This window comes from Panthera tigris, chromosome X, assembly GCF_018350195.1.
Source record: "Panthera tigris isolate Pti1 chromosome X, P.tigris_Pti1_mat1.1, whole genome shotgun sequence".
NCBI classification, from domain to species: Eukaryota; Metazoa; Chordata; class Mammalia; order Carnivora; family Felidae; genus Panthera; species Panthera tigris.
Genome location: NC_056677.1, coordinates 81,812,161 through 81,884,249, shown reverse-complemented (window position 1 = coordinate 81,884,249; position 72,089 = coordinate 81,812,161). Strand labels below are relative to the sequence as shown.

The following is a 72,089-nucleotide window of genomic DNA, read 5'->3' as shown; positions in this document are numbered from 1 at the left end:
CCCCATACCCGGCTCCAGCTGAGCTCACACAGGTGACAAAGTTTCAACCAGCATCCAATGGGCCCCCAGCCCAACACCTGCCTATTTTATATTCCTGCTTCAACTGCCAGCGTCAGCCAGGGCAGATGAAGGAAAGGGCTGCATCTACGGGGCCACTTCCTGCTTCTTCTCACTTCCTCCCTGGCCCCACCACCATGGTAAAACTTGTTTATTTTCCCTTTGCTTTGTTTTCTCTTCCTCCTTTGTCTCTACTCCCCTATGTCTCTCTCACCTCTCCCCTTTTACCTTCACTCTCTCTTCTGTCTTCATCCCCCTCCCTCTCTCTCCTTGCCTCCTGGGTCTTGCCTCACTCACCCCCCTGTCCCAGCATTCTGGGCCATCCCTGGGGGTGTTGTGGTCCTGCAGAATGTTGGGCCCCTCATGAGGTAGTAGGGCCCTAGGCTCCCACCCCACTCGCTCTTCTATCTGGAGTCTTCAGTGGGGATCTGGAGGAAGAAAGGGAGGCAGGGAGGAGAAGGCAGCCCTAGATATGGGACCCAAATGTTTCTTCTGGTGACACTGGAGATGGAAGTGAGGATGGTCTAGGTGGAAGGTACCCACAGGGGAAGAGAGAGAGAAGGGGTATGGGACAGAGGAATGGAATGAGAGAAGCAGGGAGAGAGTATGTGCTTTTCCTCTAGGTCAGTCTACAAAGGAGGTGCCAAAGGTTTTGCAATCTGGGACACTGCAGTGTAGGTGGGACATGTGTCAGGTGTAAGTTTCCTTGCTCCCATGATGAAGGACACCAGCAAAGTTTCACTGACTATTTCTGTTTTATCCGGATTTCTGCAGCTCCATCCTGGAATTGTTTCCCAAGTTATTATGCCTAGTAAGTGTATTCCTTGATCATTGACTCCTTTACTGGCACTGATGCCACCCTAAATCTGCCCTGAGGCTATTTAGGTCTTGCAGAAGTTGCAATTTTCATTACCCTCCTCATGGAGGTTCAGATCCATGTGGAAACCCAGCAAGGACTCCAGATGTCCTTCAACCACGTTCTCCACAGGCATCAGGGACCCCAAGACAGTGATCCCAAATTTAGTCTTGCCCAAGTAATTTCCAGGTCCGTTTCACATCTGACCTCTGACCCTCACCCTCTCCTGGGCCCATTCTTTCCCTGATTGTCCAGCATCAGCTCCTGGTCTGCACCACTCACTTCCTCTTCCTTTCCACAAGTTGGCCAGGAGTCACCTTAATCAACCAGCATTGGTATTGCAGACCACAAGAGGTTACCAACCTGCAAGATGAGGAGGGCAGATCAAGCAAGGTTTGGGGTGGAGTGTGAGGAAGGGGTATCAGCTGTGGTCATGAGGGCTGTTGTGATTTCAGGGAAGCTTCTTTAGATCCAATGCACTGAAGAGTCTGGTCCTGCAATTCCTGCAGCACTAAGTACTCCTGGGAGCCTGAGAAGGGGGAGGACTAGGATGGTTGAGGCCACCCAAGCTCAGAACTGCTGACTGGGTCCTGAAATCTAATTTGAGGTCCAGACCCCAAAGATACACTGTCCTCATTGCTTCCCCACAGGTACTATTTGATCTATGACTCTGAAGACCGCCAAGGTCTCCTCTGTGCTTACCACTGCAAGGCCTGCTTCTCCCTGACCATTCCCTTCAACCCTGAAGACCCAGCCCCATGAGTAGAAAAGCTCAGACTCTGATCCTGGGTTGTGTGACTCCCCAGTGGACGAAGGGCAGCTCCTCAAAACATGCACACTGGCCAGACCACCACCTCCGGTTCTTCTTTCTCTCCCTAGAAGGAGCTTGTGTGAGTACCTCAAGGAAAACAGGAATATAAAGAATGTCAAGGACCCCTGTGCATGTGTGATGGGGAAGATTGGGCAGGGAAAGGGGATGTGAGGGTGTAATCATAGGACCCCACAGGGGTATGGCAACCCCTGACCTTCACTTGCTCCCCCTCCCCCCATAGATTTGTGTGTTCAGCTGCTGAAGCATACAAAATGTGACATAGTGTGGTCCCTGTGTATGCTGCCCAAAACTCAGTATGACCTCAGCTCCTTCGTGATGGACATACGGTTCCAGATGGTGAGCATCTGCTTCCTCCCGAGGGCAGCCCCTAGAAAGCCACAGGTGGGTAGGAAGTTTAGGTGACTTAGCACCTGGACTCTTCCCTTTTAGGAGATGATGCTCTGCTTCTCTGTCAACAGGGTGTTCAAGGAAGGTGAGTGTGTGTAGAACCTCCTCCTTTGCTGCCCCTCTCCTCCTTCCCTGCTGGTTAGACTCCCTCTCAGAACTTTCCCAGCTTCCCTGATGCCTTCACTTCTCTTCCTATTCCTACTGTGTTCTCTTATCTCCACTCTGCCTTTAAACCATCCTGGTATGGACCAGGTCTATGCCTGTCTTCCCCACACAGCTTGGGCATTAGGGACACAGTCTGTGGAATTTGGCAGCTCTCACCTTAGATCCTTACTCTGTGACCTTGGGCTCTGAACCTGTAAGTTTCCTCATTTGCTAAGATAGCTCATGATATCCATCTCTTGGGCAACTGTGGAAAATGCATAAAATGCATTTTTGAAATGGTTGTTTCACTGACGCCAGCACATAGTAGGGCCCCTGACACTGGGAATAGAGTGCCTTTCCCATTCAGAACACCCTGATTCCAAGAGAACAATTGTCCCCCTCAGCGTGAATATCCAGGCAGACCCTAACTGAAGAATGTTGTGTGAGCATGTGAAGCATATGTGACTCTAAGGGAATATTGACTGTTGTTTTCTGTTGAAGTGGAAAGAATATCTCAGGTTTCTGTTCATGCCTTTATATGGACCTTCACTGCGAGCAATTCCAGATGAGTGTTTATTTTGGGTAGAACACCTAGCCCAACCTGTGTTCAAGGGTGTGGGAATGTGGCAGTGCAGTCTTTGGGATTTTCTCAATATTGTGGAAAGAAAATAGGTAGACTCAAAGTGCCTACCCTAGTGGTTAAGGGCATGAATTCTGGAATCGAAGCATGGGTTATCTTCCTGACCCCAACACTCACTAGAGGTATTACCTTGGTTAAGTCAAATGACCTCTCTGTGATTCAGTGTCTTCTTCTGAAAATGAAGGTTAGACTGTCTACTCCTTGGGCTGTTGTACAAAGAAAACATTGGTATAAAATTGTTCTTGGCTTGGATATAAACCTATAAATGTAGTGAAGCTGGCAGACAATCTCCAAGGGTTGAATCTGTGGGAGGGCTAGTGTTACCAGCCAAGGAATTGGGGTGGGGGGGGCATACACAGTAGGTGTATGGAAGGAATCTGACTGCTGAATGGCAGTGGAAACAAGTTATTGTTGGGGTTGTGGGGTTGTCCTTCTGTCAGTTGTATGAGGGCCCATTTTTTCCTACAGTCTGTGCATCATGAATGACCAGCTGTTTTGGGAGGGCACCAACCCCAAAGAAACTCAGAGTGCATTCTCCCTCCCATTGCCCAGAATTTCCTGCAGCTCCATTCCCACTATCTTCCAGGATGCACAGGAAATGGTGCAGCTTTCTCCACCCAGTCTGGGATGACACTCAAGTGGTCTCAGAAGTGAGTGCTGGCTACTAGGTATTTATCCAAGGGATACAGGTGGGCTGTTTCAAAGGGACACATGTACCCCAATGTTTATAGCAGCACTATCAACAATAGCCAAAGTATGGAAAGAGCCTAAATGTCCATCAACTGATTAATGGATAAAGAAATTGTGGTTTATATACACAATGGAATACTACTTGGCAATGAGAAAGAATGAAATATGGCCTTTTGTAGCAACGTGGATGGAACTGGAGAGTGTTATACTAATGAAATAAGTCATACAGAGAAAGACAGATACCATATGTTTTCACTCTTATGTAGATCCTGATAAACTTAACTGAAGACCATGGGGGAGGGAAAGGAAAAGAAAAAAGGTTAGAGAGTGAGGGAGCCAAACCATAAGAGACTCTTAAAAACTGAGAACAAACTGAAGGTTGATGGGGAGTGGGAGGGAGGGGAAGGTGGGTGAGGATTATTGAGGAGGGCACCTGTTGGGATGAGCACTGGGTGTTGTATGGAAACCAATTTGACAATAAATTTCATATTAAAAAATAAAAATAAAAATAAAAAATAAAAATAAACAAAATAAAGTCATTTCTAGAGAAGCTAGACACAGCACGTTAAAAACAAAAAGAAGATGTGGTATATATATACAATGGAGTATTACTCAGCAATCAGAAAGAATGAAATCTTGCCATTTGCAACTACATGGATGGAACTAGAGTGTATTATGCTAAGTGAAGTTAGTCAGAGAAAGACAAAAAGCATATGACTTCACTCATATGAGGACTTTAAGAGACAAAACAGATGAATGTAAGGGAAGGGAAACAAAATAATATAAAATCAGGGAGGGGGACAAAACAGAAGAGACTCATAAATATGAGAACAAACTGAGGGTTGCTGGAGGGGTTGTGGGAAGGGGGATGGGCTAAATGGGTAAGGGGCACTAAAGAATCTACTCCTGAAATCATTGTTGAACTATATGCTAACTAATTTGGATGTAAATTTAAAAATATATAATTAAAAATTAAAAAAGAAGAAGTGAGTGCTGGGTGTTCATGGGGACAGCAGACACCTGGGAGGAGCAGAAAACTGAATAGAAGGAACTTGCAGGTAATTGTTTTAAATCTATTTCTGTTTCCTACAAAATTTCACATGTGAAAAACTCCCTAATTTTATACTAATATGTATATGTGTATATATATATATATATATATATATATATATATATATAGTAAAACTTAGTTTTCATACTGTACATACTATTTTGAAACTTCTTTTGTTAGTTTATTGTTTTTTATTATTTATTTATTATTAGTACCATCTCAGTATAGATTAAAATATACTTTTTTCTTCTGTACATTAAACAATTTAATCCCAATAGGCCATAAGCTATTATTGATAGACATTTACCTTTTTGCTACTTCACCAGTTTATATGCAGTGCCACCTGCTCATTCTGGTACATACAATTTGGTAAACTTGGAGGACCGTTTCTGTAGCATAGATTTAGAAGTGACATTATGTGGTCAAAGTGTCTCCATTTTAATCCTAAGGGAGGTCATATGTTCTCTCCCACAGAAGGTGCTTTCAGTACAATGACTAGACCATACCAGAACTACAAAACTCTTTAGTCATCAAAAAGTGATGTCTGATAATTCAGAGATAAAAGAAAATACATCTTTAGGTTTTCAGGAAGGCTAAGTGGACAGGAGTCAGGTGTCATGGGGATGAAATTTGGGGTTCCTGGCTCTGCTAATAGCCTAATTCTCTCTCTTCACTTTTTCCAGGCCAAGGGCAAGATCCCAGAGGAAGCCTTCAGGCAGTGACCTAGAATCTTGAAAACAAAGCCTTGTAAAGGAGCCCTTATATCTTCTCATTTTCATCCTTATATTTGTTATATCATTCCTCCAACCTGGGGTCACATCTATGACTATGTTTGGGCTTGGCAGACCATGAAGCCGAAGTTTACCATGTAGACTTGCTAGTTGCTCTGTATTTTCCCCACTTATGGTCCTTGTTTATTTGCATGTTAAAGAGTGATACTGCACATTATATGTTGTGTGTCCGAGATTGCTCACCCCCTGCCCCAAACATGAACCAATGACCAAAAGATCTTATCTCACCTACTCATTTCTAGCAGTTTCTAGCATTTATATCAGGCCTCCACAGTGCTTGAAAATTATAGAGTAAGTACTCCATTTTTGGACTACCCTAAAATCCAAGCTTTGGGGATGCCTGGGTGGCTCAGTCAGTTAATTGGCCGACTTCAGCTCAGTTCATCATCTCATGGCTTGTGGGTTCAAGGCCCGCATCAGGATCTGTGATGACAGCTTGGAGCCTGGAGTCTGCTTCAGATTTTGTGTCTCCTCTCTCTCTGAACCTTCCCCACTCACACTGTATCTCTCTCAAAAAATAAGTAAACACTAAAAAAATAATAAATAAAGTCCAAGCTTTGGTCCCTGTATCCTGACAACCTTTCCTCCACCAATTCACAGTAACTCACAAGCTGAGACACTTCTTATATTAATTTCTATAAACAAAGTTAACATCTTTTTCAAGTAAAGTGCCATATTTATTGCAGTATTTATGGATTTCTTAATCATTTAACAGGTTTAAAATCATGATAACATTTTTATTAAGTTATCTTATTTTTAATGTGTCACTGACAGTTTTTGGGTGTTGTGTAGTTAATCGTATTTTTCCCACAAGCCCTATGTTATTTTAAAATTTTTGATTTTGAAATACTTATTGATTTATCAAAGTCAAAAAAATTTGCAGAGAGATCACATATACATTTCATTCATCTACTGTAAGTGATAACATCTTGCATTGCTACAGTACAATATCAAAACCCAGAAATGGACATTGGTACAGTACACAAAGCTTACTGAGATTTCACCAGTTTTACATGCACTCGTTTGTGTGTTAGAGTGTTTGTGTATAATATATGTGTATAATTTCATGCACTTTTACCAGCTAGATAGGTTTTGTAACTATCTCCACAAACAAAATACAAAGCTGTGTCATCACCACAAGATTCTCTCTTTGCTACCCTTCATAGCCAGATCCACTTTCTCCTTGGCCCCACATCCCTAACCTCTGTCGAATACTCTTGCAATTTCAAATTTTTCATATAAATGGAATCATATAGTACATAACCTTTTGAAATAGATTTCTTTCACTCAGCATAATTCCTCTGAGAGCCATCCAAGTTGTTAAGTGTATTGATAATCTGTTCCTTTTTATTGCTAGAGTATCCCATGGTATGGATTTACCACTGTTTGTTTAACTATTCACCTGTTGAAGGACCTCTGGGCTGTTTCCACTTTTTAACAATTATAAATAAAATATTTATGTACAGGTTTTTGTGTGAACGCAAATTTTAATTTCTCTGGGTAAATTTCCTAGACAGCAATTGCTGTATTATCCAGTAATTACATGTTTAGTTTGGGAAGAAAAAAAACCTGCCAAATTGTTTTCCAGAGTGCCTGTACCATTTTGCATTCTCACTTGCAATACCTTAGTGACTCAGTTTATCCATATACTTGTCTGCATTTGGTGTTGTCACTATTTTTTAGCCATTCTGATAAGTGTGTTTAATATTTTATTGTGCATTTCCATGATGATTAAAGATGTTAAATACCTTTTCATATGCCTATTTTCCATCATTAAAATCTATGCTCTTGTGTTTTGCCGATTGTCTTAATGGGATTAAGAGGCCAGAAAGTGGCTTCTGAGCCCTGCCTCAGGATAATAAGAAGAATAAGAAAATGTAATTCTCCTTGAGACTTTTCTTGGATTTGTAACAAAACAAAGTGTCACAGACTTTGAGTCTGGAGTTCTCTCTTGTCCAGCAAGATAGTGGATACAGAATTGAATATGAGAGAGGCTAATGTCCAGGAGGAGACAAGAGCCCCGAGTAAGGGTCCTTGCTCCACATTTATTAGGATTAGAAGGCTTACAAACATGATGGGCATACAAAAAGAGACAATGAAACAGTCATCATTAACTCAAGTGTGTGAGAGAAAGGGGGTTTCGAAGATATGTGGTGTTAGGGGTTTGGGTCAATATAAAACAAAAACCTGGTGCCAAGCAGATCATTGTTTATGGAAGGCACCAACTTGCATAGGGGTTAAGACAGATAGAGCATGCTACCTCAGGGCCAAGAAAGCACTTTTTTTTTTTTTTTGGCTAATTAGCTCCAGGCAATTTCACCCTGCTGTGTTTGTCTATCGCCCTGTTTATCTGTTTGCCTATTCTGGATGCTTTCATCCTATGGAAGCAGCTTTTTTGCTCTACACTTTTGTTCCTTGCTGGGGGCACTTTCGACCTGATTACCTATTCTCAGAATTTTCATCCTAAGCCTTGTTAACCCATTGGTGCAAGCTCAGAGAATTCCTAAACTTATCCCAACAACAAAAGGTGGGAGAATCTCTGGGTCTATCTTGGGGGATCTGGATAGAACAGGAAAAAGGGGAAGCTGTGGGGTGGGAAAAAACAGTGGAAGGAGATATGGGGAGGAGGAATGCCTTATACATGATTCAAGATCCAATATCTCTGCCTCCTCTATAGGATGCAAAACATTATTCTTGTAAACCTGTGGTTTTCAACTCTGGATATACATTAATATCCCATTCAGTGCCCAGACTCAAATTTAATCAGAATTTCTAAGGGTAGATCCAGTCATCAGTATTTTTAAGGTTCCCTAGTTGATTCTAATGAGCTGTCAAAATCAAAAACCTTATCTAATGGTATATTAGTTTGATAAGATGGTCATAACAAGATTCCACAGACTGAGTGGCTTAAACAACAGAAATTTCTTTCTCACTGTTCTGGAAACTAGAAATCCCAAATCTGAGTATCTGTAGCATTAGTTTTTCTGAAACCTCTCAGATGGTCACCACTCTCATGTTCCTTCTTCACATGTTCATCTTTCTGTGCATACATAGTCATGGTAACTCTCTGTATATCTTAAACTCCTCTCATAGGAACACAAATCAGATTGCATTAGGGCCTACCCTAATGGCCTCATTTTACCTTAATCTCCTCTTTAAACGCCCTATCTTCAAATCCAATCATGTTCTGAGGTACAAAATGTTAGAGCTTCAACAGGAATTTGAATGAGACACAATTCAGTCTGCAACAGATGGTGTAAGAAATACTTTGGTCTGAGAAATTCAGCTGCCTTTTAGCTGCCTTCCTGTAACTACCACATAACAATTTTGCAATCACCTTGTTTGGCAGAAGTTGGTATTGGGGCCACACATAGCTGCAAAGGAAGCAAGAAATGAGGTATTTTGCTGTGAACACTATTGTCCTCCCCAAAATTTGGATTCTATAATTTAAAAGAATAATCAATATAAAATATATACTACACTTTTATGTCCAAGGCAGATAGAAGCACTCCCTCAATTATTGTGTACATTCTACCTAATTTTCCAACCACAATTTTCTTGGGTTCAAACAAAATTGCTGTTTGAGAGACATCTATGCTCACTCTCCCATCCTCCCAGATCCCCTGTCCCAGACTGCCTGGCTCACCACAACTTAGCATACATATGTTTAATCAATGTCATTCATTTGCTCATTCATTCATTAAACAAATATTTATTGGCTGCTAATGATATGAGAGACACTGTGATAAGTACTAGAGATTAAAGTAGAGAACCTGACAGACACGGTCCTGGTTCCCATTGAACTTACATTTTAGAGGGTTTGATACACTCAGGGAAAAAAAAGTGTTATTAAGAAAATAATATGGGGAAATATTATAGAGAGCCACTAGGGTGGGAAGGCCAGGAAAAATTTTTCTGAAGCAATGATTTAATCTGATACTCAAATAGCAAGAAGCAGTCAGCTTTGGAAAGATATTTGAACTGAGGGAACAGCAGAGGGAGCAGCAAGAAGAAAGGTCCTAAAGTATGAACAAGGTGACTCATTTAAGAAAAAGCTTGGATGCCAGTGTGCATTAGGAAAACAGTGTTAGGAAATGAGGTTAGAGTGGTAGGAGGGGCCAGATCACAGAAGGCTTTATGCGCCATGGTAAGCAGTCTGGGTTTTGTTCTTATTAAGATGGAGCCACTAAGAAAGGAATGAATATTATTAAAATTTACTTTATTAAAGCTGACTCTAAATGTTCTTTGTAGAACAGACTGAAATAGTAGGAGCAAGGAGCTGAGATAGGAGACTACTACAAACACAAGAGTGAGAAGTTACTGTGGCATGGACCAGGGTCTTAGCAATGGAAAGGGTGAGAAGGAGTTTGAAATTAGATGTATTCCAGAAGTACGGAACTTTCTGGTGAAATCCATGCTTGTGGTGAAGGGCATATAAAGGAATCAAGTGTGTCTCTTGGAATGTTGATTTTTTCACCTGGGTTAGAGTGGTTTTTTTAGATGAGGAATTAAGTGGAGGGTCAGGTTTAGTGCAATGCCGGGAAATTGACCGTTCTGTTTTGGTCATGTTGTTTGTGGAGCCTATGAAAAATCTGAGTGGGGTCATGTTGTTGGATATATAAGTCTGGAGCTTCTGAGAATATTCTTGGTTATGGAAAAAAAAAAACAACTGTACAATTTAACAAAATAATTCAATCAAAATATTTGATTCCACATATCAGCAGGACTCAGCTCTAGATTCTGGAAGGAATACAAAGACATTTTAAAAATCAACCTACTGAGCTATAACTTATGTTCAATATAGTGCACCCATTGTAGGTGTATAATTTAATAAATTTGGATAAATTCATTTACATATATAACCACTACAGTGGACGTATCGAACATCAATATGTAGGCTTCTAAGATCCTTGTCACTTTCTTCATGAAGTTCATCATGTTGTTAGAAAGAAATGCAATACCTAAGTTAGACAAAAATATAAGGAAGTAAAGGATAAGTTTCAATGACTATAACAGTTCTTGAGGGATGTCACTTTGGTGAGAATATCCATTGGGAAATGCCTGACTCTAATGCAAATACATTTGGGGCAGGAAGCTTCCCATCAATGTAAAATGTCAAGGGAAAGTCAATCCAGGGCACAAGACTGGATTTTCACCAATCTGAAATGCCCATAATTATTTGTCTTAAAATATTTGGAATTATCTTTGGAATATAAGTAATAAAATGCACATATATCTTCCAAAAGAGATGTCTGTGGGATATGTAGAAAGCCAGCATTCTACTAACATGCTTATGATGTCATTATAAGATTTATTGGCTGTCACCTAATTAGAGAATAGGAACTTCAATATAAATAAGGGATTAGTAAAGCAAGTACTCCATATCCTCTCAACAACTCTGTTTTTATTTTTTAACCTGACAAAAGAAATATTACCTTCCTTTCAGATATCTTAAATCATTTGGTGGTGACAAGCCCTATCAGGAAGCATGTGATATTTGTTTTAGTCCAGAGTAAAGGAAGATTTTGGGGGGAGCATGAGTTCATTTAGGGATTGGGGGAAGCCCTAGAAAATGGTGTGTATGCGTGTGGCAGGGGGATGTATAGACAAAGTACATGGGTTAATAAATTTTTAATGTCTATGTTTATTCATATTGATGGTAACATGTACAACGTGGCCACAGTGTGAGAGATGGAGGCTAGGTCCAATCCTAACGGTATGGGTCTTGACTTATGTAGGTGGATACAACTTTGCTACTGTTGAATGTTTGATCTTTCTGCAACAGAAACCAGTGTTGAGTCCCAAATATGGGACTGGCTGAATAGATTGGACCTTTTCACTCTGAAAAGGTCAATGACTCTTTTAAAAGAAATATACACGTAGTATGGGTAATGGTTTGCCTGCAGGGTGTCTGCCATCACCTTTATCTAAAAATATAGTGTTTGATCCACTGCCATGGAATTCTCAGAAAACATATCAAACTAAGAGATCCACTTTATAGCAATAATGTGTGGAAATGAACCCACAAACACGGAATTCACTGGTCATATGACATTTTGCACCACCCAGAAGCTGCGGCCTAATAGAGGATTGGAATGGATTGCTGAAGGCCCAGGTGAGGTTCCATTTAAAGGCAATATTTTAATAGCATTGGGAGTCATCCTCTAGGACTTAGTATACACCATGAGTAAAAGACTTTTGTGTGGTTCTGGTCCTCATAAAAGATAGCATGTGGATCTAGAAAACAAGGGAGTATAAGCAGGACCCATAATTTGCTATCATTCCAATTGACCAGGTTAGCAAAATTTGGGTGCCTGATTTCTCTAACTCTGGGTTATTGAATAATAAGCTACAACTCCCACTTGTACACTTTGTCCTCCTTGGGTTTATCAACTATTCTGCAAGAAGAGAAGTCACCATCCTGGCAGAGGCAATGAACTCTTTATCATCAGGAGAGGGTATGGACATTATTACACATTGAGGGAAGGAGGAAATATGTTTGGCTACCAAGCAATCCATTGATAGCTTCTTAATACTCTGCTGCCCAGTTTTGACAGTAAAAGGACAATGGAGAAACATAGGCTAGGGAAGAATAAGTTGACCAAGGATGAGGGTCTAAATAATGCCACTCATAACCTATCATAACCATAAGACTTAGGAGCTGAAGATGAAGGGAATCTAGAATGTGTAGTGGAAGAAAGAGATCGGTATTGGTTGTGGCCACAAGACTAGATGCAATGATATGGGCTGGTAATTATTATATTCTAAATTTCCCTCAGTAATGCAGACCCATTGGATCCTAGAGAATCTGCTTTCTGGGCATATGTGGAGAAGTGGATTCAATCAGAACAAAGGGTAGACAGTGAGGAACTCAGAGTCATGTTCTCTAGATATTCCATTCAAAGGATGATCTGTTGCTCACCCTCTGGGAATTGATATCAGCAGATAGCCTTCAGCTATCAGTGGTTTCAGTGATAACCTCTGCTGAAGAGAGCTGTCTTGCCCATAGTCATGCCCTCCCTATGTTGTTGCTCACTGATGGAGGTAGGGTATAAAGGCCCAGCCATTTAGGCCCAATGCCTGAAAAATCTCGTGGGACATTTTAGCTCCTCAACTCCACATGGAGTGGGCAAAAGCTATCACTAGGCTTGCATCAAAGATTGACTTTTCCCTTGGCCTAATCCCAGTTCTTCCTCCAATCTATAGTGTTTAATCCTTATAGAACTTGGTAATAAATATCTAGCATACTAAATTCAATCTCAAAGATTGTTTCTTGAGACTACCTCAGGACCCCCTTCAGCTCTTCTAAATGATAACTTGCATATTTGTCTGCTTTTCTTAATGCTATCTTTCTAGCATCCAGAAGAGTGCCTATAGCATGGTAGGACCTTAATAGTTATTGTTGAGTGGGAATGTAAAATGGTACAACCACTTTGAAGAACAGTTTGGAAGCTTTTAAAAAGTTAAACTTATACTATACCTACCATATAATATATCCATTCTACTCCTAGATAATTATTCAAGAGAAATGAAAAAATATTTCCAACCAAAGACTTGTATATAAGTTTCATAACAACTTTATTCATAATAGCTCAAAACTAGAAACAAGTGAAACACCTACCACTTGGTAAATGGAAAAACAAATTGTTGAGTACTGTTAAGCAATAAAAGGAACAAACTATTGATACAATTAACAACATGGATGAATCTCAAAATAATTGTGAAAAATCAAATAATCTAGAAGAAAAAGAATATATACCTATATTTTTCCATTTATATAAAAGTCTAGAACATTAATGATTTATAGTAACAAAGCAAATCAGTACTTGCCTAAAGATGGTCAAAGGGGTACAAGAGAGAGTGAGGAAGAATTAGAAAGGAGTATGAGCAATTTGGAGAGTTTAATTAATATGTTCATTATCTTTATAGCAGTGATGATATGATTTCATACATGTGTCAAAACTTAACAAGTTGTACAATTTAAATATATGCAGTTAATTGCATGTCAATTATATGTCAAAAAGTCTGTTAAAATAATTATTGGTTGGATAAAAGAATGAACTCATAACCTAAGACAGCTGTTTCCCAAAAACCTACTTCAAATGCACATTCTCTGTTTCACATTTCACAATTAAGTAACCAGGCCCCTAAATTTTCACTCTCTGCAAATCTTAGGAATGAGCTTTAGAAATATAATTGCCTATTCTATCCTTATCTTGTACATGGAAGACCCAACAAACACAACCCCACCCCAAACCTTGGTAAAAACTGGTATGAAAGAAAAGACTTCTTGGACAATCAGCTCTGATCTGGCCAAGACTTGGCAGCAGTGAACACACTTGATACCTCATAGGCAAAAGATGAGCTTACTGAAATTGTTGGCACTAGTCAGGATCATCACAGCACCAGCCTACACCATCTGTTGAAAAGAGACACTGTGAGCCATGGGCTGAAAAATCTATGTGGTAAGTAAGAGCTATATTGGAAACTATGAGAAGAAAATGAGAAAATCTATATGAATGAAAAAAAACACATTTATTATATGCAAGTCTCTCATACTTTAGAGAGGGGATATAAAAAATGTTCTATATGTGCTAGAACAGGGTGATGTATATGTGAGTATTTGGTCATAAGAAGCTAAGAGATGTAAATGGCTCCACTTAGGACACAGAGTTGGAGAGGAGATTGTTCAAGAAGAACAGGGGCTGATTCTCTTCTATCTCTTAAGACTGCAGGGAAAGGAAGCAAGACAGCCTGATGAAAAAAGTTTGATGAAGTTTTATTGGGCAACGTACCAAGTAACTTATTATTTTGTTCCCTGAGAATATCAATAAAAGGCACCTTGAATATTTTTTGTAATTAAATTTATCATTGGTTGAGGCATGGGAAATGTATTTCAGCACCTGCTGTCAAAGTTGGGGCAAAAACAAAGGGCCCCTAAGTGTCTCAATAATATTCTGCTTCAATAAGGTTGCTGCCCATTATTGCAAATTATTTCAACTGAAGTTGAATGGTTAAATATGGACTTTACCTTCAGAGAAATGGATTAATTCTGAAGAAACAGAGAAAAGTTTCAAACTTGCCACAAGTACAGTGGCAGAAGATGCTCCAGTGTTCTTCAGAGAGGTTTTAAAAATACTGCATGGATTTTGACAGGTGCCTACTGCTTCCTACTCCTACCCTGTTCTTGACCCGTGTTGTGCCTGTTCAATTGGCTGTCTTCCAGTCCTAAGAAGAGAAGATGTAGATTGCTCTGGTCTTTTTTTGGCAGCTTAATTTTTAAAATGAACACCTATCAACTTTACCTCACAACAATGCCCACAGAATGGATAAACTGTTGTAGGATGATGTTCAATGGTTATTACAGGGACCAGTAACACAGAGTGAAGGTCTAAAGAAAACTGGGGTTGATGTTGAGCCTCAGCTAGAAATCTGAACTGTTTCAGATTGCACAAAATGTGGAGGAGATTAAATGTTCTTTTTCAGATGTTTTTTACAAATCCTCCAGTAATTAGATCCATACTCTGGTGTCTACCTTGGAAGATACTTACTACTACCAGTTTTTGAGCCTTTTAGGTTTCTGAAATTTATTTCTTAAAGACTTGGTGTTTAGTTTCTATGGTCTGCTTAGGATTTATTACAGATCAATCTGTTTTCCAGGTTCCAAAATTTTGCTGAGATTTTTTTTTTGTTTGAAGTCCTTTTTTCCCACCTTTTCTTCACTTGAGGATGTTTTCTATTGGGAGCAAAAAAGCATTTGAATTCAACTTTCCAGGAATAAGCAGTTCATGGATAGATATTTCTAAATGCCCACTATGCTTTTCTTGCTGGGATAAATCCTTTGTGATCATATTTCTTTTTTTTAAGCAAAACAATTTTTTAAATTTAAATTAAAGGAAGTTAACATACCATGTAGTATTGGTGTCAGGAGTAGATCCCAGTGAATCATCATTTAACATATAACAGCCAGGGCTCATCCCAAAAAGTGGCCTCCTTAGTGCCCATCACCCATTTAGCCTATCCCCTCATCCACCTCCCCTCCAGCAACCCTGTTTGTTCTCTGTATTTGAGAATCTCTTCTGGTTTGCCTCCCTTTCTGTTTTTATCTTATTTTATTTTTCCTTCCCTTTCTCTATGTTAATCTGCTCTGTTTTTTAAATTCTACATATGAGTGAAATCATATGGTATGTCTTTCTCTGACTGACTTATTGCACTTAGCACATTACTCTCTAGCTCCATCCATATTGTTGCAAATGGTAAGGTTTTATTCTTTTGATGGCCAAGTAATAGTCTAGTGTGTGTGTGTGTGTGTGTGTGTGTGTGTATACACATATACATGCCACATCTTCTTTATCCATTCAGTTGATAGACATTTGGGCTCAAGAAACAAATTTCGGTTGCTAAACCACCTAGTCTGTGGCATTTTTGTTATGTCAGCCTGACAGTCTAAAATAAGCATTATGAACAGGTTGCAGAGTTTTGCAAATTATAAAGCAGGCACAATAGCCTGTCACAGAAAGGATGAAAATAAAGTGATGATCAAAACTATCAATGACCTGTGAAACTAAGAGAAACACGGTTTATTTGTATTAGTGTCAGGCACAATAGATATCAAGCATTATTTGAAATAAAAAAGGCTACTATATAATCATAAAGAGAAAATTTATTGGGGTGCCTGGGTGGCTCAGTCAGCTAAGCGTCCGACTTCAGCTCAGGTCATCATCTCATGATTTGTGAGTTTGGGGCCTGCATCGGGCTCTATGCTGACAGCTCAGAGCCTGGAGCCTGCTTCAGATTCTGTCTCCCTCTCTGTCTGCCCCTCCCCCACTCATGCTCTGTCTCTCTCTCTCTCAAAAATAAATAAACTTTAAGAAAAAAAGAGAAAATTGGGGGCGCCTGGGTGACTCAGTCGGTTAAGCATCCGACTTCAGCTCAGGTCACTATCTCATGGTTCCTGGGTTTGAGCCGCGCATGGGGCTCTGTGCTGGCAGCTCAGAGACTGGAGCCTGCTTTGGATTCTGTGTCTCCCTCTCTCTCTGTGCCTCCCCTACTCGTGCTCTGTCTCTGTCTCTAACAAATATATACACACTGGAATTTTTTTTAAAAAAGAAAATTTATTAAAATATAAAAATTATGAATTTATATTTACCTGATGACATAGCGTCAAAAATATATAAGGCAATAAGTAACAAAGTTACTAGAAACAGATAGTAAAGGTCATTTTTGTTTACACAACAAGGAAAATTCATTTGCTTATATAACTGAGAGTCCAGAAGTAGAGGCAACTTCAAGGTTAGTCGATAACAATGGCTCAGAGGTATAAAGACACAGGCTCAATCTTGAACCAGTCATTGTGACTAGGGGCATAGGTTTATTGAGTTCACTTAGTCTGGACCCACCCTTAGAGCTAGTGGTCAAATTCCACCCAAACACATGACTGTAGGAGAGAAGAGGTGCAATAATGAAAATCTGAGTACATTAGAACAGTGAGGAATGAATATTGTGCAGGTAAACAAAGGTGTAACCTGTAGGCACCAACTCAAAGCACATTTATGAATATGAGTATAGTAATACCTACAATAGTTAAATCTTTACTTGTTTCCAAATATTGTCTATCCAGGTAATTAAGACAGGTATTTCTATTCAGGAAGTACCTATATTGATTAGTGAATAGGGGCGGAGGAGCCTGGGTGGCTCAGTCGGTTGAGGTCCGACTTCAGCTTAGGTCATGATCTTGCAATTTGTGGGTTCGAGCCCCACACTGGGCTCTGTGCTGACAGCTCAGAGCCTGGAACCTGCTTCACATTCTGTGTCTCTCTCTCTGCCCCTCCCGCGCTTGTGCAATCTCTCTCTCTCTCTCAATCTCTCTCTCAAAAAAAAAAAAAAAGAATTAGTGAATGGGTAGTTACAAAGCACTAAAGCTCTCACTCATGCAGCATAAATTTTGGAAGAATCTCAAAGACATCCAGTGTGGACAAGCTTAAATCTCATTTTCTTTCTCAAGTTTTTCGCAGGGTTTTTTCTTCCCTATTGTATTTAGATATTATTGTGTCAGGATAGTTTTACTATAAGGGAATGAATTCTTCATCTTTATTGTTTTATCAAGTTTTACCATTCTGTAAACATATAACACAAATTTCATAAAGATATGAAAGACAGGAACAAAGAACATTGTTACCATTCATAGTCATCAACAAATTTCTTTAAAGAGCATTATTAGGGGCACCTGGGTGGCCCAGTTGGTCAACCATCCAACTCTTGATTTCAGCTTAAGTCATGATTTCACAGTTTGTGGGATCTCTCCTTCTCTCTCTGCCCCTTCCCCAATCACATACTCTCTCTCTCTCTCTCAAAATAAATAAATAAACAAACAAACAAACAAACAAACTTAAAAAAAGAGCATCATTGAATTTTAATATGGAATATCTTTAAAAGCTCTGGGCTTTTAGAAGAAAGTCATCCTCATATAAATGTACTAAAATTAAACAATATCTTCCATTAGCACATGTACTTGTAAATACTAGCACACCTCAAACATTGCAGGATTGCTTCCAGAACACAATAAAGTGAATATCTCACTAAAGTGAGTCAAATGAATTTTTTGGTTTCACAATGGATATAAAAGGTATGTTTATACTAAACTACAGTCTAGTAAGTGTGCAATAGCATTATGTAAAAAAAAAAATTGCACATCTTAATTTAAAAGTACTTTACTTCTGGGGCACCTGGGTGGCTCAGTCAGTTAAGCGTCTGACTCTTGATTTTGGCTCAGGTCATGATCTCACGATTGTAAGATCAATTCCCACATCAGGCTTTACTCTGGGCATGGAGCCTGCTTGAGATTCTCTCTCCCTCTCCCTCTGCCTCTCCCCCACTTGCGGTCTCCCTCTCAATCAAAAAATATTAAAAATAATTTATTGCTAAAAAGGTTAACCACCATCTGAGCATTTCAGTGAGTCATAATCACTGATCACAAATCACCATAATAAAATAATAATGAAAAAGTTTAAAACATTGTGAGAATTATCAAAATGGAACACAGAGTCATGAGGTGAGAAAGTAATGTTGGAAAACTGCCAAAATGTGACACAAGTTGCCACAAATCTTCAATTTGTAAAAATCACAGTGTATGTGAAGCACAATAAAGCAAAATGCAATAAAACGAGGTATGCCTGTAGGTTAATAAGAATATTTGTCTTAAACACAAAATATGCATGTAAAAGAAAATTTAAAATAAGATAACAATCCAATCTGAAAATATACAGATATGAAAACCAAACACCAAGAGATAAAAATGTAAACTTTTAATAAACACATTTTATATCATATAGATAAATTGTGTGGTGTATTTTGTTTGTTTGTTTGTTTGTTTGTTTTTGCTCACATTTTGTTTCAGGCTGCATCTACACAGTCAAACTAGTTTAATCATGTTTACTCTTTAGTTTGTTCTTTGTTATAGTTCTTTGAGATGTAGAGTTAGGTTGTTTAGTTAAGCTCTTTTTTTTAATGTAGACATTTTCACTATAAATTTTCCTGTTAGTACTGCTTTTGCTATATCCTATAAGTTTTAATATGTTGCGATTTTGTTTTCATTGTTTTCCAGATATTTTTATATTTCATTTTTAATGTTTTCTTTGGCTAATTGGTTGTGCAAAACTGTGTTGTTTAATTTCTACCTATTTATGAATTTTCTAATTTTCTTTGTGCTATTTTTTTATTTTTATTTTTTAATTAAGAAAATTTTCATTATGTACACTTTGACCATTTCTGCAATTGATTTCTAGTTTCATTACATTGTGGTCTGAAAAGATAATTGGTATGATTTCAGTGTTCTTAAATTCATTAAGACTTGCTTTGTAACCTAACATGTGATCTACTCTGGATAACGTTCCATGGATGCTTGAGAAGAATGTAAAATCTGTTGAGTTAAAAATTCTGGGTATGTCTCCAGATGGCCAACCGACACATGAAAAAATGCTCAACATCACTCATCATCAGGAAAATACAAATCAAAACCACAATGAGATACCACCTTACACCTGTCAGAATGGCTAACATTAACAACTCAGGCAACAGATGTTGGTGAGGATGTGGAGAAAGAGGATCTCTTTTGCATTGTTGGTAGGAATGCAAGCTGGTACAGCCACTCTGGAAAACAGTATGGAGGTTTCTCAAAAAACTAAAAATAGAACTACCCTACGACCCAGCAATTGCACTACTAGGCATTTATCCACAGGATACAGGTGTGCTATTTCAAAGGGACACATGCACCCCCATGTTTATAGCAGCACTATCAACAATAACCGAAGTATGGAAAGAGACCAAATGTCCATCAATGGATGAATGGATAAAGAAGATGTGGTTTATATATACAATGGAGTATTACTCTGCAATCAAAAAGAATGAAATTCTGCCATTTGCAACTACGTGGATGGAACTGGAGGGTATTATGCTAAGTGAAATTAGTCAGTCATAGAAAGACAAAAATCATATGACTTCACTCATATGAGGACTTTAAGAGACAAAACAGATGAACATAGGGAAGGGAGGCAAAAATAATATAAAAACAGGGAGGGGGACAAAACAGAAGAGACTCATAAATATGGAGAACAAACTGAAGGTTACTGGAGGGGTTGTGGGAAGGGGGATGGGCTAAATGGGTAAGGGGCATTAAGGAATCTCCTCCTGAAATCATTGCTTCACTATATGCTAACTTGGATGTAAATTTAAAAAAATAAAAAGTAAAGTTAAAAAAAAATTCTGTGTATGTCTGTTTGTCCATGGTGTTATTCAAATCTACTACTTTTTAAAAATTCTCTGTTTGTTTGATCTATCCAGTATTAAAAGTTGGGTATTGAAGTCTCCTACTATGAGTGTTTTGCTCTCAATTTATCCTTTCTGCCAAGGTCTGTTTTATATATTTAAGTGCTCTAGTATAGTATGCATATATAATTGTTATATCTTCCTGGTGAATTGATCCTTTTATCATTATTTAATATTCTTTTTTCCTGATGGCTATTGACTGACTTAAAATCTATTTTGTCTGATATAATTATAGCCATTTTGTTCTCTTTTCATTACCATTTGCATGGAATATTTTTTTCCGTGCCTTTACTTCCATCTATGTGGGTCCTTAAATCTAAAGTGAGTCCCTTACTCTTAAATACAGAGAACAATCTGAAGGTTGATGGGGTGGTGGGGAAGAGGGGAAAATGGGTGATGGGCATTGAAGAGGGCACTTGTTGGGATGAGCACTGGGTGTTGTATGTAAGCAATGAACCACGGGAATCTACCCCCCCAAAAAAGAGCACACTTTACACACTGTATGTTAGGCAATTTGACAATAAATTATATTAAAAAATTAATAAAGTGAGTCACTTATAGACAGGATATATTTGGATCTTGTAATTTATTCATTCAACGACTTTATGTCTTTTCAGTTTAATTCATTTATATTTAAAGTAATTATTTATAGGGAAGGATTTACTATTGCCATTTGAAAAACTGTTTTGTTTGTCTTATAGTTCTTTTATCCTTATTTTTCTCTTTTGCTATCTTCCTTTGTGTTAAAAACTTGAGTAAACATTTCTCCAAAGAAAACAGAAATGGCCAACAGGTATCTGAAAAGATGCTAAATGTCACTAATCATCAGAGAAATGCAAATTAAAACCACAATGAGATCACACCAAGTATATTATACTGGCTATGATCAAAAAAACAAAAAACAAAAGACAAATGTTAATGAGTATGTGAAAAGACTGGAACCCTTGTGCACTGTTGCTGGGAATGCAAAATAATTCAGCCTCTATGGCAAATAGTATAGAGGTTGCTCAAAAATTAAAAACAGGACAACCATCAAAGGAATCTACCCCAAAAACCAAGAGCACCCTTTACACACTGTATGTTAGCCAATTTGACAATAAATTATATATATATAATAAATATGTAATAAATATATATGTATATTATATATATGTATATATATAATACATTATACATATGTGTATATATACATATATATAATGTACATATATATAATCAATCCAATGTATTGTATATAATATGATCAATATAAGAAAAAAGCAATCTGTTTAAATTAAAATCAAGGTAAATAAATTTTTAATGGGAAAAAAATTAAAATATAAAAACAGGACAACCATGTGATACAGAGATCTCACTTCTGAATATTTATTGAAAAGAATTAAAATCAGGATCTTGAGGAGATATTAGCAGTCCATGTTCATTGCAGTATTATTCACAATAGCCAAGATGTGGAAACAACCAAAAGGTGCATAGAAAGATAAATGAATAAAGAAATGTGAGATATACATACAATGGAATATTACGAAACTTTAGGGAAGAAAATCCTGCCATATGCAACAACATGGAGGAAACCTGAGGACATTTTGCTAAGTGAGATAAGCGAGTCACAGAAAGAGAAATATTGCATGATGACCCTTATATGTGGCATCTAAAATAATAAATCTCATATATTCAAAGAAGAGAATGGTGGTTATCAGGGGCTAGGGAGGAGGAGGGAGAAATGGGGAGTTGCTGCTAATCAACATGTATAAATTTCAATTATGCAAGATGAATAAACTCTAGAGAGCTGATGTACAACATTGTGCCTCCAGATAACCATACTGTGTTGGTACATGATCTGTTAAGAAGATAGTTCTCATGTTAAGTGTTATTTCCAAAATAAATAAATAAAAATAATCATGTTGGTTGTTTCATTTGTTACTGACCTCATGATTAACTAAGCCAACTGAAAAACCTGGCCAATCAGTCATTTTATAACAGTCAACATACTTTTTGATGTTTTTAATAAAAGAAATGGCAGCTGGGAAGATGGCGGCATAGGAGGACACTGGGATCACCGCGCGTCCTGCTGATCACTTAGATTCCACCCACACCTGCCTAAATAACCCAGAAAACCGCCAGAAGACTAGCAGAACAGAGTCTCCAGAGCCAAGCGCAGACGAGTGGCCCAGGGAAGAGGGTAGGAAGGGCGGTGAGGCGGTGTGTGCTACACGGACTGGCAGGAGGGAGACGGGGTGGAGGGGCGGCCCGCCGGCCAAGCAGAGCCCCCGAGTCTGGCTTGCAAAAGTGGAGGGGCCGGACGGAGTGTGTTCCGACAGCAAGCAGGACTTGACATCTGGAAGGTTATAAGCTAACAGCTCTGCTCGGAGAACGGGAGGGCTGTAGGACAATGGGAGGGAGAGTTGTTGAGCCCCTTGGCAGGAACAAAGGCACTCGCCAGCACCATCTCCCTCACCCATCCCCCAGCCAAACTCCCAAAGGGAACCAGTTCCTGCCAAGGAACTTGCTTGCACCGTGCACCACGCAAACACCCAACTCTGTGTTTCTGCAGATCCATCCCTCCAGCGGGTCTGACTTCCTCCTGGTGCCACAGGGCCCTTCCCAAAGCGGATCTCCGAAGGAAAAGTAAGCTGAGCCTGCACCTCCCACCCCTGTGCACCTTGGGATCCACCCCAGCTAATACACCAGATCCCCAGCACGACAAGCCTGGAGGTGTGCAAGTAGCCCAGACAGGCGATGCCACCCCACAGTGAATGCCGCCCCTAGGAGAGGGGAAGAGAAGGCACACACCAGTCTGACTGTGGCCCCAGCGGTGGGCTGGGGGCAGACATCAGGTCTGACTGCGGCCCCGCCCACCAACACAAGTTATTCAAGACAGCACAGGGGAAATGCCCTGCAGTTCCACACCACTCCAGGGACTATCCAAAATGACCTAACGGAAAAATTGCCCTCAAAAAAAATGTCCAGGAAATAACAACAGCTAATGAACTAATCAAAAAATGATTTAAACAATATAACAGAAAGTGAATTTAGAATAATAGTCATAAAATTAATCGTTGGGCTTGAAAACAGTATAAAGGACAGCAGAGAATCTATTGCTACAGAGAAAATTAGAGAACTAAGTGATGCACTAAAGAGAAATAATATACGCATAATTGGTATTCCAGAGGAGGAAGAGGGAGGGAAAGGTGCTGAAGGTGTACTTGAAGAAATCATAGCTGAGAACTTCCCGGATCTGGGGAAGGAAAAAGGCACTGAAATCCAACAGGCACAGAGAACTCCCTTCAGACATAACTTGAATTGATCTTCTGCATGACATATCTTCGCGAAACTGGCAAAATACAAGGATAAAGAAAATTCTGAAAGCAGAAAGGGAGAAACATGCTCTAACATATAAAGGGAGATCTATAAGACTCGTGACCGATCTCTCTACTGAAACTTGGCAGGCCAGAAAGAAATGGCAGGAGATATTCAATGTGATGAACAGAAAATATGCAGCCGAGAATCCTTTATCCAGGAAGTCTGTCATTTAGAATAGAAGGAGAGATAAAGGTCTTACCAAACAAACAAAAACTGAAGGAATTTGTCACCACTAAACCAGCCCTACAAGAGATCCTAAGGGGGATCCTGTGAGACAAAGTACCAGAGACATCGCTACAAGCATATCATACAGACATCACAATGACTCTAAACCCGTATCTTTCTATAATAACACTGAATGTAAATGGATTAAATGCGCCAACCAAAAGACATAGGGTATCAGAATGGATAAAAAAACAAGACCCATCTATTTGCTGTCTACAAGAGACTCATTTTAGACCTGAGGATACCTTCATATTGAAAGTGAGGGGATGGAGAACTATTTATCATGCCACTGGAAGCCAAAAGAAAGCTGGAGTAGCCATACTTATATCAGACAAACTAGACTTTAAATTAAAAGCTGTAACAAGAGATGAAGAAGGGCGTTATATAATAATCACAGGGTCTATCCATCAAGAAGAGCTAACAATTATAAATGTCTATGCGCCGAATACAGGAGCCCCAAATACATAAAACAATTACTCACAAACATAAGCAACCTTATTGATAAGAATGTGGTCATTGCAGGGGACTTTAACACTCCACTTATAGAAATGTATAGATCATCTAGACACACGGTCAATAAAGAAACAAGGGCCCTGAATGATACATTGGATCAGATGAACTTGACAGATATATTTAGAACTCTGCATCCCAAAGCAACAGACTGTACTTTCTTCTCGAGTGCACATGGAACATTCTCCAAGATAGATCATATACTGGGTCACAAAACAACCCTTCATAAGTATACAAGAATTGATATCATACCATGCATACTTTCAGACCACAATGCTATGAAGCTTGAAATCAACCACAGGAAAAAGTCTGGAAAACTTCCAAAAGCATGGTGGTTAAGAACACCCTACTAAAGAATGAGTGGGTCAACCAGGCAATTACAGAAGAAATTAAAAAATATATGGAAACAAACGAAAATGAAAATACAACAATCCAAACACTTTGGGACGCAGCGAAGGCAGTCCTGAGAGGAAAATACATTGCAATCCAGGCCTATCTCAAGAAACAAGAAAAATCCCAAACACAAAATCTAACAGCACACCTAGAGGAAATAGAAGCAGAACAGCAAAGACAGCCTAAACCCAGCAGAAGAAGAGAAATCATAAAGATCAGAGCAGAAATAAACAATATAGAATCTAAAAAAGCTGTAGAGCAGATCAATGAAACCACAAGTTGTTTTTTTGAAAAAACAAACAAAAGTGATAAACCTCTAGCCAGGCTTCTCAAAAAGAAAAGGGAGATGACCCAAATAGATAAAATCATGAATGAAAATGGAATTATTACAACCAATCCCTCAGAGGTACAAGCAATTATCAGGGAATACTCTTAAAAATTATATGCCAACAAACTGGACAACCTGGAAGAAATGGACAAATTCCTAAACACCCACACGCTTCCAACACTCAATCAGGAGGAAATAGAAAGCTTGAACAGACCCATAACCAGTGAAGAAATTCAATCAGTTATCAAAAATCTCCCAACAAATAAGAGTCCAGGACCAGATGGCTTCCCAGGGGAGTTCTACCAGACGTTTAAAGCAGAGATAATACCTATCCTTCTCAAGCTATTCCAAAAAATAGAAAGGGAAGGAAGCTTCCAGGCTCATTCTATGAAGCCAGTGTTACTTTGATTCCTAAACCAGACAGAGACCCAGTAAAAAAAGAGAACTACAGGCCAATATCTCTGATGAATATGGATGCAAAAATTCTCAATAAGATACTAGCAAATCGAATTCAACAGCATATAAAAATAATTATTCACCATGATCAAGTTGAATTCATTCCTGGGATACAGGGCTGGTTCAACATTCGCAAATCAATCAACGTGATACATCACATTAATAAAAGAAAAGATAAGAACCATATGATCCTGTCAATAGATGCAGAAAAGGCATTTGACAAATTCAGCAACCTTTCTTAATGAAAACCCTCGAGAAAGTCGGGATAGAAGGAACGTACTTAAAGATCATAAAAGACATTCACGAAAAGCCCACAGCTAACATCATCCTCAATGGGAAAAAACTGAGAGCTTTTTCCCTGAGAGCAGGAACACGATGCCCACTCTCACCGCTGTTGTTCAACATAGTGTTGGAAGTTCTAGCATCAGCAATCAGACAACAAAAGGAAATCAAAGGCATCAAAATTGGCAAAGATGAAGTTAAGCTTTCACTTTTTGCAGATGACATGATATTATACATGGAAAATCCGATAGACTCCACCAAAAGTCTGCTAGAACTGATACCTGAATTTAGCAAAGTTGCAGGATACAAAATCAATGTACAGAAATCACTTGCATTCTTATACACTAATAATGAAGCAACAGAAAGACAAATAAAGAAACTGATCCCATTCACAATTGCACCAAGAAGCATAAAATACCTAGGAATAAATCTAACCAAAGATGTAAAAGATCTGTATGCTGAAAATTATAGAAAGCTTATGAAGGAAATTGACGAAGATATACAGAAATGGAAAAACATTCTGTGCTCATGGATTGGAAGAATAAATATTGTCAAAATGTCAATGCTACCCAAAGCTATCCACACATTCAATGTAATCCCAATCAAAATTGCACCAGCATTTTTCTCGAAGCTAGAACAAGCAATCCTAAAATTCATATGGAACCACAAAAGGCCCCGAATAGCCAAAGTAATAGTGAAGAAGAAGACCAAAGCAGGAGGCATCACAATTCCAGACTTTAGCCTCTACTACAAGGCTGTAATCATGAAGACAGCATGGTATTGGCATAAAAACAGACACATAGACCAATGGAATAGAATAGAAACCCCAGAACTAGACCCACCAACATATGACCAACTAATCTTTGACAAAGCAGGAAAGAACATCCAATAGAAATAGACAAGTCTTTTTAACAAATGGTGCTGGGAGAACTGGACAGCAACATGCAGAACGTTGAAACTAGACCACTTTCTCACACCATTCACAAAAATAAACTCAAAATGGATAAATGACGTGAATGTGAGACAGGAAACCATCAAAACCTTAGAGGAGAAAGCAGGAAAAGACCTCTCTGACCTCAGCTGTAGCAATTTCTTACTTGACACATCCCCAAAGGCAAGGGAATTAAAAGCGAAAATTAACTACTGGGACCTTATGAAGATAAAAAGCTTCTGCACAGCAAAGGAAACAACCAACAAAACAAAAAGGCAGCCAATGGAATGGGAAAAGATATTTTCAAATGACATATCGGACAAAGGGCTAGTATCCAAAATCTGTAAAGAGCTCACCAAACTCCACACCCAAAAAACAAATAACCCAGTGAAGAAATGGGCAGAAAACATGAATAGACACTTCTGTAAAGAAGACATCCGGATGGCCAACAGGCACATGAAAAGATGCTCAACGTCGCTCCTCATCAGGGAAATACAAATCAAAAGCACACTGAGATATCACCTCACGCCAGTCAGAGTGGCCAAAATGAACAAATCAGGAGACTGTAGATGCTGGCGAGGATGTGGAGAAATGGGAAACCTCTTGTACTGCTGGTGCGAATGCAAATTGGTGCAGCCACTCTGGGAAACAGTGTGGAGGTTCCTCAAACAATTAAAAATAGACCTACCCTATGACCCAGCAATAGCACTGCTAGGAATTTACCCAAGGGATACAGGAGTACTGATACATAGGGGCACTTGTACCCCAATGTTTATAGCAGCACTCTCAACAATAGCCAAATTATGGAAAGAGCCTAAATGTCCATCAACTGATGAATGGATAAAGAAATTGTGGTTTATATACACAATGGAGTACTACAGGGCAATGAGAAAGAACGAAATATGGCCCTTTGTAGCAACGTGGATGGAACTGGAGAGTGTGATGCTAAGTGAAATAAGCCATACAGAGAAAGACAGATACCATATGTTTTCACTCTTATGTGGATCCTGAGAAACTTAACAGAAACCCATGGGGGAGGGGAAGAAAAAAAAAAAGAGGTTAGAGTGGAAGAGAGCCAAAGCATAAGAGACTCTTAAAAACTGAATACAAACTGAGGGTTGATGGGGGGTGGGAGGGAGGTGATGGCGGGTGATGGGTATTGAGGAGGGCACCTTTTGCGATGAGCACTGGGTGTTGTATGGAAACCAATTTGACAATAAACTTCATATATTGAAAAAAAAAGAAATTTTAATTGTGGGTGTAATTTTTTCTATTTGTGTTTTCAATGTAGATGTAATTTTTTCTATTTCCATGCTGTGGAAGTCCTCAGGAATAAGCTCATTATCTGTAGCTGTTGAATTATACATTATGTTGGGGGAGGGGAGCATATTGAGCACTTTGACACTGAGCATTATCTACAACTGGTTCTCTTCTTTCCCATTGCTTGACACTGACAGTAAAGTTAGTTCAAGTTAAATAATAAATTTCTTAAAGGAACAAAGAAAACATGTTTTGATTACAATTTCTATAAAGATATCTCCACATCTGATTAATTCCCTTGTATAATGTTATCAAGTAGTCAATTTTACTTTCTGAAAGTAAATTCACACTTCTAGTTCAGTTGTACCTATTTGTTTTGAACCAAAAGCATTTGAGTATTTATGTTTAATTTAACTGATCACAACTGTTATTCCCCTTTCCCATCTTTCTGTGTTAGGTAAAGCCACTCCTCCAAAAGCCACTAGCACTAACCTCCAAAATGTTCATCACAAAACAGAAATATAAAAGAAGTAAGAGTTGTTCCCAGTAAATCTTGCCAAATAATGTTCAAAAAAAATAGTTTATCAATATGATTCACCTAAATAAATTCAGCACCTGATAAATGCAGTGCATAAACTGCCTAGCACATGTAAGCTGTGTTCATATAGATATTTATCCACAGGCTTAGCCCCCTCCCCAGTGTATATTTTAGAGAGTGCTGACAGGCACCCATTGATGTAACTAATTCTTTTAATCCTAAAAATTCCTTGTAGTAATTTCAGAGAAAAAAATAAATTATATGACTATTAGGTCTGACAGGAGAAAATCTGATTCTTCTGAGGAAAAGCTATAATTAGAACTATAGTGTTTGTCTTTGAAAGACAACTGATCTGAACAACTTTCACTGAAAGGTGAAAGAAGCTGATCTCAATCACCATCAACATGTGTAATTCTCATTTGAGCATAAATAGGCTAGATTTAATTCTTCTGTGTCTTAGACTGTGATTCATCTATCTATAGATAATTATAGAAACTAATGTTGGGACAAGCATCAGGTCTTGATGTCAGATTCCATCCTGTGACTGTATACAGATGCTTCCTAAATCCAATTTGAAGTGTTATAATAGGTTCTATTGTAAATACATGGCTCCACTTTCATAACCTGCATTTACATGTGTCCCATAAATAATTTTTCAAAATTATCTACAGTGCACCAATTTGCACAAGTATAGTCACTCAAAAAAATCACAACTTCCTTCAGTAATCTTAGAACTACAAACACACAGTCTGTTGTCCTTTCTAAAATATTCAGATTTACCCATGGTGCAAAATTTGGTCTGTTAAATTTTCTTCAGTTTATTTATGTAACTATGCTACATTACAAGGACCCAGCAAAATAATTCCATTGCTTTCATAGCATTAAGTTTGCTTTCCAGCAAACTGGAAAGATCACATCAAATTGTCTGTGGATATACATACAAAAGCAAAAATGGTATTCATAAAACTGCAAAAAAAAAAAAAACAACTACATTGTATATTCTTCTTCCCCTCTCTCTGTTCTTTCTAGGAAAGCTAAAAGTATAAATGCAGTAATACCTAATTCAGATTCCACTCATTTTTAATTTTTGTAATTCAGGCAAGAGCCAGGCATGATTTTTAAACTCTGCAATATTTCTCTTTTGGGTTTTATTTAAAAGATGTTTTCAACTAGCATGTATCATTTTATACCACCTATTATATAAACAAATATTTCATATATTAATACATTTTTATTTCTGTATTAAAATAAATCTAAAGGCCTTAATTAGCTTCAACTTTCTTTGATTAGTTCTAGTAACTGGTAGTACTTGAAATTATTTCAATGGAATTTCCTCCATTATCTCAACTTTTGAGAAACTGTGGATGGCTTTCCAGATAGTCTGAATAAGGAAGATTGAATTAATATTAACTTTCTTTTGAGAATCTGGTGGGTGATCAGAACACAAACTCTGGATGGAGAGTTCCTGGGAGCAATCCCTGTCTTGATACATATAAATTCTGATTTTTTTTAATGTTTATTTATTTTTGAAAGAGAGAGAGCGCACACCAACAGGGAAGGGGCAGAGAGAGAGGGGGAGACACAGAATCTGAAGCAGGCTCCAGGCTCTGAGCTATCATCACAAATCCTGACATGGGGCTTGAACTCATGAATTGGGAGAACATGACCTGAGCCGAAATCAGATGCTTAATGGACTGAGCCAGCTAGGTGCCCCTAAATTCTGATTTCTTAAGCAAGTGATTTAACACATCTGTGCTTCAACTTCCTCATCAATGAACACTGGAATAATATAGTACCTACTCCATACAATTACCACTATTAAATGAGTTAACATTTAAGTCCTTGACATATAGTAATTATTATGCCTTTTTCTCAAATTCACAGCTAAAACTCACCTATTAGGTTTGCTCTCATTTCCTTTACACTTGAATAAAATTGTCACCAATGCTTACTTGTAACCACTCCTTACGCTTTTGAAGTAATCTGTACAATATGACAATTGTTATGGCTTTGTGGAGGACCTATTTCATTGTTATGTATTAACTTATGTGTTAAATTTCATATATTAGAAAAATAACATAGAATTAGCATATTAAAAAGGGATGAGGCAGGTAAAAGCCCAAGCTTGTGTGCTGAGGAAGGTCACTTGTCATCACCACCATCACTAGGGAGCGGAAGAATGTGGGCAATCAGATCTCCAGGTCTCATGAAGAGTATGTTCTCCTGAAACATGCAGATTGGGAGACACTTACTGTCATTGTGCCCAACTGTCAAAAAGCAGTGATCATCGTGGGTTCCTGAGGCTGTGGTCACGTGAATGTTGTCATCATGTGGACACTACAATTATGTGGCAAGCCCAAACCTACTGGTAATGTCAATACCATGGGCTTCTAAACCCTGAGTTTACCTGGTCTCTCTGGACCAGTTGCCACTATGATCATGTGGTAGATTCAGCTCTTCAAGTCACTACAGCATCATGAACTCCTAAATCCTGCCCATCACGTGTATTCTTACTGTCATGTGACCCTGAGTAGCTAATGGGATGTGGAAGCCTAAGCTCTGGAAGTCATGTGTGGGTATCCTGCTTCCGATGGTCATATGGAATGCTATGGTCACATGTCAGGTTTAGTTGTCTCTATCACACAAGTTCATGGACTACCAAACTCTTCAGAGCTATGAGTCAGCAGCCATGTTGCTCCTACCATCACATGACAGGCAAAGCCCTTGCAGTCACGTGAACACTGCAGCAATCCAATCACTGTTGGTCGCTTATATCCAATGGTCACGTGAGGCTCAGCGTTCTCAGTCGCGCGAAAATCGAGGCCTCCTGAACCTGAGGTTGCTTAGATTTTTCCGCCAAACGGACCCTGCCAGTCAAGGCCCTGGAAGTCAGGTAGACCCCAACAGCTGTGGGTTACAGGGATCCTGCAGTCATGTGATCCCCCTACGGTCGTGTGCGAGTGTCTGTGCTTTTAAGTGTGTGGAGAATCTCCTGAAGTGTTATTCAACTTAGCTTTCTGAGAAGTCAGACCTACACACGCAGAAGTCTTTTAAAATTGTGGTTTGCACCCTGACAAATGGGAAACTTTTCGGGAGACTCTGGTTCAGGTCCCAGTGTTTCCCCCAACTTGTATACCTTGCCGTGGCGAAAAGTACTCGGGTAGGTGGGGCAGCAGCAAGTACTAGATGTTTACTCGGAGAATTGAAACGAAAGGATGCGGCAGGGGTTCATGGACTGCTCTCAATGGCTAGTCTCTAGAAACGCGGTGGGACCTCCTTCACGTTCCTCTTCCCCACCCCCACAGCAAAGCCATACTCTTGATTATCGCTCTGCATATTAACTGTGTGTGCAGTGTAATGGATTCATCTGCCATCATCTGACTATATTGTTATCAAGGACCCCGGAGACCTCCTAGATGCTAATTTGTGTAGACAATTCCAAATCTGATTTTAATTTCTGTCTGTTACTTGATTCTCTACAAAAGAGGGAAGGAGACTTCTTTTAAGAATTGGACATTTTTTTAATAAAAGTGTGAAAGATCAAGTATAATCAAAAATATTTTTAAGTGTAAAAGTAGCCACTATATGAAGTTTTAAAATATATTTCTTATATTTATTTTGTAGTTCAGCCGTTTTTCAAAATACATATTGGGCACATATGTTTTTGTGCTAGGACTTTCTAAATGGCTTAAACTAATCTAACCAGACACTATTAACTTTTGATTTTCCTCCTGATTTTCTATCCATTGCTTGTTAGACTCCTTGGAAACCCTCTCCCTCCCTCGTTTTCTTCATGTGGAAATAACAATTTATTTTAGAAAAACATATTAAGTAAAATTACAGGTGAGACATTTCATAAAGACAATGTAGGTGTTAGTTAATGAGTTGAATTCAGCAAATAAAGGATTGTGTTTACATTTATGGTGTTTTTAAGCATTGTTTGATAGATGGTTAAAGAATATCTTCACGTGTAATATTTTTATTATAGTATATCCACTTTATTTTCTCTCTCATTTCAGCACTTTCAAGTTTGATCTACAAAACACTATGTCTGAAAGACAGCAACAACAAAAATGTGTTCTTCCATTAAAGAAATGTGAGACATACAGAAATGAAGGTAAAAAGATTTTTATATTGTCATATTTTTAGTATAACTATGCTAATATGCAATTTGAATATCAAAGAGAGAGGTAGTGTTAGCCCATTCAGGCTGCTATAACAGAACATCATGGAGTTTACAAGTGGAAGAGTTGAAAGTGAGCCAATTCATAGTATATTTTACAGAACCAAATCTTTTTGCTATTGTAAATGATATATTCACAATGAAATATTGTTTTCTGTTTGTTATAATTCTTTTGTGTATATTAGTATTACATCCAATAACTTGGTTAATCTCTATTCTTATAATTTTCTGTAGATTCTCTTCAGTCTTTTATGAAGATGGTTTTGTTTCTTCACTATTACACACTTAATAATTTATGTATACATGTGTGTATGTATTTATTTTGGTTACTGCACTCACTCACTGCCTAGGAGACTCAGTAAGATGTTGAACAGAACTGATTATATGAGTGGTCTTTGCCTCTTGATTTAATATGGAATGCTTTTAATGTTTCACTATCATGTATGGTGTTTGTTCTAGTTTAAAAAAAAACCTTTTATCTGTTTAAAGAAATATCTCTCTATTCCTGGTTAGCTGAGAATTGTTGTTGTTTAATCTTGATTGGTTATTGGATTTTATGGTATGCCTTTTTTCCTGAAATCTTTGTGATGATTATCCTTTTCCTGCTCCTTTATCTTATTAATGTGTTGGATTATATTATGGATCTCCTAATGTTAATCTGACATTGCAAGCTTGGGATAAACACAACTTTATAATGTTGTATTATCTGTTTTAACCATTGCTGATTTGGTTTGCTATTATTTCTAATTTTTTGCATTTCTATAGCTAATTAGGATTGAATAGTAATTTTGCCTTTTCGTGCATTTTTGTCAAGAATCTGCTTTCTATTAAAAAAGAATACTCTTTAGGGATGCCTGGGTGGCTCAGTCAGTTGTGTGTCTGACTTTGACTCAGGTCATGATCTCCCATTCATGGATTTGAGCCCTGTGGCGGGCTCTGTGCTGACAACTCAGAGCCTAGAGCCTGCTTTGTATTCTGTGTCTCCCTCTCTGTCTGCCCCTCCCCTGCTTGTCCTCTGTCTCTCTCTGTCTCTCAAAAAAATAAGATAAAACGTTAAAGAAATTTAAAAAAGAATACTCTTTATATTATTATTTTCTATTTCTTGAATTTAAAATAATATTTTATTACATGTGAAAATTATTTGAAATTCTACATGTCCATGGCATACATAAAGTTATATTAGAACACAGCTTTTGGCCAACAGCAACAGATTTGACTAGCTCCATCAAAGAGTGAAAAGTCGGCAGAGCCTCAAATATTTATGAACTGATCCTTTCCAGGAAAAGTTTCTTGAACTCTGGCTTAGAGCAAGTGTTCTTAAAGCTAGTGCACAGTAACTGGTAAATGGTTGGAAGTGCCTTTGGCTAAGCCCAGGAAGACTGTAGGGTCTTTTCTCAGGAATCCATTTGTTTATGGTGTGGCTTAGTTGTGGGAACTGATTTTTCAACCATTGAAATATGTAAAAGCCATTATTAGCTTACAGGGCCCACAGAAACAGGCAACAAGATAGGTTTGGTCCATGGACCAGTTTGCCAATTCCCTGCTCTATGTTAATGGAACCACTAGGTCTCCAAAACATCACTGAGTGAAAGATCAGCACATGAGATGGAAGTCATTCTTAGGATTTTCTGGCAAGCCTAAACCAAAAAACTGATACTTTAACACAGTGGTTTTCAATCTTGGTTGCACACTGCAGTCATGTGGAGAGTTTTAAAAATGTAGTTGCCTAGTCTGATTCCAATTCTGCTTTAAGTGTTATAGGTGTAGCCTGGTGCTAGTAAGTTTTTTCAATCTCCCCTAGTGGCTTTAGCATGTGAACGAGGTTCAGAACTATCTGAATGATTTAAATGATGAGAGAGCAAGTATTTAAAAATATTTAATTTGAAAATATATACTTGTGGTTTTAGAACAATAATATTACATTAATAAATACATATATCATGGAAACAGTAATAAATACATAGTTATGCTGGAGATATGAAGTAAAAATTCCCATGTAAGAAAGAGAGAAGAATCTCTTTTTTTAAAAAAGAAAGGAAATGGGAAAATACAGTGGGAAATCAGGGATCACCAGTGGTGGGTCAGGAAGGAAGCTAAACCAGTGGCAAGGCCAGAACAAGGTGTAGGTGAAAGCCAAGCACCCACAAGCACAATGAATAATGGCAGTGAAGCTTTCTTTGCAGGAGACAGTCACAATCCAAGGTAAAGGTGGAAGAGACAGAACAAATTCAGTAAATTAAATTATTTTCATTAAGGGAATAAAAAAAATAGAAAAGGCTGAACAGGACCTGAAGATAATATTTTTAGAGAGATAAAGGAGTGGTAAAGGAAGAAATTATATCATTATAAAATAATAGAAAACTGATCAAGAAAAATTGCTAATTTAATATAATACTTTGACTTCTTCTTGATATCTCATTAAAACAATATCAAAGGTAAACAGGTACATACAATGGGATATTACTCAGCAATTAAAAAGACAAAAACATGGGTGAATCTCAAAAACATTATGCTGACTTGAAGAAGCCAGAGACAAAGGCATACAGGATGTATGATTTCATTTATATGAGATTGTAGAGCAGGCAAAACTAATATATAGTGACAGAATGCAGATCAGGGTTTACATGGAGCTAAGAGATGAAGAGACTAATTGGGAACCTCTTAAAGTGTGGAATATGCTTTATATCTTGATCAAGGTGGTGGCTAACTCTAATCGCTGATTTTTACATATAAGTAGTTTGGGATCAGGATAAATTGGGTGAATCACCCAAAGTGTTGCAGCTTATTAATCACAGAGAAGGAAGGAGGATCTGATTATAAATAATAAATTGTTTCTATTGTGCTGTGTAATGAGTCAACAGGAGTAGTGCTTCTCCCCAAGCACCTGACAAAACCCAAACCCAGCCTTATGTACAAGTATAGCGTGGACATGAAAGTATAAATATTCCACATTCCAACCACCCATTTATAAACACAGAACACAGAACATTCTTATGTTCTTTTACCTTGACTTCTTTATGTTTTTATTTATAAATCAGAATATAAATTTCCACTAATATTTACTTCTGAGTAATATGATGTACAATTTTTAATTGTGGTGAAAAAACACATAACATAAAATTTACCATCATAACCATTTCTAAGTGTATAGTCCAGTACTGTTAAGTGTACTCACATTGTTGTGAAACCGATCTCCAGAGCTTTTTCATCTTGCAAAACTGAAACTCTTTGCCCTCTTCCCCCAGCCCCTGGTAACTACCATTCTACTATCCATTTCTATGAATTTGACTAGATATCTCATAAGAGTGGAATCCTACAGTATTTGTCTTATTGTGACCAGCTTATTTAATTTAGCATAATGTTGTCAAGTTTCATCCATCTTGTAGCATGTGACAGGATTTCCTTCCTTTTTAAGTCTGCATAATATTCTACTGTATGTATACAGCAGAATTTGTTTACAGCAGAATTTGTTTACCTATTGATCCATCAATGAACAGTTTACCATCTACTTCTTGGCTTTTTCTGAATAATGCTATGAACATGGGTGTGCAAATATCTCTTTGAGACTCTGCTTTCAATTCTGTGAATATATACACCCAGAATTGGGATTGCTGAGTCATATTGTAGTTCTATTTTTAATTTTTTGAGGAATATCCATACTATTTTCCATAGAGGCTGTACTGTTTTTGCACTCCCACCAATAGTGCATAAGGGTTCCTATTTCTTCACATACTTTGCTAACACTTTGTGTGTGTGTGTGTTTTGTAGCCATCCTAATGGGTATGGGTGATATTTCACTGTGTTTTTTATTTACATCCCTCTGCTGATTAATGATGTTTCCTTCTATTCCTAGTTTGTCAAATGTGTTTTTTTTTACTTTTTTAAACATTTTTTATTTTTTTTTTATTTTTTAATATATGAAATTTACTGTCAAATTGGTTTCCATACAACACCCAGTGCTCATCCCAAAAGGTGCCCTCCTCAATACCCATCACCCACCCTGCCCTTCCTCCCACCCTGCCCTCCCTCCCACCCCCCATCAACCCTCAGTTTGTTCTCAGTTTTTAACAGTCTCTTATGCTTTGGCTCTCTCCCACTCTAACCTCTTTTTTTTTTTTTTTCCCTCCCCCATGGGTTTCTGTTATGTTTCTCAGGATCCACATAAGAGTGAAAACATATGGTATCTGTCTTTCTCTGTATGGCTTATTTCACTTAGCATCACACTCTCCAGTTCCATCCATGTTGCTACAAAAGGCCATATTTCATTTTTTCTCATTGCCACGTAGTATTCCATTGTGTATATAAACCACAATTTCTTTATCCATTCATCAGTTGATGGACATTTAGGCTCTTTCCATAATTTGGCTATTGTTGAGAGTGCCGCTATAAACATTGGGGTACAGGTGCCCCTATGCATCAGTACTCCTGTATCCCTTGGATAAATTCCTAGCAGTGCTATTGCTGGGTCATAGGGTAGGTCTATTTTTAATTTTCTGAGGAACCTCCACACTGCTTTCCAGAGCGGCTGCACCAATTTGCATTCCCACCAACAGTGCAAGAGGGTTCCTTTAAACATTTTTTAAATGTTTATTTATTTTTGAGAAAGAAAGAGAGACACAGAGTGTGAACAGGGGAGGAGCAGAGAGGGAGGGAGACACAGAATCCGAAGCAGTCTCCAGGCTCCGAGATGTCAGCACAGAGCCTGATGCGGGGCTCGCACCCACCCACGAGCTGTGAGATCATGAACTGAGCCGAAGTCGGACGCCCAACCGACTGAGCCACCCAGGTGCCCCCCCTTTTTTTTTTTACTTTTTTTTTTAACATTTATTCAGCTTTTGAGAGACAGAGCATGAACGGGGAAGGGGCAGAGAGAGAAGGAGACACAGAATCTGAAATAGGCTCCAGGCTCTGAGCTGTCAGCACAGAGTCTGATTCAGGGCTCAAACCCATGAACCACGAGATCATGACCTGAGCCAAAGTCATATGCTAAACCGACTGAACCACCCAGGGACCCCAATGTATAAACCTTTCAATGTGCTGTTGAATTTGGTTTGTTCATATTTTTTTGAAGATTTTGCACCAGTATTCACCAGGGGTTATTGGTCTATAGTTTTCTTAAGTGTCAGTCTGGCTTTATTATAAGGGTAATGCTGGTCTTACAGAGTACACTTAGAAGTGTTCCTTCATCAATATTTTTGAAAAGTTTCATTTGGCATTCATTCTTTAAATATTTGAGAGAATTCTCTAGTGAAGGCCTCTGGTCCTGGGCTTTACCTTATTGGGAATTTTTTGATAATTGAATCACTCTCTTTGCTCATTATTGATCTGTTCAGATTTTCTTTTTTTTTAATTTAAATTCAAGTTAACATACAGTGTAGTATTGGTCCCAGGAGTAGAACCCAGTGATCCATCATTTCCTCCAACATCCAGTGCTCATCTCAAGTGGCGTCCTTAGGGCCCATCACCATTTAGCCCATCTTTCCACCCACCTCCCAAGCAAACTGCTTGTTTGTTCTCTGTATTTAAGAGTCTATTATGGTTTGCTTCCCCCTCTGCTTTTATGTTATTTTTCCTTCCCTTCCCCTATGTTCATCTCTTGTTTCTTAAATTCCACAAATGAGTGAAACCATATGATATTTGTCTTTGTCTGGCTGATTATTTCGCTTAGCATAATACACTCTATTTCCATCCATATTGCTGCAAATAGCAAGATTTCATTCTTTTTGATCGCCAGTTAATATTCCATTGTGTATATAGATATAGATACAGATATACATATAGATATAGATGATCGTTATAATTCAGTCTTGGTATTTTGGTGTTTTTCTAGGGATACATTTCTTCTAAGCTTTCCAATTCACTGGCATGCAATTGTTCATAGTATATTGTTATAGTTCTATTCATTTCTGTAGTATCAGTTGTAATGTCCATCTTTCCTTTTTTTATTTTAGTTATTGGAATCTTTATTTTTTTAGTGAGTCTTACCTAAAGGTTTGTCAATTTTATCTTTTCAAAAAACTACTTAGTTTCATTGATTTTTTTTCTATTTTTCTCAAGAAAGGATCATGGTGAATAATTCTTTTAATGTACTGTTGAATTCAATTTGCTAGTGTCTTGTTGAGAATTTTTGTTGCCATGTTGATCAGGGATATTGGCCTATAATTCTCCTTTTTAGTGGGGTCTTCGTTTGGTTTAAGAATCAAGGTAATTCTGGCTTCATAGAATGAGTTTGGAAGCTTTCCTTCCATTTCTATTTTTTGGAACAGTTTGAGAAGAATAGGTATTTAGTCTCCTTTAAATGTCTCGTGGAATTCCCCTGGGAAGCCATCTGGCCCAGGACTCTTGTTTGTTGGGAGATTTTTGATTACTGATTCAATTTCTTTGGTGGTTATGGACGTGTTCAAATTTTCTATTTCTTCCTGTTTGAGTTTTGGTAGTGTGTGAGTTTCTAGGACTCTGTCCATTTCTTCCACATTGTCCAGTTTGTTGGCATATAATTCTTCATAGTATTCTCTTATAATTATATTTCTGTAGTGTTGGTTGTGATCTCCCCTCTTTCATTTGTAACTTTATCTATTTGGGTTCTTTCTTTTCTTTTTGAGAAGTATGGCAAGAAGTTATCAATTTTTTTGTTTTCTTTTCTTTTATTATTTAAAAGAATAATACATTGACTTTATTTTTTTTTTTTTTGGTGTACAGTTCTACAAATTTTAACCCATGTGTAGATTTTATAACCATCTCCACTGGATACAAAACAATTCTGTCACTCCAAAAACCTCCCTCATGCTGTAAGTCTATAGTCATGCCCTCCCAAACCCCAATGCCTGGCAACCACTGATTCTTTATCATTATAATTTTCTTTGAGAATGTTATTTAAATGGAATTATATAGCATTTAACCTTTTGAGACTGGCTTCTTTCACTTAGCAAAATGCCTTTGAGATTTATACAAATTGTTACATGTATCAATAGTTTTTTCCCCCACTTATCGTGTATTATATAAAATAACCATAGTTTATCTATTTACTCATTGGAGGACATTTATGTTTTAGTGATTATGAGTAGCTCCTTTTAATTTGTACCTAAGTTTTTTTCTCTCTGAGATAAACACTCAGGAGTGGGATTGCTGTGTCATATGGTAAGCGTATGTGTAACTTCCTAGGAAACTGCTAAACTGTTTTCCAGGGTGACTGTACCATTTTGCATTTCACGAACAGTGTAGGAGAGTTCTGGTTGCTCTGGAACTTCTGAGCACATGGTATTTTATATCATCACCATTTTAATAGGTGTATACAAATATCTCATTGTGGGGCTTTTTAAAATTTAAATTAAAGTTAGTTAACCTACAGTGTAGTCTTTGCTTCAGGAGTAGAACGCAGTGATTCATCTCTTATGTATCACACCCAGTGCTCATCCCAACAAGTGTCCTCCGTAATGTCCATCACTCATTAGCCTATCCCCCCCCACCTGCCTCCCATCCAGCAACCTTCAGTTTGTTCTCTGTATTTAAGAGTCTCTTATGGTTTGCCTCCCCCTCTGTTTTTATCTTATTTTTCTTTCCCTTCCTCTGTGTTCATCTATTCTGTTTTTTAAATTCCACATATGAATGAAAACATATATTTGTCTTTCTCTGACTGATTTATTTCACTTAGCATAATAATTCTGGTTTTCCATCCACATTGTTGCAAATGGCAATATTTGTTCTTTTTCATCAAGTAGTATTCCATTGTGTGTGATTATATATACATATAATCTCCACAGACATCCATGACATCCATGTCATCAGTTGATGGACATTTGGACTCTTTCCATAGTTTGGCTATTTATTGTTGATAATGCTGCTATAAACATTGGGGCGCATGTGTTCCTATGAGTCAGCATGTTTGTATCCTTTAGATAAATACCTAGTCGAGCAATTGCTGGATTGTAAGGTAGTTCTATTTTTAATTTTTTGAGGAATCTCCATACTGTTTTCCACAGTGGCTGCACCAGTCTGTATTCCCACCAACAGTGCAAAAGTGTTCCCCTTTCTCTGCATCCACCAACATCTGTTGTTTCCTGAGTTGTTAATTTTAGCCATTCTGACAGGTGTGAGGTGGTATCTCATTGTGGTTTTGATTTGTATTTCCTTGATGATGAGTGATTTTGAGCATCTTTTCATGTGTCTGTTAAGCCATCTGGATGTCTTCTTTGGAAGAATGTTCATTTCTTCTGCCCATTTCTTCACTGGATTATTTGGTTTTTTGGGTTTATCAATTTTGTTTGTTTTTTCAAAAGACCAGCTTTTAGGTTCATTAATCTGTTCTACTGGAGTTTTTAATTTTGTTCTGGTATTGTTTATTTCTGCCATAATCTTTATTATTTCCCTTCTTCTACTGGATTTGGGCTTTATTTGCTGGTCCTTTTCTAGCTCCTTTAGGGGTAAGGTTAGATTTTGTATTTGGGACCTTTCTTGCTTCTTGAGATAGGTCTGAATTGCAATGTACTTTCCTCTTAGGACTGCCTTTGCAACATCCTAAAGGGTTTGGACTGTCATGTTTTCATTTTCATTTGCTTCCACGCATTTTTTAATTTCTCCTTTAATTTTCTGGTTAATCCCTTCATTCTTCAGTAGGATGTTCTTTAACCTGCATGTATTTGAGGGCATTCCAGATTTTTTCTTGTGGTTGATTTAAAGTTTCATACCGTTGTGATCTGAAAATGTGCATGGTATGATTTCAATTCTTTTATATTTATTGAGGGCTGTTTTGTGACTCAGTATGTGATCTATCTTGGAGAATGTTCCATGTGCACTCGAGAAGAATGTGTATTCTTCTGCTTTAGGATGAAAAGTTCTGAATATATCTGTCAAGCTCATCTGGCCCAGTGTATCATTCAGGGCCATTGTTTCTTTATTTATTTTCTGCTTAGATGATCTGTCCATTGTTGTAAGTGGAATATTAAAGTCACCTGCAATTACCGTATTCTTATCAATAATATTCCTTATGTTTGTGATTAATTGTTTTATATATTTGGGTGCTTTCAAATTGGATGCATAAACATTTATAATTGTTAGCTCTTCTTGATGGATAGACCCTGTAATTATGATATAATGCCCTTCTTCATCTCTTGTTACAACATTTAGTTTAAAATCTAGTTTGTCTGATAAAAGTATGGCTATTCCAGCTTTCTTTTAACTTCCAGTAGCATACCCTAACTTTCAATCTGAAGGTGTCCTCAGGTCTAAAATGGGTGTCTTGTAGACAGCAAATAAATAGATGGATCTTGGTTTTTATCCATTCTGATACCCTATATCTTTTGATTGGAGCATTTAGTCCATTTACACTCAGCGTTATTATTGAAAGATACGGATTTAGTGGTATTGTGTTATCTGTACGTTTCATGCTTGTGGTGATGTCTCTGGTCCTTTGTAGTCTTTGCAACATTCCACTCACAGAGACACCCTTAGGATCTCTTGTAGGGCTGGTTTAGTGGTGATGAACTCCTTCAGTTTTTATTTGTCTGGGAAAACTTTTATCTCTCCTTCTATTCTGAATAACAGCCTTGCTGGATAAAGGATTCTTGGCTGCATATTTTTCCTATTCAGCACATTGAATATTTCTTGCCACTTCCTTCTGGCTTGCCAAGTTTCAGTAGGGGTCTGCTATGACCCTTATGTGTCTACCCTTGTAGGTTAAGTCCCATTTGTCCCTAGCTGCTTTCAGAATTCTCTCTTTATCTTTGTATTTTGCCAGTTTCACTATGATATGTCGTGCTGAAGATTGATTCCTGTTACATCTGAAGGGAGTTCTCTGTGCCTCCTGGATATCCCTGTCTGTTTCCTTACCCAGATTGGGGAAGTTCTTAGCTATAATTTGCTGCTTTCTTTCTCTTCTTCTGGAACTCCTAGGAGATGGATATTATTATGTTTCATTGAATCACTAAGTTCTCTAATTCTTCCCTCGTGGTCTGGAATTTTTTTATCTCTCTTTTTCTCAGCTCCATCTTTTTCCATAATTTTATCTTCTATTTCATTTAATTTCCCCTCTGCTTCTTCAATCGTCACTGTCACCACATCTAGTTTATTTTGTATCTCATTTACGACATTTCTTAATTCATCATAACTATTGTTTAGTTCCTTGATCTCTGCAGCAATAGATTCTCTGCTGTACTCTATGCTTTTTATCAAGCCCAGTGATTAATCTTATGACTATTATTCTAAATTTTGAGGGGCTCCTGGGTGGCTCAGTCGGTTAAGCATCCGACTTCAGCTCAGGTCACGATCTCGCGGTCCGTGAGTTCGAGCCCCGCGTCAGGCTCTGGACTGATGTCCCAGAGCCTGGAGCCTGCTTCCGATTCTGTGTCTCCCTCTCTCTCTGCCCCTCCCCCGTTCATGCTCTGTCTCTCTCTCTGTCTCAAAAATAAATAAACGTTAAAAAAATTTAAATTTTGATCAAATATATTGTTTATATCTGTTTTGAGAAATTCCTTAGCTGTCATTTCTTCCTGGAATTTCTTTTGAGGAGAATTTTTCCATTTCATCATCTTGGCTAGTTTTCTGTCCCTTATGTGTTTTAAAAGCTTGTTATGTGTCCTGCACCTGTGAGCACTACTGTATTAAAGAGAGGTCATATGCTGTCCAGGGCCTGGCCCTTCAGGAGCTGTGTTTTGGAGTGTGTTGCATGCTGTCTATTGTTGTGACTGTGATTGCTTTATCTCCCTACTCGTAGTGATGTTTTGGACCCTCCACCAGGTGCTCTTTGATTTGTTCATTGAAGTAACCTTGGAAAAAATATTTTTTTTTTACAAAAGAAAAAAGGTGGAGGCACTGGTGGAAAAGGCCATATCCCATACAAAGAGAGAAATGACAGGGGAAGGAAAAAGAAAAGAAAAGAAAAATGATCAGGCAGAGAAACTATACAGCTTAATCCAGAGAGAGAGAGGAAAATAAAGAAGGAGATAGAGAACAGGTATAAAGAGAATAGATTAAATATGTCTGCTGAAACAAACCAACAGCTGGAATAACCCGACTAGAGAAGGGAAGAAATAAGAAGGAGAAAAGGAAGATATATATTAATATATGCCTATATATATTAATATTAGTATTAATATTAATATTAATATAGTATATAAAATAAGAATTGCCCAAGAATTAAATCAGAAAATGCAAAACCGCTGGGTGCCTTGGAACCCATGGTAGCACTGATCTGGAGGAGGGGTTGTCTGGATGGTCAGCATCAATCTCATTCATGTAGATACACAGTTACCAGGTGTGGAGGGGCGAGGTTTGGTGTAGGCAGGTCCTGCCTCCACTATGGACATGTTGTCCTTTCCCTGAAGCCCCACCTTGTTAGTGATGGGGAGGAAAATGGCGACAATCCAGTCTCTCCTCAGGGTCGCTAGAGCGGGCTCTTTTTTTCCCCCACCCACAGTCTCTGGTGCCTCCCTGGAGTTCACCTGGGATTCAAACCCAGATGTCTTAACAGGTTCCGCTCTGCACGCACCCGGTTCCAGGGAAGTGCCACTCGCCCAGCCAATAAATGGCCTCTGGCTAGAGGGCACAGGTAGGGTCCTTTGTCCTTTGAACCTGCATACCTTCTTCCCACAGCACTCAAGGGAGGGGATTGCTTTCTCCCACTGCGGACTGTGCCTCTGCACTAGTAACCGGGGCGAGGACTGACTCCCCTCCTCCTCAGGTGCTCGCACAGGACAGCTGGCCCCAGTCTGAAGAAAGCCCTGCAGTTAGAGATTGGATCTTTCTCCGTTTTTTTTTTTTCTGATCCCCTCTCCGTGGTTTTTCTCTTGTCCAAATACAGATCTACACTTCCACACCCTCTCTTTCTCTTCCCTTTGTCTCTTCACAGAAGGGGATCCCTCCCCTCCATGCCTATGCAGCCCGTTTTATCTCTCCCAATTTGCAAACACCTATAGCCTGCCAGGTTGTCCCCATGGGTCCCTGGAGACATCTGTCACTCTGCAGCTGGACTCTCGGAATTCAAAGTCCTCTGGCCTTAACACTGCTGTGTTTGAGGGACGACTTCTCCGTCATGTTGGTGCATCTCCTACTCTGGCTTTCTTTTGACCTCCAGTTCTCCATCCCTCTCTTGCAATCTACAGGTATCATTAGGTCTAAAATGAGTCTCCTGTAGGCAGCAGATAGATGGGTCTTGTTTTCTTATCCATTCTGATACCCTATATCTTTTTTTTTAATGTTTATTTATTCCTTGAGAGAGAGAGAGCATTGAGCAAGGAAGAGGCAGAGAGAGGGAGACAGAATCCGAAGCAGGTTCCAGGCTCCAAGCTGTCAGCACAGAGCCCGACACAGAGCTCAAACCCACTAACTGCGAGATTATGACCTGAGCCAAAGTCAGACGCTCAACCAACTGAACCACCCAGGTGCCCCTACCCTATATCTTTTGATTGAAGCATTTAGTCCATTTACATTCAGAGTTATTATTAAAATATAGGAATTTAGTGCCATTGTGTTATCTCTAGTTGGCATTTCTGGTGATGTTCTCTGATATTTTGTAGTCTTTGTTGCTTTGGTCTTCTTTTTTTCCTCACTCAGAGAGTCCCCCTTAGAATTTCTTGCAGGGCTGGTTTAGTGGTCACAAACTCCTATAGTTTTTGTTTGTCTGGGAAACTCTTTATCTCTACTTCTATTCTGAATGGCAGCTTTGCTGGATAAAGAATTCTTGGCTGCATATGTTTCCCATTCAGCATGTTGAATATTTCCTACCACTCCCTTCTGGCCTGCCAAGTTTCAGTGCACAGGTCTGTGGCTAACCTTATGTGTCTACTCTTGTAGATTTAGAACATTCTCTCCATAGCTGCTTTCAGAATTCTCTTTATCTTTGTATTTTGCAAGTGTCACTACTGTATGTTGTGGTGTTGACCTTTACTTGTTGATTTTAAAGGGAGATCTCTGTACCTCTTGGACTTGGAGGCCTGTGTCCCTCCCCAGACTAGGGAAGTTCTGAGCTATAATTTCTTCAAATAAACCTTCTGCCCCTTTTTCTCACTCTTCCTCTTCTGATACTGCTATGATATGAATATTGTTTCATTTCATGGAATCAGTTAGTTCTCTAAGTCTCCCCTCATGCTCTTGTAATTTCTTTTCTCTCTTATTTCACCTTCATTATTTTCCATAATTTTATATTCTATTTCACCTATTCTCTCCTCTGCTTCTGCAATCCTCACTGTCACTGTATCCAGTTTATTTTGCATCTCACTTATATCATTTTTTAATTCATGCTGACTAGTTCTTAGGTCTTTGATCTCTGCAGCAAGGGTTTCTCTGGTGTCTTCTATGCTTTTTTCAAGCCTAGCTAGTAGTCTTATGACTGCTGTTCTAAATTCTTGTTCAGATATATTTCTTATATCTGTTTTGAGCAAGTCCCTGGCTGTGAATTCTTCTTGACCTTTCTTTTGGGGATAATTCCTGTCTTGTCATTTTGGCTAAGTTTCCATCTTTTCATATTTTAAAAACTTGCTATGTTTTCCGCACCTGAATGCACAACTATATTAAAAAGTGGTCATATATTCTCCAGGGCCTGGCATTTCAGGAAGTGTTTCTTTTTTATGCTGTGTGCCCTTTGCTGTTGCATTTTGGTTGCTCTTTACCACGAGTCAGTTCTCTGCAGAGCTACTTCTTGCTTCCAGTGGTGGATTATTTGGCTAGTTAAATAACTAGGTGTGCTTTGATTTATTTGTTGATTTAAACCTGGAACAAAAGGAGTCGGGAAGCCTGATTCCATAAAAAGAGAAAAATAAAGGGAACAAAAAACCCCAGATAATCAAAAAACTATAAGGCTGATTCCAAAGGAAAAAAAAAAGGCAACAAAAAGAAAAAAAAAAAACACAGAAAAGAAAGAAAAAGAAAAGAATAAAAAAAAGCCTGGTCCAAAAACAAGAGAAAAGTAAATGACAACGAAAAGTAAATGACAAGGAGAAAAGAAAAGAAAAGAAAAGAAAAGAGAAGAGAAGAGAAGAGAAGAAGAGAAAAGAAGAGAAAAGGAACTATGCACCTGATTCCAAAAGAAAAAAAAAAAAGGAGGATAAAAAGAAAAAAAAGAGTTGTCTGTTGGTGCCTGGGAGGTGCTGGCTGTGCTGGTCTAGAGGAGAGGCTGGATGCATTGGCTCAGTCAGTCATGCACCAGTAAATAAACAGTTGCCAGGCATGGAGGAGCAAGGTTTGGTGTAAGTGGGTTCCGCCTACATTAGAGGCTGCTGTGTTGCTCTCTGAAGTCCCACTGTGCTGGTATTGGGGGGAAAATGGTGCCACCCCAATCTCTCCCCTGACTGGGGATCTCAACCCCTGCTGTTCAGGCAGTCCTCACAGAATGGCAAGGACAGTTAGCTTGCCCTGCGCCACAACTCTCCTGTTCTTTTACTTTGGCACTCAGCCTGGATTCAAAATCCAAAGTCTTAAAGGACTCGGCATGGCATAGATCTGCTCCCCTCCCCTGGAGTAGAGCCTTGCCACCCTTCTGATGAAAGGCCTTTGACTGGCACCTGCAGGCTCTTTTGTCCTTGAGAAGGCAATAAACCCCATTCCAAAAAGTACTCTGGGAAGGGGACTGTTCTTTCCCAGTCCACCTGGAGATCTCTACACCATGCTCTGCACTCCAGAGCCAGCTCCCTGCTCTCCAGGGGCATGCACCACAGCTCTGCTCTGGAGAAAGTCACATGCTTCCCAAACCTCATTGTTTGAGCTCCAGATGCTGTTTTTTAAAAAAGAACTGGGACCCTCAGTACTTCAGTACTTCTTGCTCCCCATTTCGTGGTCCCAGGAGGTTTTCCTGTTATGCTAACTCGATGCAGCACTATCTCAACACCTCCCTTCTTCTCTCCCTTTTGTCCCTCTACAGAAAGGGTTCCCTCCACTCCACAGCAGCACTGTTTTCCTCTCCTCCAATTCACATCCACATACCTCACACTTGCCAAGCTGTCTCCCTCCCACTGTGGAGATCCTTCTGCCACTCCATAGATCAATTTCCTGGGTGCTTCAAGTAATCTGACCTCAATACAGCTTTGTTTGAGGAAGGAGGCAAGTCTAGGGTCCCCCTACATCTCCACCATCTTAACTCCTCCTCCCTCTATTGTTTTTGTTTTCTCTATTTCATCATTACTTGCTTTTATTTATTTACTTTTTTCTGCTTGTTTTGGGTTTAGCTTATCCTTTTTCTAATTTCTTGAACTATAAAAGTATGTTGTTGATTTGGGATCATTCATCTTTTTAATGTACACATTTAAAGCTATAAACTTTCCTTTTAGCACTGCTCATGCTGCATCCCATAAGCTTTGAAATGTTGTATTTTCATTTTAATTTGTCTCAAAGTACTTTCTAATTTCCTTTGTGACTTCTTCTTTGACCCATTGGTTATTTATGAATGTGTTAATTTCAATACAATCATGTATTTTCCAGTTCTCCTCATACTATTGATCTCTAGTTTCATTCCATTGTGTTTGAAAGAGATGCTTTGTATTATTTCAGTCTTCTTGAATTTGCTAAGACTTATTTTATGGCCTTACATGCAGTCTATCCTGGAGAATGTTCCATGTGCACTTGTGAAGAATGTATGCTGTTGGGGGAGCATTTTGTATACATTTGGCCCAATTAATGTATACTGTTGCTCAAGTCCTCTATTTCCTTATTGATCTTTTCTCTGACTGTTGTATCCATCATTGAAAGGTAGGTAGTAAAGTTTCTTACTATTGTGTTGCTATTTCCCTCTTCAATTCTATCAGTTTGCTTCATGTGTTTAGGGAATCTGTAGTTTAGTATTTATAACTGCTATAGTTTCTTGGTGAATTAATCCTTTTATTATTACATAATGTTTTTCTTTGTCTCTTCTGACAGTTTTTGACTTAATGTATATTTTTTCTGGTATTAGTATAGCCATTGCTGCTCTCTTTTTGTTACCATTTGCATGGAATATCTTTTTCCATCCTTTTGCTTTCAACTTATGTGTGTCCTTAGATCCAAAGTGAGTCTCTTGTAGATACCATATAGTTGGATCTTGTTTTTTTCAATCCATTCAGCCTATCTGAAGACCCCAGTCTTATGATTGGGGAAATAAATACATTTAAATTTAAAATGATAACTTATGGGGAAGGGCTTACTACTGCCATTTTCTTCATTGTTTTCTGTATGCCTTGTAGCTTTTTTGTCCCTACTTTCATTTCTCACTGCCTTCCTCTGTATTTAATTGATGTTTTATAGTGATATTCTTTGATTACCTTCTCATTTGCTTTTGTCTATATTCTGTAGGTATTTTGCTTGTGGTTATCATTGTAATTACATAAGACATCTTAAAGTTATAGCATTTGTTTTGAGTTGGTAACAGTTTAACTTCAATTACATACAAAAACTCTACTGCTTTACACCTCCACCTTCCCTACTTTATGCTATTGAGATTGCACATCATATCTTTATATATATTGTATATTAATTAACATAGATTTTTAGGTTTTTAAAAATATTTTTGTCATGTAAATTCCTATTGTCATGAAATGCACCAAAGTTACAATAGTACAGGTTACTATATTTGTGCATGTATTAAACTTTACTGCAGAACATATTATTTTCATACAGCTTACTGTTTTCTTTCTACTATTTTTTCATTTTGAATTGGACTCCCTTTAGCATTTCTTATACAGCAATTCTAGTGATAATGAACTCCCTCAGCTTTCATTTATCTGGAAAGTCTTAATTTCTCCTTCACTTGTGAGGGACAATTTTTCCAGGTACAGTATTCTTGGTTGACAGTTCCTTTCTTATTTACCTCAGTACTTATAATGTATCATCTCATTTCCTTCTAGCTTACAAAGTTTTGGCTGACAAATCAACTGATAATATTATAAAAAGTTCACTTGTACATGATGAACTGCTTTTCTCTTGATGCTTTGACTTTAGACAATTTGATAATATATCTTAGTGTAATTCTTTTTGAATTCATCCTAATTTGAGTTTCTTCAGCTTCTTGAATCTTCATGTCCCTTTCTCTCCTCATATTTGGGAAGTTTGGGGCCATTATTTTTGCAAGTGAGATCTCTGTCCCTTTCTTTTCTTTCTTGGATTCCCCTCCTACACATATTGCTCTTCTTTATAATGTATCATAAGTCCCATATGTTCTTCTTACTTTTCTTTATTCTTTTTTCTTCTTGCTATTCTGACTCACTGATTTCAAGTGACCTGTCTTCATATTCACTAATTATCTCATCTGCCTGACCAATTCTACTGTTGAACTCCTCTTACAAAGTTTTCAGTTGTTCTTCTATTTTTCAGCTTTAGAATTTCTGTTTTTTTAAGTTTTTATCACTTTATTGATGATTTCATTTTGTTCAGATATTTTTTTTCCTGTTTCATCAAATTGTCTATCTGTTTTCACTGTTAGTTCATTGAGGATCTTTCTTACAGTTATTTTATAAGTCTTTGTCAGACAGCTCATGGATCTGCTTTTTGTTTTAGAGTCAGTTTCTGGAGTTTTGTTCTTTTAATTGGGCCATGTTTCCCTGTTTCTTTGTAGGCCTTGTAGTTTTTGCTGAGACTTGAGCATTAGAAAAAACAACTATCTCTGCCAGTTGTTGTATACAGGCTTCATCCAGGGGATGACCTTCACTAAAGTCAACCTTGCTGAAAGTTCTAAGACCTTTTATAACTTTTCTAATCTCTTTTACTCTCCCTATCATCTGCCTGTGAAACTGAACCTCTAACTTACTGCTCACCTCTGTTTTCAGCACTTTCTAAATTCTGATGCAAGTCAAGTAAGTTTTCTAATCTAAACAAAGCAGAAATTAGTCCTGGATCAGCCCCCTAACAAGCCAGAATGTTGGATACATGGTCTACTTTTGTTTCCATACTAATGAAGGAAAGGGAATATGGGGGAGTTTCTCCCAGTCGTTTCATGGTATGTCACATAGGCAGATGGGCATGAACAGTACTGCAAAACAACATGAATTTTCCTACCCCTTTAGCAAAAATCCCTTCTTGGTTTTATAATGGCCTGAGTGCCGTATCTTCTCAGTTGATCTCCAAAGTTCTTACAGAGGTATTCTGGTTCGTATATTGCTGTTAACTCAATGTCTGTGTGGCAGAAGGAAGACCTGTAGCTTCCTGGTCAGCCATGTTTCTTACATCACTCTGTAATACAGTTTTATATCCTGATATTTTTTCTTTCATATAGTGTCATATATAAGGTTCCAGAAGTATTCTATCTTACTTATTTAGCCTAACATTTAAAGCTGAACCATTTTTTGAATAATAAATTTTTTAGCAACAAATGTAGCAACTGGGAATGTAAGACCCCCTTCAAAACTTTTTGTATGCCTGTTTCAGAGTCTAAGCTTTTTACTTTGGTTCTCTTAATCAGTATGTCAGATCATTTCTCACCAGGGCTATCCCGTTTTACTGTTGCTACTTGGTAAAATACATTAATAGATGGCACCACAATCTTTTCCCATACACCCTTCCATTTTCTTTCTCATTTCCCAGAGGACTAATAACAATAAATGCAAATAACACACATTCATCCTTTACTAAATACCAGATTTTGTACTAAGTAATGACGTAGTAGTAGCTAACTTACTTACCATGCTTATTGGGCCACAGGCATTTCTCCAGGTGTTTTATATGTATTTTCATATATTAACTCAATTGTCACAATTATCTTATGAGGCAAAACTGTGACTATTTTGAATGTAAGAGGAAAAAAAATAAGGTGAGTCACCATGAAGTCAAAGTTACTTTCCCTGGACCATAGAATTTAGCACCACAATTCAAATCTTGATTAATCTGACCTCAAATCCTATGCCCAAAGCCAATAATGTGTGGCTCCATGTTAGGGCTGAAATGAGCACTGGGACAAGGCTCAAAGTCCAGTGGGCAATGATGGGTGTCGTGTCTAGGAACAACATGCCCTGAGCTCCAGCCTTCTGTCCAAGAGACTCATCACTGCATGCTGTTCCCCTGTACCATCTCTCTTTTCTCTGTCTGTGTGGGAACTATTTCTCTGTGTGGGAACTGTTTGGCTTGAAGGTTAAGTAACAGACAAGTTATACATGGAGAGAAAGGAAGGTTTCCAGAGAGGTGCATATTGCCAGGATGAATTCAGGTCCTCAGAGGCTTTTTCCAGTTGTGTTTCATTTTCTTACCAATGATCACCCTCACCTTTCTGGCCCATACATCCATCCCTTGGCTTTTTTGCTCTGCATGTAGGGTATCCATGTCCCTTACTTCCCATCTGCCCTTGATTCCAGGGACAATCATTTCTACCCCCTCTTCTGTCAATATCAACCACTCTCTGGTCCCATTGTTTTTCTGTGTCAAAGAGCCTGTAAAACACAGCCATATAATTATAGGCATATATTTCAGCAGAGAATATTTTGTATGATAAAGTTTAAAAGTGAAATGTCTGGGTCAAAGTGTAAGAATGACTTTTGAATGGTTGAGCATACTCTAGGAAATCAGACTCTCCTGCACTATTAGTGGAGAAGTATATTGGTGTAAATATCTGTAGGAAATTGTCTCTTATAATTTAAGATATTTATGTGCTTCTTCTAGGAAGCTGTAGAACATGGACTCAAATCTTGGAACCACCCTAAATCCCAAGCCATGCTACACTGGGTTATTTGGCCTCCACCATTAGGAATACCTTGTATACAGAAATCTAACACTTTAAATTTGAAAATCAATTCAAATGTTAAAATGACAAGATTTAAAAAAAAAAAAGAAGGAAAAATTGGCCATATATAATGCATAATACATGAAAAGAAAATGTACATTAGGGTCCAGTTTTCTGTGGCAATGCATTTTCCAACATGATTTGAAATATATGTATGTGTAATCTAATTATGCAAATTTAAAACAGATAATATTAACACATGCCCATGCACACACACACACACACACACACACACATTCTTAACTTTTTCTCTGAGACAAGGACGATAATGGTACCACAAAGCTTAACACGCACAGACATGCATGTAGGTCCAGAACAATCATACTACACATACCACATACTCAGTAAGCTATCTGTGCTGGATTTAAGGAAAACGTCTCCTCATTTCTGTCACCAGTTACAAAACCCTCCCTTCCTAAGATAAGAAAATCGGTAGTTTTAGCATTAATCAAGAGGGGGGTAATTAGCTCTATTTCTAACTGTATACTAATGAAAAAATACTAATTCTGCATAAGAAAAGTTCAAAAGATGTTAGTTATACAAACAGGTTATGAAACAGTTCTGCAGCCCATTTTTTTATGGAATAAATAGATGTGGGTAGAAATGGTTGAGATGTATGGATTCTCCAAAGTGGCTTTGTTGATCCCAAATCTACATTGTTGTCTACATTCATTTAACAAATACTAATTAAGCCCCATTATACACCAGACACTGACAGCTCAAAGTGACTTCTAACCTGTAAAAACTGTGATCTAAAAAAGATTTGTCCATTTAGTTCAAGACAGATATCTCCACTTGTTCCAAGGCACCTGGACACTCCCCCTCCCAACCCCCAAGAAAGAGTTACTAGATCCTATTCACAAAACATCATCCCTTGTCTGCTCAAAGAAATCTATCCTTGAGGCCCAAAAGTTCACCATTAAAGTAGAGCCAGCATAGTAACTAGAGGAATACTTAGGATGCCAACCAAATACTTAGGAGGCAGACCAAAATGTGAGGATACAATCTCTGTTCTGACACTAACTTGACTGAGAAATCCTGGGAAATGGACTTAACCCCTGTGAGCCTAACATTTGTGGTCTGAGAAGGAATTGTAGATACAGTCATCGTGGGGTTTCTGTGAGGAGGTCAAAGAAATCTAATGAGTCTGCCCAACACTGAGCAAATGTTGGCTGCCGTAGGGCAAGTTTTGATTTACTTCTCATCCTGTTCTTTACCTACTATAGCAGGGATGCCATTGCCATGTGCTCAGGCCTAGCAATGATGTAGGCAGAATTCCAAACTGACATAGGAAGTAGCCATGTGAATACATATGATGTCATAAATGATACTTGCGACCATTTCTCCATGGGAGGGAGGATCAGTTGGTTCTTGGTGGAGCTTGAGGGGTAACTCAGGCAGCCTGGGTGAGAGGTACCAGGTGATTTGTGATACTCCTGTTATTGCCTTTGATTCCCGCAGAGCAACGGCAAGACAGAGATCGTGTTGAGATGAAAACCTTCAGTAAGTGGATATGCGTGTGCACACACGTGTGTGTGCACGAGGTCCCTATGGCTTTTTAATCACGTGCCCACTCTTCCTGTGAGATTCCCAAAACAAGGCTATGCCTGAGATTGCTCTGGTATGAATCACCTTGATGAGCGAGGCCTCCGTCCCTGTTTAGGCACCCAACTTAGCTGGTCGGTCTGGGGATTGCTGTAGCTGTTAGCTAGCTCACTTTTACACTTTCCCATTGTTGATGTTATTTCTGAAGTAATGTCACTTCTCAAAAATGACTCTGATGCCCCCATACACCATACGTTGACCACAAGCCCTTATTCCTCCTTTTAATATTTAAGTTTTTCCTTTAATTCGTGGATTTTCAGGAAAACCGGTTGGTTTCCTGACATTCTCCAAGTGTCATTAATAAGGTTCCTCTTTGTTGTTGTTATTGTTTAGTATCATTATGAACTCGTGGTCTTTCAACATGTTGATGACATCAAACCATTGTTACATTGTTTTGAGCAGAGGAGTCAAATGATTTGACTTATGCTCTGCTGCTGGTGACCTGGACCTGGAAGGCAGTATAATCCAGAGATAGATATATGTTGGTGTCTTGGCCAGGGTGGTGGTAATAATGGTGGTGGTAAGAAGTGGCTAGATTCTGGATGTACTGGAGAGAGGGGGCGAAAGAATTTCCTGATCAGTTAGATATGGAGTGTGAGAGAGCACTCCAGGCTGCTTTCAAGTTTTGAGGACTGAGCCATTGGCATTTCTGGGTCAAATGCTCTATCCATGTTTAATTCCACTTCCAGTGCCACACAGGAGAAGTCCCAAAGGTTGTGAGTAGCAGGACTGTCTTGACAGCAAGGCCACAGAGTAAAAGCAATGACTTCCCAGAGGAGTAAATCTGAGGCCTGGTCGTAATCACTACATGAGGGAGCAATCAACAGTGAACAGATTTTTACTCATAAGTGTGCCCTGAGACAACATGGACAAAATGTACAACACACAAACCGAGAGAGCCTTAAATATTAGAATCCAAAAGGAAGCTGGTTTCTACCAGTCTGGTTACCTTAATCCTCCCCCTACTGCCCACCCAAACCACTAGTATTATTATCTGCTGGTACAGTGTTTCAGTTTAACATGGTACAAATAAAATACCCTTAGTGAATCCACTGTGGGAGAGGGAATTGGGACTGATATTTCTGTAGATGCCAGAAAACTCCCAAATGTATCATTTACATGGTGAATGATATATGTTGGTAGGGAGTATTTGTGAGGGAAGGGGTGAACATCAATACAACAACTAGGGGTGAATACAGGGTGAAATACCACCAAAACATGGTCTAAGTATACCCGTGGCTACAATGTCCAATAAAGTAGGCATCAGAGCAAATAAAATTGATAAGAGACAGAAAGAGGCTTTACATAATGATAAAAGGATCAATCCACTGGGGAGTCATCATGACGCACCAAACAACAGAGCCTCAAAGTACATGAAGCAAAGCCTGATAGAACTGAAAGAAGAAATAACCACGTATGTAATTATAGTTGGGGGCCTTCAACACCCCCCACTCAGCAAGGGATAAAATTACTAGAGACAAAACCAACAAGGATATAGGACATCTGAATAACATAATAAGTTAACAGGATCTATATGACATAAATAGAGCACTCCACACAATGACAGCAGAGTGCATTTCCGCCCCCCCAATATCGATGTAACATTCATCAAGCTAGATCATCTTCTAGACCACCAAACAAACCTCCACAAATTTTAGAAGAATTGAAACCACACAGGGTGCATTATCTGACTATAATGAACCTAAGTTGGAAATAATAGAAGGAAAAAAAGAAGAATCCCTACACACTTGGAAATGGTAGTTGACTTATTCCATGTTGTCATTCAGATCCTTGTTATAGAGGAGCTGAGTTTAGAAAGAGTTGTCTTCTCAGCTGAAAGGCATTTCACGCTGGGCACAAAGAAAGCTCAATCTGGATGTTTCAAACTGAGTATTGTTGACAGCAAGGCTGGAGGGAGAGGGACAACTTAGGAGGCTGTTTACATCAGTCTCTCTTGACGTTAAAGCTTGTACTACACCAGCAAAGGAAACAGCTTGCTGATTGTTAGCGGGATCAGTTTGGTGGCTGATTATATTTGGGAAGCATGAGAGAGATTGACTCTGTGGTATTGGTGTGGTTGTTAAGCCTGAGAGAAGGCACAATTCAGATGTCTTCCTGGTGTATGGCTGGTTTCCAATCTAACCCATGGATCACACATTGTTTTTATTTGTTTTTATAAATCCTGTTTCATTCTTTAAAAGGTTCAATATAGTTTCCTCTTCCCCTTCTCCTACTCAGTCACCTCCTTCTCCTCCCCCAAGATTCCTCCCCTGATAGTGCCATCTGTAAAATAAGGTTCTCCTGTCTGGACAAACAGAGGAGTTTCTTTTCTGGGGGTTGTGGCATTGGACCCTTAGGGCAGGTTGGCATTTTGCTTTCCCTACTATGGTGTGAGCCTAAGACATAGTACATGGTAAGTGGACCACTGGTGTATCTTCAAACTTGTATTTCTGTCCCCCTTTTAGAATCCAACGATGGTAGTAACTCACCTCAAGGAAGACAGAGAGTTTGGAGTTCTTTGCGAGGTAATTTTGGCAAGAGTAACCCCCAATATGAACATGGTGGATATGAGCCTCAGCTTTCACACCACCAGGAGGATGATGGAAACGTGATGATGAGGAATGTCCAAGAGTACCCCCAAGTAAGACAGTAAGTGACCATACAGCCTGGTTTGCATGTAGCAAACCCCTGGGATTATGCAACTCTTTCACTCTACTTGCTCTTCTTTTCCTTCTCTCACTGGAGAATTGAAGAATGCTCAAAGTGGAATAATGGTTGAGCAATCCTACTTGTAGTCCTGGTGGCAGAGAGGTAAGGGTGTGTCAATGAAGACTTTCTTAGCATTTATGGCCACCATCCTCCTCTCCACTTCCCTTCTGCAGCACTTTCCATAGCAACCAACAGAACAAGAGGAGAGTGAAATGGCATAATGAAGGCCATATCCATATTACTGTGTGGAGAGATAGAAAACCTCTGAAGAGAGAAATGAGGGAGAACACACAAGATGGAACCCCAGGGAGCTGGTTCAAGATCACCGTGAGTGTCCTGGCAAGATCTTCATTAGAATATCCTGGAACTTTATCAGAGGAATACCACTTTAAACAATTTTACATCGATTATTTGTAGGAGAGTTTTCCAATGGAGAGAAAGAGGGTTTAGAAAATCCGTATTTTGCACAAAAATAAGAAATAATGCTAGTGGTCCCTTCTTTAGAAGCCCTGTACAGCTCAGTAGAGAGTTGGAAAAGAACACTGTTGGGTCTGTTTTCCAGCTTTAATTCCGTGTTGTCTCTCCTCACTCCCATCCCTTCTTTTCATCTTTAGATTCCCTATGGGGGAAAGTATGACAAGACATGGCTAGTGAATTCAATCCAGGACCATTGCAGTGTCCCTTTCACTCCAGTGGATGTAAGAGAGGATGGTGAAGCCAGATGAGTGGACACAGGGAAAGAGGGGCTGGGGCGGGGGGAACCCACTGAGCAGGTAGACTCTATCCTTCAAAATTATTGTTGCCTCCCTCTCCTGTAGTTTCACTATGTGAAAAACCAAGCTCGGTTCTTTGTCCAGGATGCTGGCATTGCCTCTGCATTGAAAGATGTCAGCTACAAGATATGTGATGAGGAGAACCAAAAGGTATGTGTTGAGGGCATTACCTGTACCTAGTCCCGGGATGGGAGGACAGGCCAGGGTCTGGTGCTCTTCTTTGGAAGCAGAGTTATTGGTGCTTACCCGAGCGCCTCACCTTCTTGCAGATATCGATCTTTGTCAATCCCTCTAATGTACCCTACTCTGTGCGGTACAAGTTGAAGCCAGAAGAAATGAAGCAGCTAAAGGTAATGCAGACTCAAGGCCTGTTGCATGCCCACACCCAGACCCACCTCCTCTTCCTCCAGCCCCCGATTTCCCTATCCCTACCAGAGCCTCAGAGTGGCTTTCTCTGCCTTTCTCTGCAGCTGACCATGCACAAACGCTATGATGTCTCCCATGAAGCTCTTGACCTTCAGAGTCTCCGCTTTGACCCAGGTACAGTTGATAGCAGTAATGCTAGGGCAGGTGAGGGCACAGGGATCTGCCTGGGAGGGAGACTGAGGAATGGTAACGTGGGGAGGGGTTGATGCTGGCCCTGGACCCCTGTCAGCCTTCTGTTTGCCTCCTCTTGGCTTCCTGAAGACTTGGTGGGCCACGATATTGATATAATCCTGAATCGAAGAAACTGCATGGCTGCCACCCTGCAGATCATTGAGGAAAATTTCCCCGCGGTAAGGCCTTAGTCCCAGTGCTGTTATCAATAGTAGGGGGTGGAACTCATGAGGTGGAGAACAGATTTGTCTCTGAGGCCCTAGATAGTAACTGTCACTCTAACTCTTCTTCACCAAAAGCTGTTGTCCTTGAACTTGAGCAACAACAAACTGTACCAGCTGGATGGCCTGTCTGACATTATACAGATGGTCCCCACAGTCAAGATCCTGAACCTCTCCAAAAATGAGGTGGGAAGAGGGAGCCAGATCAAAGTTGGGGTTGAAGGTGGGTGGTATTGCTCACCAGAGTGATGACAGGAGGCAAGAGAAGGTACCTATGTGGAAAGGTGGGGGCTGGGGGTGCAAGGGCCCACGTGTCTCTCTTTCCCTGGAACTCCTTCCCAGCTTCCTCCCCATATTTCTCAGCTGACCTTGGTGTGGGAGTTAAACAAGATGAAAGGGCTGAAGCTTGAAGAGCTTTGGCTAGAAGGGAACCCTTTGTGTGACACCTTCCCAGACCAGTCCACCTACATAAGGTCAGTGTGAACCTCTGTCACCCTTCTTGGATAACTTCACCCATGGGATCCTGAACTATCCCTGACAGTGCCCCTCTGCTGGTGGTGGCATCCTTAGTCCTCTGGGAGTATCACAAGCCTTGCCTTCTCTGTGTCCCTCACCTTCACTTAAAGATCTTTTATCCCTCTGACCTGCTCACCTCTTTACATGCTCTGGCATCTGTTTCTGACTTTGCACTTAGCTTTCTCTGATACCCACCTATGATGTGCTCCAAGAAGCAGGTCTCCCCCTCCTCACCAGGACCAGGGGTAAGCAGCCTTGAAACAGATGCTGGTGACCTGGACCAAGTAGGGTCCTCCAGCCCTGAGCCTCATGCTGAGACAGGCCTCCCTGCCTCTGTGGTGGTATGGGGCTTTCTTCAACTGTTCTGAGAAGGGCTTTCCTTCTCTTAAATGAAATGTGCCCCATCTGTCCCAGGTTTCCATGGTGGCTTTGTGCCTCAAGGCCCTGGATGGCTTCTCTCGTTACATCTATTTCTCTGGCCATATGCCAGGAGCTGAACCTTCTTTGGGAGAAACTAGGGTTCCCTGAGTCAAGGGGCAAGAACTGGACCACTGCCAGTGAACAGAGGGCTTCCCAAGGTAGGAATGGAAGGGAGAGGGCAGAAGTGCTTGAGAAGACAGAAGGACAGACCTCTCAGAGGCACTGCCTCCTATCCACCTCCCACATATGTCACATCATCCCATCTGGTCGTTCAGAAGAGCCCTGGGTAGCCTGACATGGGTATAATTCCACAGGCAAGGAATCTATTGAGACAGGCACAGGTGCACAGGGGCCATCAGGAGGGAAGGCAGTGACAATTAGAGGGGGACATGGACCCTCAGGCCCATGGTGAGCTGGGGCTTGGCCCTCTGCTCCTTCTGGGGAAGGTCTCCTTCCCCTGTATCTGCATCGTTTCCCATACCCAGCTCCAGCTGAGCTCACACAGGTGACAAAGTTTCAACCAGCATCCAATGGGCCCCCAGCCTAACACCTGCATGTTTTACATTCCTACCTCAGGTGCCAGGGCCAGCCAGGGCAGATGAAGGAGAGGGCTGCAGCTACAGAGCCATTCCCCCCTTCTTCTCTCTTCCTCCCTGGCCCCCACCAACATAATAGAGCTTTTTTTTCCTTTCACTTTGCTTTGCTTTCTCTTCCTCCTTTGTCTCTACTCCCCTATGTCTCTCTCACCTTTCCCCTCCTCCCCTCACTCCCTCTTCTTTCTTGAACCCCCACCCCCTCCCCCTCCTTCCCTGCCTCCTGGGTCTCGCCTCACTCACCTCTCTGCCCCGGCATTCTGGGACATCCCTGGGAGGTGTCATGGTCCTGCAGAATGCTGGGCCCCTAGTGAGGTAGCAGAGCCATGGGTTCCCACCTCATTCCCTCTTCTGTCTGGAGTCTTCATTGGAGACCTGGAGGAAGGAAGGGAGGCAGGGAGGGGAAGGGAGCCCCAGAGGCTGGGCTCCAAATGTTGATCCTGGTGGCACTGGAGATGGGAGTCAGGACAGTGTAGGTGGGAGATACCCAGCAGGTAGGTGAGAGAGGAGAGAGAGGGAGAGAGAGAGCGAGAGAGAGAGAGAGAGAGAAAGTGATGGAGGGAAGAAGAGCAGTAGGGAATATGAATGTGAAGCTGTGGAGAGAGATAAGGAGGCTATACCTTCAGAGAGTCCATATGGAAGATGTTTAGTGCTCAGCAGAGTAGTGGACCTAAACCTTTTGAAATCAGAGGCTGAAATGGGAAAAGGGGCTTCTGGATGGGCAGAACATACTGGTCTTTGTTTATGGCATCAGTGTTTTAACACAAATGAAGAATTGCAATTCCAAGCTATCAACCACTTCTTTCTATTTTTGGTCTTGGACAGTGCCATCAGGGAATGTTTCCCCAAGTTGTTACATCTGGTAAGTGCCTACACTCATCATTGTCTTTTACTAACATTGATCATCTCCATATCTGCCCTCAAACTCATTGGTCTTGTCTAGATTGCATATATCCATGAGACCTTTATGCACTAGGAAACATGGACTCCTGAAAAAGATAAGGATATTCTTCCTGGAAAAAATGTACACACACACACACACACACACACACACACACACATTGTTGCATATAATAGTAGAGACTTCCAGGACCCCATGATGAAGACACCCATTGTAATCTTGCCTCTGGCAAGAAAGGGCATTTCTAGTGCTCTTTCACACCTGTCTTCTCACCCTCATCCTCTCTTGGGCTCATCCTTTTCCCTAAGTATCCAGGGCCACCTCCCTGGTCTCCACTGCTGACTTCCTCTTCCCTTCTCCAGGATGGCCAGACGTTACCCCCTGAAATTATCATTGACACTGATGCCCCATACTTAATAAAGTCCAGCAAGGTGAGGAAGTAGGATCAAACAACATTTGGGGTATTACAAGGGAGACTTTATCAGCTACATAGTCTCAAATGTCTTTTAATTACAGGAAAGCTCCAGAGGATCTGAGAAACTAAAGAGTCTAATCCTGCAATTTCTTCAGCAGTAAGTACTTTAGAGACCACAAGAAATGGGGACTGGATGCTGAGAAAGGTCTGTTCATGGGGGTTCTCAAGTCTCATTTGAGGTCCAGACCCCAGAGATATACTATCCTCATTGCTTTCCCACAGGTACTATTTGATCTATGACTCTGAAGACCGCCAAGGTCTCCTCTGTGCTTACCACTACAAGGCCTGCTTCTCCCTGACCATTCCCTTCAACCCCAAAGACCCAGCCCCGTGAGTAGAAAAGCTCAGACTCTGATCCTGGGTTGTGTGACTCCCCAGTGGATGAAGGACAGCTCCTGGAAACACCCACACTGGCCAGACTATCACCTCCTCTTCCTCTTTGTCTCCCTAGAAGCAGCTTATGCAAGTACTTCAAGGAAAGCAGGAATATGAAGAAGATCAAGGACCCCTGTGCGTGTTTGATGGGGAAGATTGTACAGAGAAAGGGGGGGGGAGGTGAGGGGGTAATCATAGGGCACAAGGCGTGGCAGCCCCTGACCTTCACTTGTTTCTCTTCCCCCCTATAGATCTGCGTGTTCAGCTGCTGAAGCATACAAAACATGACATTGTGTGCTCCCTCAGCACACTGCCCAAAACTCAGCATGACATCAGCTCCTTCGTGGTGGACATGTGGTTCCATACGGTGAGCACCTTCTTCCTCCCAAGGGCAGCCCTAGAAAGCCACAGATGGGTAGGAAGTTTAGGTGACTTAGCACCTGGGTTATTCCTTTTTAGGAGATGATGCTCTGCTTCTCTGTCAATGGGGTGTTCAAGGAAGGTGAGTATATGTTGGACCCCCTCTGCAGATGCCCCACTGCTCCCTTCCCTCTGGTTGGGCTCCCTCTCAACTTTCTTTCCCCTCCTCTTCCTATTGCAGTGTTCTCTTGCCTCCACTCAGCTCCCAAACCATCCTGATCTGACATGGGTCCATGCCCATCTGCCCTGCAGAGCTCAGGCATTAGGGACACAGGCTATGTAGCTTGATGGCTCTCATCCCAGATCCTCACTCGGAGAAGGGGGGCCCATTAATTAAACTTCCAAGTTTCCATTTTCAAAATGGGGCTAATAACACCCATCTTTTGTGTGCCTGTGAAAATGCATCAAATGAATTCATAAAGTGATTTACACAGGGCCTAGCACATAAAAAGGTCTGTATCACTGGGAGCAGACTGTTCCTATTGCCTTCCCCATTCCCGGCATCCTGACTTTCATAGAACAATTGTACCCTTCAACATGAGTATCAAGTTAAACTCTGACTGGGGAATGCTATGTAAGCATGTGAAGCATGTTCAGTTCTAATGAACTGAACAGTTGCTTGTTGTTTGTTGTTGAAGTGGAAGGAAGGTCTCAGGGTTCTGTTCGCGCCTTCACCCGGACCTTTATTGCTACACCTACCAACAATTCCAGGTGAGTGCTGTGCTGTGTGTAGAAAACCCCATTCAGCTGAGATTCAGGGGTTTGGGAATGTAGCACTGTATGTCCTTGAGGTTTTGTCAGTATTGTGGGAAGTATTATTCTTGCCTAGTGGTTAAGAGCGTGGGCTCTGGAGTCAAAGCATTGTGTTATTTTCCTGACCCCAACATTCACTAGGTGAGTGACCTTGGCCAAATCACATAACCCTTCAGTGAAACAGCATCTTCTTCTGAAAATGGTATTAGACTATCCTGCCCCTTGGACTGTTTTGCATAATAAATGCATTGGGTTTAAACTTACAAATCTACTGAAGCTAGTAGACAAACTCTCCACAGGTGCATCTGTGGGAGGGCTAGAGTTACCACCCAGGGAAGCTATGGGACAGGCAAAGTTAGGGGTATGGAAGGAATCTGGTTGCTGAGAGACAGTGGCAGCAGGGTCATTGTTAGGGGTGTGGGATTGTCCATTTGTCAGTTGTCTGAGGGTCCATTTTTCCTCCAGTCTATGCATCGTGAATGACGAGCTGTTTGTGAGAGATGCCAGCCCAAATGAGACTCAGAGTATGTCCTCCATCCCAGTGTCCTCATCCACCTCCAGCTCTGTGTTCATCCTCTCCAAGGAGCAGCAGGAAATGGTGCAGGCTTTCTCCACTCAGTCTGGGATGAAACTCGAGTGGTCTCAGAAGTGAGATTGGGTATCCAGGGGAATAAGAGGGAGCTGGGAGAGTGGGAGAATAAATAATAGGAATGCATAGGCAATTTGAAAAGATAAGTATTTGGATATTTTCCTTCCCCCAAAAAGAAGGCCTATGAATAAAGTATCCTAATTTTATGATGATATATATTAAAAACTTTTAAAACATTATAATGTTCCTATGACAAGACCTTGCATATGGAAAATCCTAGGTAATTCACTAAGAAACTATTAGAATATCGATACACAAGTTCATTCAAATATGTTGGAATAAACTGAAGACCTAAAAAATGAATAGACATGCTATGTTCATGAATTGAAAACCTTTTAAGATAGAAATACTACTTAAAGTGGTGTACATATTCAACATAATTCGTATCAAAATCCCAGTTTGCTGTTTTCCAGAAATTGATAAAGTGACCCTAAAATTCACATTAAAATGCAATGAATTCAGAATAGCCAAAACAATATTTAAAGTGAAGAATAAAGTTGGAGGACTCAGAATTCCCAATCCTCACAATTTTGAAATTCATTGGTAAGGTATTATAAACAAGATTGCATGGTACTAAAATTTGGGTAGACATATAAGTCAATGTAATAGAATTAAGACTCCAGAAATAAACCCTGACATTTATAGTCAATTGATTTCCAGCTAAGTGCCAAAAAAATTAATGAAGAAAAAAAAATCTTCCCAACAAATAATGCTGAGACACCTGGATATCCACATGCAAAAAAAAAAAAAAAAGAAAAAAAGAAAAAAAGAAAAAAAGAAAAGAAAAAAAAAAGAAATTTGACCCATGCCACGCATATCAACTCAAATTGATTAAAGATCTAATGTAAGATCTGTAACTATAAAAGCTCTTAGAATAAAATATAAGTGTATAACCTTCATGAACTTAAAATAGATAATGGTCTCATATATGACACGAAAGTACAAGCAACCAAATAAAAAACAGACAAATAAATTAGACTCTATCAAAATTAAAAGCTTTCATGCATCAAAGGACACTGCTGAGAAAGTATAAATACAACCTACAGAATGGTAGAAAATATTTGCAAATCTCATATGTGATAAGGTCTACTATCGAGCATACCTGAAAGACTAACAATTCAATGATAGGAAGACAACCCAATTTAAAAATGGGGAAATTATTTGATGAACATTTATCTTAAGATATACAAATAAATGGGCAACAAGTACATGAAAACATGCCTAACATCATTAGTCATTAGGGAATGCAAATCAAAAACAATGAGATACCACTTCACAGTCATGAAGATGGCTTTAGTCAGTGAAATGGAAGATCAGCATAGGTGAGGATGTGGGTAAATTAGAACTCTCATATATTACGAGTGTAAAATGGAGCTGTGGTTAGGGAAAATGTTTTGGCAGTTCCTTAAAATGTTAAATGAAGTTACCATATAAACCAGGAATCCCACTGTTAAGTATACACCAAGAGAAATAAAGATATGTTCACTCTAAAACTTGTACAGGAACATTAATAGCAGCATTATCTATAATAGACAAAAAGTGGAAACAACCCAAATGCCCTTTAGCTGATAAATGGATAAATGAAACTGGTACATTCATATGGTAGAATATCATTCAGTCATAGAAAAGAATACAGTTCTGATGTATGCCATGACATGGATGAACCTTGAAAACATTATGCTAAGAGAAAGAAGCCAGCCTCAAAAGGTCACATAGTGTATGATTCCATCTCTATGAAATGTCCAGCATAGGCAAATCCACAGGGACCAAAAGCAGATTAGTGGTTTCCAGGGCCTGGGGAAAGGGGAGGAATAGGGAGCCATGTCTAATGTCTAGGGAGTTTCTTTTTGAGGTGATAAAATTATTTGGGAATTAAATAGTGGTGATGGTTGAGCAATCTTGTGGATATACTAAGAAAACAATTGTACACTTGAAAATGGTATGTGCACAAAAATAATAACAAAATGGTATGTACATTATATCTCAATAAAAAAATGATTGGAAACTTGTACTTTTAATAAATTTCCTTTTATCTACTTGAATGTTTTTCTTTATCAACATATATTAAACTCCCTTGTTCTTTGGGGAGCTCTAATTTTCTGTTTTGAAGTCTAGTGGGCATGGCATTTTGTGTCAATGTGATAGACATTTTCACTAGGTCTTTCTTCACCATTACACATAGTGCTCATACTGATGGTACATGAATACCAGCAAAAAGGTGGCATATGTTTAGCATCGCATGGTCAGCGTCTCTGTACTGTGGTACTAATGGAGGTCATCTGTCCTCCCACTCCAGGTGCCTTCAGGACAATGAGTGGAACTACACCAGAGCTGGTCAGGTCTTCACTATGCTCAAGGTGAGGTCTGGGATCCATTGGGTTGGTTACAGATGGGTGCTTCTGGGCCTTCAGGAAGGCCAAGAAGGTGGAGGCTGGGTAGCCTGGGAATGAAACACTGGGATCTGGCTCTTCTGACGTCCCAACTCCTTCCCTTCAGAATGAGGGAAAGATCCCAGAGGACGCCTTCAAACAAATCGCCTAGAAGAAGCCTTGGATGTCCACATCATCTTTGTTCTCTTTACTCCAGCCTAAGGCCATGTTCATGGCTGGGGATGGAGGCCGGGATAACCATGAAACCAAAGTTATCTTTAGCAGGCCAGGTGACATAACCACCTGAAGTATTAGTTGTTCTGTGTATTTCCCCCACTCGTGATTTCTGTTTATCTTCATAATAAAGAGTGATGCTGCATGTTGTATAATGTGTGTCCTAGATTGCTCTTCCCCTGCCCTGACTGTGAGGCAATGGGTCCAGGACTGAAAGGCCCTGCCATCTCCTCCACATTATTCACACTGGTGGCCCCTTGCAGGTACACCAGGCTTGACTTCATAGGTAGTGTGTCAGTAAATTCTGATGAGAAGGGACACACACTGCTTTTAGGGATTGGCCTTTGGAAACAGTGTGGCTCAGTCAGATGCTCTACCTGGAGGCCTGCAGAAGCAGCCATGTGACCTGGAACAACAGGGGCTTTGCAAGGGTTGCCTACTGGCTAGTGAGGGCTGTGGAAGGAAGGAAGATGATGACTCACCTATTTTACTACTTATTCCTGATCATTTGAATGCATTCAAAGGCACACCATCAACAGTTTTATGATTTGCACACAGGTGAATGGGAAATGGGCCTTTTCACACCTCTCACCATGCTTGCATTTGTCTTCTCATCCATCCACTCTACTGCCCCCTCATCCTTTCTGAAAGTGCACTGTAGGAGGGATCTCACTTCAGCACCTGAGAGTGAGGGAGAGTCAGCCTGTCTCCCCAGTTAATTTCTCAGACAGTTGACAAGGGTGCTCTATATCCATGTACTTGGGGTCGGGAGGGGATTCAGACATTTTGCTTCATTCCAGACAGACAACAGTAGCATAGAATCTCACATTATGGCCAGTTCTGTAGGACCTTTCTCAACAACTGGCAATTAGAATTTCAGAATTGCAGGCAAGAGTTGAAAGGGACACTTGTACAATTTATTTTCCATGCTTCTGTAACATTTGGACTTTAGACCACCAGCAGGCATTTTTGAAATTTTTGAAATTAAAATAATAACAGTACCAAATTTCAAGTTGCCATCCTATAAGTGATGACACAGGTGAGGTACCACCAGTTTACAAATTATGCCTCTATTATCAGGTCTCACACAAGTTATTTCCTACCACTTGCCACTTTACAGCTCTTTATGTACATTTACAGGAGGAACCCATATAGTGGTGTATGAATTTCTTGGAAATGTGAACTAAGAGAATAATTGCCATTACATAAGGAGTAATTCCATGTTATTCCATGTAGTGTCTCAGTGATCAAAGACAAGAAGTGCAAAGACAGAGACTGCAGTGCACACCTTCCAGCCACATCGTGAGGAACAGAGGCAGGCTCACATGTTAGCAAGAAATTTCAGTATCTGGCTCAAATTAGGCTCTCCAAGCTGTCTGAGTCCCCTCGTGGGCAGGGACCATGGTACCCATTTCATGGCCCCTTATTCTCTCCACATCATTACATATACATCATTAGGTTTCCACATCCTTGGCCTCATCCCCTAGCTAACTCAGATGCCATGGTCGTCCAGTCACTCATTCTTCTGCCAATCCTCCCAATTCCTTTGGTCCCTTGGTACAAAGGCATCAAGTTTATGGACAACTCCAAGATGCACTTATCACAAAGGCTGCTGCTGGAGATGGCTGGTGGACCCCTCACTGTACCCTATCATGACCTAGAAGCCTCTGTGGGAAAGGAACCCCAGAAGCAGCTGCAGGAACTCCAGGAAGAGCAGCCTTGATGATGACTTTTTCTATCTCCAAGTAACTTCTGTGCCTTCACTAAAAATCCCTCTGATGCCAGTTTGTTACTCTGCTTCCAACACTTTGTCCCAGATCTTGCTTTGAACTGATACCCTCATCTCTAGGATCCATGCCTGGGAAGTCCACCCCTAGCTCTAGTGTATAACTTCTGCTTAATCGTCCTACATATGGATTCTATTTGCCTCCTTATAAGGCCTTAATGTTACCATTTTTTAATGATCACAAAATTTATCTTCAGACACTGCTCCTTATTTCTACCACCCTGTAACCTCTGTGCTGGATAAAGTCAGTCATTGGATGTGATCACATCACCCCTTCAGTGACTGTACCCAAGAGCAGAAGTCTTAGACCTAGATCATGCAAAATTAGACACTGTCCCACACCCCAGAAGTATAAAATAAAGCAGGAAGAAGTGCTGTGTGTTGCACCCTAACTTGCATCAAAGAAAGGTAGTAATGGTAAGATGGCATGATTGGGGGGGGGGGCGGTTAGGAAAGGCAAGTGTCTGTGGCAGGGTCTGAAATTTTGCAGTTTTAACAGGATCCCAGCTGTGATGGCTAATTTTATGTGTCAACTTAGCTAGACTGTGGTACCCACATATTTGGTCAAACATTATTCTGGATTTTGCTGTGAGGATAGGTACTAGATTAATATTTAAATCAGTAGGCTTTGAGAAAAGCAGGTTACTCTTCATTATGTGGGTAGGTCACATCGAATCATTTGAAAGGCCTGAGAAAAGACTGACCTTCTTGAAGGAAGAGGGAATTCTGCCAAGCAACCACCTTCAAACTTGAACTGCAGCTCTTCCCTAGGTTTCCAGCCTTCCAGCCTCTCCTGCAGTTTTGGGGCTTGTCAGGTTCCACAATAGCATCAGCAAACTCCTTAACTAAAAACAAAGAATGAACAACTATACACCAACAAACTGGACAACCCAGAAGAAATGGAAAAATTCTTGGAAACATACAACCTACTAAGATGGAATTAGGAAGAAATAAAAAAAAATTTGAACAGACCAATTACTAGTAAGAAGATTAAATGAGCATGAAAAAAATCTCCCAATGAAGAAAAGTTCAGGATCAGATGGCTTCACTGGTGAATTTTACCAGTTATGGAAAAAATAATGTCAATCCTTCTCAAACCCTTCCAAAAAATTGAAGATGAAAGAACAGTCCCAAATTCATTTTATGAGGCCAGCATTACCTTTATATCAAAACTAGAAAAGGACACTACCAGAAGAGAAAACTGCAGGCCAATATCTTTGATGAATTTGGATGCAAAAAAATATCAATAAAATATTAGCAAACCAATTCCAGCAACACATTAAGGGATAATTCACCATAATCAAATGGGATTTATTGCTGAGATGCAAAGATGGTTCAACATATGTAAATCAGTAAATGTGATACATCACATCAGTAGAACAAAAGAAAAAATTATGTGATAATAGATGCAGAAAACGCATTTAACAAAATCCAACATTTATTCATGATAAAAACTCACAACAAATTAGTTATAGAAAGAACTTAACATAACAAAGGCCATATATGACAAGCCCACAGCTAACATAATTCTCAAAGGTGAAAGGTTAAAACCTTTTTCTCAAAGATTAAGAATAACACAAAGGTGACCACTTTGACCACTTCTACTCAACATAGCACAGAAGTCCTTGCCAGGAAAATAAGGTGTTAAAAAGAAATAAAAGCCATAAAATGGAAAGAAATAAGTGAAATTATCTCTATTTGAAGATATTATTTTATACAGAGATAATATTAAAGATTTCACCCAAAGCTGTTAGATCTAATCAATGAATTCAGTAGTGGTAGTATACAAAATTCACATACAAAATTCAGTAGCATTTCTATACACCAACTGTGAATTCTCTGAAAAAGATATAAAACAATCCCATTTACAGTAGCACCAAAAGCAATAAAACTTAGGAATAAATTTAACCAAGGAGGGGAAAGATCATTACACTGAAAACTACAAAACACTGATTTAAGAAATCAAAGAAAACACAAATAATTGTAAAGGTATCCTGTTTCATGGATGGAAAGAATATTGTAAAAATGTCCATACTAACCCAAAGCCATATATTCAATGCAATCCCTATCAAGATTCTAATGGCATTTTTTTGTGGGGGACATGGAAAAAACAATCCTCAACTTTATATGGAACCACAAAAGATACTAAATAACCAAAGCAACCCTAAGAAAGAAGAACAAACTGGGAGATATACATTTCCTGATTTTAAGCTATAGCACAAAGCTATAGCAATAAAAACTACATGGTATTTGGCATAAAAACAGACACATAGACCAAAAGAACAGTATTGAGAGCCCAGAAATAAACCCAAGTATATACAGTCAACCAATATTTGACAAGCAAACCAAGAATACACAATGGAGAATAAGCTATCTCTTCAATAAATGGTGCTGGGAAAATTAGATATTCACATATAAAAGAATAAAACTAGACTTCTCTCTTTTACTATAGGTTTTGTAAGACCTAAAACCATAAAACTCCTAGAAGTAAACATAAGGAGAAAAGCTCCTTGACATGAGTCTTGGCCATGATTTCTTGAGTATGACACCTTAAGGGCAAGCAACAATATAAAAAAATAAGCAAGTGGAACTACGTCAAACTAAGAAGCTTCTGCACACACACACACACACACACACACACAAATAACAAAACAAAAAGTCAACCTATGCAATGGGAGAAAATTTTACAAATCATATATATGATAAGGGGTTCCTATCCAAAATACATAAAATACATTTGCAACTCAATAACAAAAGATCCAATTAAAAAATGAGCAAAGGCCTAAATAGACATTTTCCCAAGGAAGATAGAAGTGGCCAACAGATACATGAAAAGGAACTTAACTTAGAGAAATCCAAATCAAAACCACAATATGATATCACCTCATACATGTTAGAATAGCTATCATCAAAAAGACATAGAAATATAAATGCTAGTGTACACTTGTCTACTCTTGGTGGTGTATATATATATATATTATATATACATATTATATATTATATATAATATATATATGAATACTATGTAGCCATAAAAAAGAAGAAACTCTGCCATTTGAGACAACATGGATGTACCTTGAAGCCATTATTCTAAGTGAAATAAGTCAGACAGAGAAAGACAAATACTGTATGGCTTCAATTATATGTGAAAAAAAAAAACACGAACAAACTCAAAGAAAAAAGATCAGATTTGTGGTTTCCAGAAGCCAGGGGTGGGGGTAAGGGGTGGGGAATTGGATGAAAGTGATCAAAATGTACAAACTTCAAGTTATAACATTAAAAAGTAGTGGCTATATAATGTACAACATGATGACTATAGTTAACACTGCTGTATGGTATATTTGGAAGTTGCTAAGAGAGCAAATCCTCAAAGTCTTCATTACAAGAAAAAACATTTTTTTTTCTTTTTAGAATACCTGTGTGAGAGGATGGATGTTAAGTAAACTTATTGTAGTAATCATTTCACAATATATATGTCAAGTCATTATGCTGCATACCTTAAACTTTACAGTTCTGTATGTCAATAATGTCTCAAACTGAAAGAATAAAGTCAAAAATGTATACTCATACACACATGCATGTACACACATATGCTATTGACTCTGTTTGTCTGAAAAACCCCAACTAATACACCACGTAATGCTGAAACTGCTACTGCATGGATCACATTTTGAGTAGTAAGAAACTAGAGAATATCTGGCAAGTGAGCACATGGCTTCATTTATAATAATGTTCATTTCAGCATTGTTTGTGAGAGAAAACTATAGGAAAAAAGAAAATGTCCATCAAAAGTGGTACAAAAAATGCATTGTGATTCATTCTTACAGTGTAATATTGTATAGCGGTAAAAATGAATGTCTTAGACCTATAGAAATCAAGCCATATATACATCTGAAAAATGTAATATTATATCAAATTATCAAATGGAAGATTAATATATATGTATATGTATGTATGTGTATATAACATTTTATTTATTTATTTGTTTGTTTGTTTGTTTTGTTTTGTTTTGTTTCAATATATGAAGTTTATTGTCAAATTGGTTTCCATACAACACCCAGTGCTCATCCCAAAAGGTGCCCTCCTCAATACCCATCACCCACCCTCCCCTCCCTCCCACCCCCCATCAACCCTCAGTTTGTTCTCAGTTTTTAAGAGTCTCTTATGCTTTGGCTCTCTCCCACTCTAACCTCTTTTTTTATCCCTTCCCCTCCCCCAAGGTCTTCTGTTAAGTTTCTCAGGATCCACATAAGAGTGAAAACATATGGTATCTGTCTTTCTCTCTATCGCTTA

General features: G+C 39.3%; 1 protein-coding gene across 5 annotated transcripts; it reads left to right on the top strand.

The window, feature by feature from the left end:
• The first annotated feature begins 31,359 nt into the window (after nucleotides 1-31,359).
• LOC102962664 (nuclear RNA export factor 2-like) lies at nucleotides 31,360-66,162 on the top strand. Of its 5 annotated transcripts, none has more exons than XM_042974236.1 (22): nucleotides 31,360-31,447; nucleotides 32,574-32,671; nucleotides 56,471-56,654; nucleotides 56,888-57,041; nucleotides 57,329-57,412; nucleotides 57,533-57,637; nucleotides 57,757-57,837; nucleotides 57,958-58,027; nucleotides 58,175-58,263; nucleotides 58,384-58,491; nucleotides 58,648-58,778; nucleotides 60,660-60,696; nucleotides 61,098-61,166; nucleotides 61,252-61,307; nucleotides 61,433-61,540; nucleotides 61,662-61,720; nucleotides 61,837-61,952; nucleotides 62,045-62,087; nucleotides 62,644-62,716; nucleotides 63,224-63,406; nucleotides 65,704-65,764; nucleotides 65,904-66,162. In XM_042974236.1, exons 2-22 carry the CDS (start codon nucleotides 32,602-32,604, stop codon nucleotides 65,946-65,948), a joined length of 1,926 nt encoding a protein of 641 aa, XP_042830170.1. In that variant the 5' UTR covers nucleotides 31,360-31,447; nucleotides 32,574-32,601; the 3' UTR covers nucleotides 65,949-66,162. The 5 variants fall into 5 exon arrangements, with proteins under 5 accessions (XP_042830170.1, XP_042830168.1, XP_042830169.1 ...); XM_042974234.1 differs by lacking the exon at nucleotides 31,360-31,447 and adding an exon at nucleotides 31,552-31,714; XM_042974235.1 differs by lacking the exon at nucleotides 31,360-31,447 and adding an exon at nucleotides 31,554-31,714 and having other exon boundaries at nucleotides 58,669-58,778.
• Nucleotides 66,163-72,089: the final 5,927 nt, after the last annotated feature.

Coding starts and splice junctions, on each gene's coding strand:
- LOC102962664 (XM_042974234.1), top strand. CDS start 31,632: ATGGGAAACTTTTCGGGAGACTCTGGTTCAGGTCCCAGTGTTTCCCCC. Junction 57,838..57,957: donor AAGAAATGAAGCAGCTAAAG/GTAATGCAGACT, acceptor CTTTCTCTGCAG/CTGACCATGCACAAACGCTA. Junction 61,167..61,251: donor ACTTAATAAAGTCCAGCAAG/GTGAGGAAGTAG, acceptor TTTTAATTACAG/GAAAGCTCCAGAGGATCTGA.